The sequence below is a fragment of the Micromesistius poutassou genome (assembly GCF_964030765.1).
Source record: "Micromesistius poutassou genome assembly, chromosome: 3".
Taxonomy (NCBI): domain Eukaryota; kingdom Metazoa; phylum Chordata; class Actinopteri; order Gadiformes; family Gadidae; genus Micromesistius; species Micromesistius poutassou.
In genome coordinates, this window is record NC_140273.1 from 9,615,618 (window position 1) to 9,686,263 (window position 70,646).

Here is a 70,646-nt window from a genome sequence, read left to right on the forward strand (position 1 = left end):
CTGTGCCAGGTTATGCACAGTATGTTTTTTTATCCTTTATTTATATATGTATTTTTATAACCTTTATTTATTATTATACCTAACCATCATTGTTAGCATACATTTAAAACTATAAAAATAACCAATTGCCAAAGTTGTATGTGATTAATTTCCCTTGCAAAGTTAAACACAAAACAGGGTAAAAAAAGAATCATTTTATTATGAACATAATGCATTCAAATAATTACGTAAAATCATAACAAAAAAGAAATCACAGATTCTTGTCCTTCAAAGAGCAAAAGAAAATATTAAATATCTTGAACAAGCTGCCAGACTATCGCCCGAGGAGGCGTCATTCACTAAAAACAAGTAAAACCAGGGATTTCAATGTCAAGACCCAAAAATAAAAGCCAGAATTCATTTTTATATTTACATGTCAAAGTTACCACGCTACGTCTGTAACAGTGTTGGACAGTACAACTCGACTAATATTCATGCCTACCCATAGCCATATACTAGTCTTAAACTTACAACCTATATCCCTTCATACTACATTTTAAACGTCTATAACTGACTCTTAGGAGGGCCAACATACCTGATGGTATAAAATGCAACACTAACGGTACACAATATATCACAAGCAGTCCCCTTCAATACAGTGAGTAGGCACATTACAGTTCTACCGGCTTGATATTGTGCTACACAAGTAACAAACCAAAATGTTTTTTGTAAGCAAATTGAAAAAGTCCCGCTTTGTCAAAAACCTTGAAGACACGACGCCAGTGAGTATATGCTACCATGGACAACAGGAATGTATGTAGATGAAGCTGAGCCGGGACACCTCCAGCTGGGTGCTCAGGGCTGACCCTTGGTTTGTGATAAGACACAGTGTGGAAAGAACAGTAGGCATTGGGTAAAGGGAACTCAATGAGCTTTGTTCAACATTATAGGGAAACTGATAGGCTGCCTTCAGAGTCAAAGTATTTGCTCATGGGCCAAGGAATATCCGATTTCATTCTGAAGCATTGGATTAAAACATAGAAATTAGTTTTTTAAATTCTGTTAAAATTAACGTATTGGCGCCTGTCCTTAACATGGAAAACAGCATTTCCCAACCAGTCACAATAGGCAGCACAGTAGAAGACCAGTACGACATCATCGGACGGACACTCACGTACCATAATTCACAGTCTTTCCATACAAGAACCTACTCAATTTACCTGGAATATTTCCCCCCCCCTCCACCCCCGCTATGATCATCAACATGACCACTCACAGCGGTAACCCCCCCCCCACCCCCAGACATGATCAACATGACCACACTCACAGCAGTAACCGGTTTCAACCGACCAGTCGATGGTCCAACATACACTTCATAAAAAATAAAATCGTCAGGCTCGCCCAAGAGTTTATTGCATCTTCCAACCTCTTCATAGGTGGCCGACATATGGTACGAGCAGGAGATCTGCTACAGAGCCTTGTGCTTATGGGTTAAAGAGCTGCCGAGCAAGATAAATGAGGACCAGATGCCTTTCTAACCATGTAACTCCAGCCCCTGTATTGCTGAAGAGAAACAGGGCGGAGTCTGTATCAAACACCAGCACACCCCATAATATGTCCAAATATGTCCTTCATAAGCACAGTATTACAGGTTTACTTATGACCATCCAACACATAGTATGAAAATAAATCGAAATTCTTCATCCACTCTCATCCTTAACACATTTTCGCATCGGCTGACATCCCAAGCCGGTCACAGGTTTAGACAGGAGCTGAATGACTGAACGGAATTTCGAAAGTGCATTTAAAGCAACAGTTTCCAGGAAAGGAAGAGCTCTTTGAGCTTCAGTAGAGTACACCATTCATCAGTAGCAAAGCACCTCCAGTGTGAGTCTGAAACCCAAACTTGTGGCCAACAACAACACGTCTGGTGTAATAAATGTGCGAGTGACATTGCTCCAGTTCTTGCTACATATGCTGCTCTGAAACCAGAGGAATAATACAGTTTACCCTAGAGACGTAACCTATGTATCCTCAGCATAACAGCCATTTGGCGTGTGCGCGCGTCTCAGTTCCATCCAGGTCAGTCAGTAGTAAGAACGACTCATGGGATCATCACCAGTGTGAAACGTATACGAGCAGTGTGTGTGTGGAGTACAAGTGTACTTCATCTATGGGGTCATGTATCTGAGTAGTCCTTAGCAACGGCACAGCAACAGCTCCGGTGTTTGATTACAGAGACAGAGCCGATGCAGTCCCCATGATGCACTCATCGCTTGGTGGTGTCATTGTCTGTGTGTTGTGTGTCAGTTATCCTGAGCATCACTACGTACTAGTTTATCTTCATCTACGCACTTCCCTGTATAATAACTACGCTGTAGTTTGTCAATTGCACATCTAAAAACATCTATAAATACCTTGTTGTATGCATGCGTCAGCCCTAGTGCAGTCAGACGTCTTTGTGTCTCTGTATAGTAGAGTGTATGTGCGTGTGCGCATGCGTGTGTGCCTGTATTTGCTTGACAACATGTAGGTTGAGAGGGAGGGAACAGCCGTGGATGTGTTCCAATACTTAAAACTACTCCTAATGTGCTAAAGCAAAAAGGTATTTAAAGTGTTTGCAGCGGCTACCCCTCCCCTCAGTGATGCGTCTCCAGCTCCACCACCGTCCAGTCCCCCTGGGGGGCGCTGCCGGCTGCCTCGGGGGAGAAGCTGCTGACGGAGGTGACGGTGGCAGAGGAGGGCGGGGTGAGTGGGGGGAGTAGGCGGGGCCAGAGGCTGCTCTCCAGGGGGCTGAGGGTGCCCCCCGCGCCCCCGGGCAGCAGGAAGAGCGGGGAGGGAGAGGAGGCGCAGCAGCAGCCCTCTGCGGTGAGCAGGAGGCTCTGGTTGATCAGCTGCTGCACCATGTCCACCTTCTTGCCCCAGTCGAGGGGGTGGGTGTGGTGGTGCCTGCTGGGTGTATGGGGGGAGTCGGGCTGAGGAGGGGGAGGTGAGGGAGGGTTCTGGGACGAGAGCGAAGAGTCAGAGTCTTCCGACGCCACGCGCTCCAGGTGAACGTCGTTCTCCGTGACTTGCCGTCCCTCCCGCTGCTCCTCGGCGGTCCTCAGCTCCTCGATCTCCTCCTCGGCGCCCTCCTCCTCGCTGTTCTCCAGGGCCTCGTAGATGGTGCAGAGGCCAGAGGAGGGGGACAGGAGCAGGGAGGCTGCAGCCTGGGCCTGTTGGCCTTCCAGCTCCTGCTGCCACTGCATGATCTGCTGCCTCTGCTGCAGTTCCACCTGCTGCTGCTGGAGCTGCAGCTGCAACTGATCCCTCCTCTGCCTCTCCACCTCCTCTTTCCTCCTATCCTCCATCTTCTCTGCTTTCCTCCTCGCCGCCTCCGTCTCCTCTGTGGCTCTCCTCGCCACCTCCTCCTCTGCCCGCATCTTTACCTCTCCCTGATTCTGAAACTCCTCTGTCCTCTCCACCTCCGCCTCCTCAGCAGGCTGGCTGTGGAGCTCCCTGCGTTGCTGGAGCTCCAGGAGCTGCTTCTGGTGCTGAGCCAGCCTGTTCAGCTGGGGGCTGCGGGCCTGCAGGCCTCCTGCGTTCCTTGGTGGGAGGTCGGCGCAAGTCAGCCTGGGAGTGGTGATCACCAGGTCGCCCCGGGGCATGATGACATCACAGCGCGTCGCTGTGGACGGTTGGGGGGGCTGGCCTCGCCGGCGGCGGTGGGGCTGTGGCAGCGTGCTGAGCCCTGCGTACGAGAAGGGGGGGGGGAGGGGAGGAGGGAAGCGGGAGAGAAGGAAGGAGGGGTGGGAGATCACGGTAGCGTGGCGTTACAGTGTGACAGGCAGCAAGGGAGCAGTGAGTGCAGTGCAACTTGGCTGAAAAAAAGGCTAAATGGATGCCAGCTTCTTAGTAAATAACATGAAAAAGTCATGCAAGGCATAAACATCAGCAACAGACCAGCAGCTAGGCTTTTGATACTTCAGAGTAACCGTGGGTCCTTAACATGCAAGCTTTGCAAGCTTTTGCTTTGCACAGGTTTTGTGTTTAAAGATTCAACACCAGAGTATCGTGATGAGTTACCAGCTATAGTAACGTGATGGTGGGGGATAGATAAAGATCATATCTAAGCAGAGAGCAAAAGAAAGCATTCCTTTTTTATTATTTGGACCTTTTGTGTGAAACCCGAAAGAGAAGACAAAACAAGCCGTGTGTGCAAAAACAAAGCAACGTCCTGTATATGCAAATGCTACCACATAAAGTGAGCCAGTGACAACCAAAAAGTTAACCACTGCAAATAGAAAGCCTCATGCTCGCCTGGCAAGTCATCCATGCAGTCATACACAAACAATGACAAAGGAGCCAAGGGGCAAATAGCTTGGCTTTAGAAACAATCAATTCACTTGGACTTCAATTATGAGCCTGCTCATAAAACTACATACGGTTAACATTAAATATATTGTTTTAGGGCTGAAAGTCCCAGAGCCAAGGGTGTCTTTTGTGCAACAGTGTGGCCATGCGTACGGTGACTTCCCCAGGGGGACAGTAGGAGAGATGAATCAGCCAGAGCCAGCAAAAGCACCAGAGAGAGAAAACATGAAAAAAAACAGAAAACTGGCCAGGTAATCGTTTGAGTTGTCCAAGTAAATAGTCTTGTTGAAGGTCTTTGTAGTGTCTGTAGGCGGGTCCATTCAGAACAAAACAGCAGGGTCTGAGCCCGTCAGAAGGGTTCCCAGTCGGTCTCTGCAGACTGAGGGGTTGTGCAGGAGAGCTGCAGAGGTCAAACTATACAGAAAGGACCACTGTTCTGTATGGACGGGGGACAGGTAGTCCACGTCTTCATTTAGACATGAGAATATGCAAGAAAGTGCTTTTTGTTTTTGATAAATTAAAAATACCCTTAAACGTATGTCTATAAATTGAGGTTACGGTAAGAAAAAAATATTGCACAATTATTGCTATGGTTCTGAAAAAATAATACAACTACAATCCAAACTATGAAATATGTTGTTGCGTGCACCTCCCCCCTCAGCTTTCAGTGACTAAGAGCTTTTGTTTTCCATTCACACTCAGACCCCTGCACACGTAAATAAAGCTGTCCAGGAATAGAGCACTTAATGGTAAAAAAAAGTCTAATCTTTATTTAAAGCGTTTCATTATTCCAAAATATGGACAAACAGAAATGAGGGGGAAAGGCGAAGGGTATATTCAAACTTTAAAGTGCAAGGCAAGAATAGGAGTAGTGGGGAACGGAGTTGCAAAAATGGAAATACATTTTTCTTTGTATAGTAAAAAAGATGGGATGAGAAATATATTAAGGGGAACACCACGATTTTCTGACCGCATTGCATTTTCTTCCCCAGGGTCAACATTCCATTCCTTTTTCAATTTTAAATTGTAAACAGTCATTCTATGGCAGCTGGATGTGACAGGATAATGCAGTGTTAATTACCTAAATAACACACACTCATACAGATCTTGTTATAGTAAATAGTAGCAATTGCACATACAGGAGTTTAAGCCATATAATTTGTAAGGGGAAAGGATATACCAGAGGGAAAATGGCACTGTGTTTACTTCCCTTTCTTTTTGCTCTCTGTTAAAGTTTGACTTTGATCACAGCCACCCACGATACTTCAGGAGGAAACAATGACATTGATTATAACACATTTCCTTTTTTGTTTATAGAGCCTTGCGTTAGGCAGAGTGGGTACAAGCACAGCTCTTTGCGACTCCCGGCTACTATACGTTACCTGCAAAACAGTTCTCAGTCTTTTCACAGATAGCCGAGTAGTACGGAGGCTGGGGTTCATCATCTCCGCCATCGTCGCCTCGCGTCCGCGCTTCCGTACCGGAAGAGCGGACGACATCTGACCCGTGCACCGCGTCTTCGTCCGCTTCCTGTTGCCCGCACTGCAGGTAGTTCTGCTCCGGGGAGAGGGGCTGGGTCATGGGCCGCTGTGCAAGGGGCCCCGGGCAGGGGACTTCCTCCTTTGCCTGCTCGGGCCCCTCTTCCAGGGAGAAGATCCCGGGGCTGTGGGCGAAACCGTCCCCTGGTGTCGCCGAGTCGTTGTAAGTGGCACTGAACGCAGAATCGGCAGGCGGGTAAAAGGCTCCACCGCCGTAGGGCAGCTCCTCTCCCTCCTCCACCGCCGAGAGGCAGCGCTGGGCCAGCCGCTGCGTGTCGAAGGAGCTGTTGACAATCCCCAGGTCCAGCAGGGCCTCCCCCTCCGTGTCGCTGGCCTCCTCCTCGGTCGAGGAGCAGGACGAGGCCTGGGGGGAGGCAGGGCTGTCCGGTGGGAGCTCCGTGAAGGCGGCCCTTCCCGCTTTCCCCTCTCCCTTCTGCCCGTCTGAGATGCTCTGGAGCTCCTCCCCGGCCGTGCCCTGGTCCGTTGGGGGCTTCTCTGCTTGGTTATTGTCTTGGAGCTCCTCGGGGGTGCTGATGTCACTGCCCAGGGACATGGCAGGGCAGGCACTGGCGGTGGAGGGCAGGGTCTGCATTGGCACAGACCCGGACTGATCTGTTTCGGCCTGATCTTCTGCTCTCGGTGGATCGTCCTGGTCCGAGGACGGTGGGGAAGCCTCGCGGATCTGAGGGCTGAAGTGTGCGGAGCCCAGTTCCAGCCATGCGTGGGCTGGGGACTGGGTTGGGGTCTCGCCGTCTGCTTGCCAGGGGTCTGCGGTGGGGCTGTTAAGGGCCAATGGCGGGGCTGCTTGGTCCAGGGGCTGCTGGGCCTGCGCCCAGGGGTTGGCAAGGCCGAGCGGTTGGGCCCACTGATCGTCCAGGCCGGCCGGCAGCTGAGGAGGCGGGGGAAGCGCCCGGTTCAGGTTGTCCAGTCTCTCGTCCTCAGCCAGGTCATCTTCATCGGCGTTGCCGTAGCTTTCCAAGCCGCTCTCGGTCACCGCCTCGCTGGCCATCTCCACGTCGTCATCCTCCTCCTCCTCCTCCACCTCTTCACCACCACCGTTCAATTCGTTGTCGTGCCGGGGTCTCAAGGGTGCCTCCGCCCGCTCCGAGCCCACGTCCATGTCGTAGACACGGTCCTCCTCGTCGTAGTCCTCCTCGTCCAGGTCGTGGGCCGGTATGTCCGGGACCTTCTCCAGGTCTGGCGAGCCAACTGACGCCCCCTCCATGTCCACGGCCCCCTTGAGGCTGCCGTCGCCCAGGTCATCCGTGCTCTCCGTGCCCTCCAGGACCCCCGGCGCGCTGAGCTCAGACGCCCCCTGCTGGCTTCCGCTGACGTCCTCCGAGTCCAGCTCCGAGAGCAGGGCCCCTCCGGCCCTCCATGCGGCCCCTGCGCCACCGGCAGGACCCGCAGACCCGGGGCGGGACTCCTCCGTGGCCTGGGTGGTCCCGCTCATCTCCGACACGGACACGGGCAGGCTGGCCTCCCGTTCCTCCTCCTCCTCCTCCTCCTCATTGAGGTTGGAGGTAGCGACCGCCTGGTAGGGAGTCTGCTCGTGCAGCTGGGCATAGGAGACTGCCGGATCCTTCTGCTCCACGGACGGATCCGGAATGGAGACCTCCGCCGGGAGAACGGCCGCCGCATGTTCAGGTTCTGAGGAAGCGGCATTTTCCACTGGGCCTGCGGAGGGAGACGTCAGTGACCGGGCACTGACCGGGCTGCTCGGTAGAGAGGGAGCAGCAGCCGTCGTGTCTTCGGTAGAAGGCGGAGCGGGGGGGTCCTCGAGGGGGGTTGCTGTCGAGATCAGCGCCTTGCCCCCGTCTTTGGGTTCCCCAACGATGGCTTCGGCAGCCATCGCCACCGCGCCAGTGGCGAGAGCAATTGGGACGTCCGGGAGAACGGCCACTGGATCAGTGTTGGACTTCACTTTGGTCTTCTTGACAGCGCCAATTGGATGGACTGCATGGGTGGGTTTGAGGCCATGTTTAGCCTGTGACGCGTCACCGGGCTGCAGCTTGGCCGCGAGGGGCTGTCTGGTGTTGGCAGGCAGCCGAGAGCTGACCACCAACTTCTTCATAGGCATCGGTTTAAGAGTGGCTTCCTGTGTCTTGGGACGCAGTGCTTTGGGATCCGCTGCCTTGGTGGTAGCTGGACCTTTAGAGGGAGGGTCGGGCCTAGCTCCAGCCTTAGACGGTTCCGTTTTCTTTGGGTTAGAAGATGTCCAGGGCGTAGGCTTCTTGGCCGTTGGCGCAGCAGCAGAAGCTGGCCTGCTACCGACATCTGTGGCGACGAGACCAAAGAACATGAATTAACTTGAGGAAAGCCGAGCATGCAGGGTAAACGGGTGCATCTTGTAGGGTTTTAATCCTGCTAAACATGCCACGTGTTTTCATGCCCGTTATCAAGTCTGTTATTTTTAAGGGCAGGAATCTGACCAGGACAACAGAGGTAGCCAATAACTGAGGTAAAATGTTCAATTCCACGTACCTTTCGGAAGAACAGCCGATGTCTTTGGAGGCTGCGGTGCTGTGGCTCTGACCGTAGAGGGCGCCACAGTTCTGGAGGGGGCCGGTTTAGAAGGTCTGGTGGTGGTGGTGGTCTTGGTTGGAGCGGCGGTCTTGGTTGGAGCGGCGGTCCTGGTTGGAGCGGCGGTCCTGGTTGGAGCGGCGGTCTTGGTTGGAGCGGCGGTCCTGGTTGGAGCGGCGGTCCTGGTTGGAGCGGCGGTCCTGGTTGGAGCGGTGGTCCTGGTTGGAGCGGCGGTCCTGGTAGGAATGATGGTACTAACCGGTCTAACGGAGGCAAAAGGAAAAGACAAGAATGGCTGATAAATTTTTGGTGAACATCGGTGAACACAAAAAAAAAGTTGAACATTGCTATGCGCTATGACCACCTGCACATTAAGGACATGCATCTTGAAAATGATCAAGTTGCTTTGGAAGAAAAGCATCTGCTCCATGGCCTAACAATAATAGCAATGCAGCAGAATCAGACCTTTTTCTCACACACACACACACACACACACACACACACACACACACACACACCCTTTTGTAACATGACACCTGCACCATCATGTGCAATTACAAGCACACAAAGGCTGGAATTGCATCATATTGACCCACAAATCCAATTTGGCAAAGTACAAAAGACGAGGATCCACTTTGGGGCCCCATCCATCTACTACCGCGCCCTAACAGCTCACCAGCTCATCCTCCGAGAGAGCAGGAAGGAATGGACAGATGATTGAATAAGAAGAGGAAGAAAAGAGTGTAGAGACTAGACACGCGGTAAACAGGGAGGAAGGGAGGGAGACGAGCAGAGAGAGAAGAAGGGGAAATTGCAGGGAGCAGAAAAGGACAATATTGCCGCTTTTCCACCGCCAGTACCAACTCGACTCGACTCGACTCGCCTCGACTCAACTCGGTTTGGTTGCGTTTCCATCTAAAAAAGTACCTCTTCAATGTGGGCGGGTCGTAGAAAAGAACCTCTCCACCATAGACACAGTCGGCAAGCAGGGAAACGTCACTTCCGGTCAGGGCCGTGGGGGAAAACAAACCATTTTCCCCATACACACTCATGCAAAAAGGCGGTATTTTAAACCTTTGTCAAACGCTTGTCCGCTGTCATTTCTTGGTTTGAATCACTTGTATATGCTGTCAAAGGGCTATATATTAAAAAAATTATCATGATCGGGTCGATTGTTGTCCGTATATTTTTTTAAAAGTGGATCTTTCACAGTTGGTCTTCCCCCACAGCGTTGAGTCTAGGTGGGTGTTCCCTTGGTCGCCGGCTGTAGACACTCGGAGAGACAACAAATCTATATCTATATCGTAAAAACGCGGCAAGTGTTTGTCTCTTGCTGTCATGTCTTACTTTCAGTCACTTGTATGTGCTGACAAAGAGCTTTATCTTAAAAAACTTGATATAATCGGGGTCGATTGCTGTCCTTACGCTTTGAAAGAATGGATAAATGATCCTACACAATGGCCTGAAGTGTCATTCCCCGACATCTTTTGTTTTCTGATCGAGTCACCTGGTAAGGGAGTATATCACTTTTACTGACAATATGATGAATTAAACTTAACATAATCTCAGTAACTGACACTTAATGATGAATCAAATTTTACATTTCTGTACCTAATACCTGACACTTAATGCCGGCCGTGTCATCATCATCATCACCACTGATGCTATGCTATGTCACGCAGGGATTTACACACACAGCAATCTGAAAAACTACAGATCTCTGGAGGCTCATAATTTTTTTACAAGTGGCTTTGTCGGGGTTGTGCTCCATCATAAAATTGGATCGAACACCTTCCTGTTTCGATGTGACGTGAAGCCATCCTGGCGAGTGACTGATAAGCCGCATCGGACATGGGTCGCTGTACAGCAGGATGGTACTGTCCTGGCTGCCCACTGCGACTGTATGGCGGGGTATGTGTGTGTGTGTGTGTGTGTGTGTGTGTGTGTGTGTGTGTGTGTGTGTGTGTGTGTGTGTGTGTGTGTGTGTGTGTGTGTGTGTGTGTGTGTGTGTGTGTATGTGTGTGCATGATTAATTGATATGGATTAATATCAGAAAAAAATTAAAGCCTGCTGATGTCTTCAGCATCTGTGTATTTGTCAAAACCACCTTTTCAATCATTTCTTTTTAGATGTGAATCTAAAATTTTAATGTGAAACCTGAAAATACAATAATTTGGTGTAGTATTTTTATTGGGGGTGGGGTGGGTGGGGGACAATTCATGTTAATGTATATTCTATATTCATTATATATATAATGTAAAGGTAGTAACGATTAATCAAACATTCCTGTTTTTTGTTTTACGTTGTTTGTTATGTTAAACTTACCGGTGATGAAGTGATGACTACAGACATATACATGCTTCGATTGTGGATCCCACAATTGGCCAAAGTTGTCCTCCCTCTTTATGGCTTGCAACCATTGTGTTCTCCTTTCTGGCTCCGTCACACGGTTTGGCAAGATATAAAAGCTCAGGTTGTGATTTTTAAATTTATTTGCGGTGCAAAATGGTAAACAACAACTCTTCGGCACTGTCTCTCCGAGTGTCTACAGCCGGCGACCAAGGGAACACCCACCTAGACTCAACGCTGTGGGGGAAGACCAACTGTGAAAGATCCACTTTAAAAAAAATATACGGACAACAATCGACCCGATCATGATAATTTTTTTAATATATAGCCCTTTGACAGCATATACAAGTGATTCAAACCAAGAAATGACAGCGGACAAGCGTTTGACAAAGGTTTAAAATACCGCCTTTTTGCATGAGTGTGTATGGGGAAAATGGTTTGTTTTCCCCCACGGCCCTGACCGGAAGTGACGTTTCCTTGCTTGCCGACTGTGTCTATGGGCGGGTCGTCATTGGGTTTTAATCACGGGAGACGCGATTCCCGGGAAATCTGAATCTGATCAAGACTATTTCCTGATTCCCGGGAAAGGTTATGATGGGAAATAAAATAAAAAGCGCAATGACTGCGCGTCTATTGTTGTCATACGGTAACGTTGATAGAGGCGAAACTCGAGCCCTAGGAAAGGAACGACACTGAAACGAAACAGCGAAACGCCGGTCCGTGGACTCCAGCCACGCCGGACACACACAACCACGCCCGACACACATAACGACGCGCAGCCTAACTCTAGCCCCGGGAAAGGAGCGACACACACGGCGAAACGCTGATCAGTGTCCCCCTCGGGAGCGGGTTCGTGGACTCCAACCACGCCGGACACAACTTAACTTGAGTGAATATTCCCATTTACAGCCGCTGGCCAATCAGTTACCAGCAGCCTGTTTACGTCACACAAAAGTACCTACTCCGCTGGCATGGAACCTCGACGGAGGTAGTACTAAAAAAAAGTACCCGGTACTAGGTACCAGGTACTTTTTTTGCCAATGGAAACGCAAATAACGCGTGGCGAGTCGAGTCGAGTCGAGTCGAGTAGGTACTGGCGGTGGAAAAGCGGCATATGTAGCAGGGGGAAGGATCAAAACAGCAATGTAGGCTGGGGGATGAAGGCCCACCAAGAGGAGAACAATGAGGATGACACAGCAAGTAGTCTTTGAACAATGGTAGTTCTTATCATTACATCTTACTTTGTATGCAGAATTCCATTCAAATTAGCACAATGCTGACTTTTTAACCTGTTTGACCAATGCTGACTTTGACAACATTCTGAATCAGTATAGGATAACAGCATGGGCCTGCAACTACTGGTTTAAGTAGGCATAATAGATCATTTTGGTTTCATGTCATTATAAAATCATAGCTTTTTCCAAGGTTTTGAGGTCATCATCAATCTGCAAAAAAACAAGTAAACAAGGTTGGACCACATTCAAAATATATAAACTACCATTTAACAGGGCTTATGAGAACTAGTGACCTACATCAGAATGCAGTGGCTGTGGCCCACTTGTACACGGAAACTCTGTATTCAGCAACATTTCACGAACAGTAATAAAGCGCCTGATGTATGTGCTGCAGTAGCTAGTGACCCTTCTAACAGAGTCATTGGGATAAACCTCAAGCTGCATATTCTCCCTGGGTGAACACTCCTTCACAATCTACATCCTTCACCTTCTATTCCAGACCAGCTCAAGTGAAAATGTATATTTTTAACTATTTAAGTTGTGGAAGTTAAGCACAACTTAACTTATCCAGGTAGTAATTATGTTAAAAACAAGTCTGTTCAAGTGAAAAGTAAGCAGTCAATGGCATAGGAGATCACATCTGCATGAAACTACTACTACCGATGAGATGCTCTGAAAAAGGGATTCAGAAAGCCTAGCACTCCTAAGTAGGAACGGTTTGTAGGACAATACAGTCTGGTCAATGAGAAGTGGGTGTCTTCTTCATGGTTATGGCTAACATTACATTTTGATCATTTTCTAAAAATGTCTAATTTTGTATAAATCATTTTCAAAATTAAAGTAGCAGAGGAATATAAGCGTTTCCTGACTGTTAAATCAGCATACATTCCTGGATCATTTTCCCTTCCCATTATGATAACACCAGGTTCAGCAGTGCAGCAGGGCTTTCCCCTAGCCAGACAGTGGGCTGTACACGGGGACTACAACAACAGGTTAGCTCCCTGGATGATAACAACGGCTTCACACACACACACACACACACACACACACACACACACACACACACACACACACACACACACACACACACACACACACACACACACACACACACACACACACACACACACACACACACACACACACACACACACACACACACAAGTCTGGGAAGCAATGCCATTTACGAGATATTAACAACCTAACGGTAGGTCTTCAGAGCAGAGGGGTCAGAGGTCAGCAGGGATCTTCCCTTTCTTCACGAGACTTCTGTTGCAAGCTCAATAATAGGATGCAAACCCTTCAAAAGAGCACTACTAGCCATTAAAATACTGAGCGACCCCTCGAAAACTCCACATGAAGTGTTTTACAGTCAGTCAACTATACTTTTTCTCTTAAAAAAGGCCAATTTCTGTTCCAGCAAGTATAAACAGAAGACGGACAACATAATCCAAGACATTCAATTTCAACGCAAAGCACAATTCTCAAAGAAGACCACCACGAGCGTGACTGTCCCACCATTTAATGCTCAGTTTGATCTGCGAACAATAGAATTTAAAACATATTGTTTTGGCAGTATTCTGGAAATGTGACCGTGAAATTGCCAGTACAGATTTCCCAGAAAATCGATCCCTGTTTCCATTCACACATGCAGTAAAGGTTCCGGAACATTTATAGGATAGACTGCATCAGTGAAAGGGGCTAAACAGACAGAAGAGAGTTCAATATATGACACACAGGAAAGAGATCACCGTGACAATACAATGTTGGTGTTGTAAAGCATCCAAAACCAGCAGGTCTGTCCCTGCTCTCAGAGGGCAGGGCATGTTCCCGGCGCCTGTGTTTGCTTACAGCTGGCTCCTCTACAATAAATGTACTGCGGCCCCAAGTTGGCATGGTGCAGCCTAGCAACCACTACAGAAAACCCAATAAAACTCTGCTCTTCTTAAGCACTGGGCACAGTGACAGCATAAGAAACAGGACGTCTGAGAGAAAATAATTGTTATTTGCATAATTAACTTCTATGACGGGTTGGTTTAGCCACACAGTGTCTACCCTAAGAGGACTGTTCAAAACAGATGGACAATATGACCCACAACACAACGTCCAGATGCGGAACTGGACCCAGACAATCACCTAACTTGTTGAGGAACCATTACATTTGCATTGATTTATCCAATTGATCGACTAAATGATATCCACTGATTTAATGCATGTTTGACTGCAAGTACTGTCATTTAATCTAGCACACATAAGCCATAAACTGGCAAAACCAGGCAGTGCTGTACAACCAAGAACCTTGTGGCTCCCTCTAGCAGCACCAGTGACGGGGCCACAACATCATCAGTAATAACGGCACTATTCAAAGCCAGAAAGAATCATAGGATACAGGGGGAGGGCCGGGCCTGGATGAACCAAGCAGCAGATGAGGAATGAGGCTGCGTTGGAGGGGGTAGATTAAGGCGTCTGATTATTGATTTCTGGCTGAGATGCAGCGAGGAGGGAGGGGGGTCTACCTGAACGCCTGGTGGAGCAGGCCATGCGAAAGAAGATGGGAGCAGGAACATATAGGCAGGCTGGAGGAGGGGCCAAGACAAAGATGGATTATCCAAACAGCTAAAGGGTAGTAATTTGAGGTCTTACCATTGATCCTTCATGGGACCTGGCCGTCCCATGCTACCATGGCAACAAAGGTAGCAGTATGGGATGACACAGCAGTGAGCCTATTACATTCAGTTACGTGATCCATCAAAATTGTGTTTTTGCTCAGCTGGAAAAGCAGAGTTCAGAGCAGGTGTGTTAGGCAAACAATGTGCCATTTGTGACGAAAGGGGTACTGTCAAGACTTGAACTACCATGTAGATGTTTTAACTTTTTTTTTTCTTTAGAAATCGTAACAGGTTTCAGGTCTCATCTGGTTAGTGGAAGCCGTTAAGGCCTTGTCATCTTGTTTTTCATGCCTGAAATCTTTCACTTCCTGCCCTGTGTTATCTGATGTGGTTTGTTGTGAAAACTAACAGTGAAAACTAATAAAGATCAAATTAGAACTGGAGTTGACACAAGGTGTGTCATCACCCACCCACACCCATGGATGAAAGCCATTTTTGGTTGTAAAAATACAACATTTAATATTAAAAAAATGTCCATGATAAAAAAATGCCCCATTATATTGCGCTTCTTAATGGTTACTCAGTCAAGTCAAAATGTATTTGACTGAATTTGTATAGCCCTAAATCAGTCAGTCTCAAAATACTTTACATGCCATCACCTGCAGTGTAAATGTATATTCACATTTCTCTAAACCCAATATAATTTGACTTAGCAGAACTGCTTTAACACCTCCTTGGCATATGTTCCACTGACCAGTTGGGATTTGGGATAATATAATGATACCCCTCTAGTATATGCACTTAAACACGTCATAATAAAAGCGGTTACCAAAATGTTTTGACAACTGAAATTCCCTCTCCACAATTTCAAAATCTGCCCATTTGGCAAAGGCACTCAAGAGAGCTCAGAAAATCAGGAGGTCCACAGTAAACAGCACCCCCAAAACCCTGAACAAAGACGTGGCCTTTTTTCTTTCCTGCATCTCTTTAAAGAAGGAGTTTAACTGGAGTGTTTGGCTTGGACAAAGCCCCCGTTCTTCAGCGTAGCTTTGAGCGCTAAGGCCCTCAACCACTTTGGTTATTTCCGTCGTAGTGACTCAGTAGAGTGAAAACCCGAGCTGATAACAACCCAGACAGGCCACAATAGAGGTCCTTCTTGGTGGGTGTTTTTCTGGCAGCCACGTAAAACAAAGTCATCCCTTCATCACATAAAATCGCGGGCGGGAATGAGCGCTCTGTGAGGTTGGTTCCGGATCTCCAGAGCAGAGGGATTGGCCAGTCATTGGTTGGCCAAACTCATTTTGTGACCTTACAGTGGTAGACACATGCTACTTTTTAAGCAAAGACGAAAGACACCCAATTGAGTTAGTAAAACAGCTTGAATATATAAAACTAAAACCGAAAACCAACTGCAAAGAAAATATATTCTGATACTGAAGTTGATTAGTTCTTGTCTGTACAGCAACTATGTTGGGGTGTCAGTGTATGCGTTTCTGACATGATAGTAAGACCGACTACGACAATGTCCCCCAGCAAGTATCCCTAAATCCCCCGTAATAGTCAAGGTATGTCATGGATGACCGGCAAGGCATACCTGGTTGCCTTGGTAATGGCTGTCCTATCAGGCTTGGCTCCAGTGGAGCTGCTGGGTTTGGGGACGGTGGAGGTGGCTGGTCGACTGGCAGGACCTGAGAAGAATGGAAGGAAAGAAGACAAATTGAACTACACTGCAAGACAAAACATGGACACAAAGACACATGCCCATCTCCGATTCAAGTCACTGTCAATATAAAAGACTTAATTTGATCATTTGACTCCAGGTATAGCATTATTCCTGATGTACAGAATTTTTAATCTTCTTATGGTAAATCTTCCAATCATGATGATGCTAATAATATATAATAAGCAATGATGGCCACGCCCTGCCCTGGAGAAACCCCCCACCTGTAGTCCTGGGTCTGGCTCCGTTAACAGGCCCCACTGGGGCCCTCTTGGGGACACTGTTGGACACCTCGCCACCGTTGGCTACCTTGGCAGGGGCAGAGGAGACTCTTGAACTTCCTGCGGGCTTCTTGTCTGCTATTCCTGTCTGGGTCCGGCCAGAGGACGCAGCTAGGGCTGCAGGCTTTTTAGGCAGTGGCCCGGTTGTCTTCAATGCTGCTTGTGAGGCATGGGCCTTGGTCTTGGTCCTGGCTCCTCCTCCTCCGACTGCAGCAGAGGTGGTGGGCTTTGTTTTAAGCGAGTCGTTCGGCTCGACTTCGGCCTCATTCATGGCAAGCGTGTCACTGCCCTCCTGGCCAGCGGGGGGCGACGCTGCCGCTACCTCCTCACCTGGAGACACCGCGGACCCCCTCTCTTCAGCCAGCACGGCTGCAATCTGTGTGGAGGGCGGTTCTGTGCACACTACGGCTTCCGTGGGCTCAGTGGTTTCCATGGTTACCCCATCCGGTTTCATCCCCTTCTGAGGCACGGGCGTTGCGAGAGTCTCGACGCAAAAGAACGCGGCGCCTTGCTGAGCTGATCCGGAAGCTCAGAGATTGCCTTGACTCCCAGACTGCTCTAGATAGTTTCCACACTGCAAAATACAAAAGCACAAAAGGAAACATGCATTATTGATAACTGCCACTGCCATGTTTGTTACTGATGATGCCCCATAGTACATCATTAGACAGCCCTCGTTTCATCTAGGCTTCGGGCACCATAGTGAGACTAGTGTCTCTAAATGATGCAGCAGTTACGTCCATCATCCCTCACTAGGCCAAATCAAACCTCATTTGGGCCTCACAGGAATTTGGGAGAACAGGAATAACAGGAAGTGCAGGAAAAACATAAGTGAGACACACTACTCCAGCTTTAGACCAGGGGGAACACGAGTGACCGCCACAAAACAACTCTGGTAAAAGGCTGAAAGATCACATTTTATGTTATTTTATGATTCCGATAACCAATGGCTCGACTGGACACAGTGAGTGGGAAGGGGGAGGGACGGAGTTGTGGTTTTGAGTGACGGCACAGGGGAAGCTTCACAATCTTGTGATGAGATGAACAGCAGCCCACAGCATGAGCAGACTGAAACCCACATGCCCTCTTGTGTCCCGATTGAAGGCCTCAATGGAAACTGAATAGTGGAAACCCTCAAACTTAGTGATTGTGTGCATTTACATGTCTCCCCAATTCATCTCAGTTCCCCTCATACGCAGACCACATCTCCTTCTGTTTCCGTGGCACCCCTCAGACATTGGTTTCTGTTTGCCCATCCCTAGCCCACTCCAAGCACATAGAGAACTCTTCCAGTAAATGGTTTGTGTGGTTGGGGAGGGGGTGCCTTGGCACACCCTGTGCCCCCCACAGGGCGTGTGGGCATGAACTCCCCCCAATTCTTCTTCTCAGTGAAAAATGTATAATTTAGAAACCCATGAATACTCATTATAGTCCCCCTGAAGAAGGACTTCAGGGGGAATACGTAGCGAAAAAAAAACACATTGAGGAATCTCATGGCGGGTGTCACTTTGATGTAATACTTGATCTGTATGGGGGGGGAAACTGATTTTGGCACCACATCCCTCGACCGCTCACTTTAATTTGTTATTCCTGCAGCCTCTGTTGAAGTGTGATGGAGTACAGAGAACGCTGAGCGAAAACCATTTTAGCACGTTTCCCCTTCTGTTGAAACGCTGAGCGTTCCTGCTGACGGGCGGTTTCTACGAAATCGATACAGCACAAGTCGGCAGGCCAACCTCCAGACAGACCCTGGGCCTCCATGGCTAAACATTAACCCCAAGGGCCGCTCTCCTCGCTCACAGAACACCTTTTCAGAGCTGGCTCTCCCTCCTCTGGCTCGTGTTACAGTGTTCTCGGGGAAATGGTATCACAAGGGCTCCACTGAAACCCGTTGTGGGGGGTCGGATCAGAGGAGGGTAAACAAACAAGTCACTTGTTTTGGAGTTGCGTGAGCGGACCGGGTAGGAGATCGGGTTATTCATTGGTTCATAGTATTTAAAATCCCCCTCCCAGCCTACCCAGACGATGTTGATTGGGGGGTTTGGGATTTTTAGGTGCCAAGCACAAAGTGCGAGGCAACCTATTGTGATTCTAGTTGTTATTATTTATATTCCGCCGCGTTTGCATTACACAGCCTAAACCGCTCGCACGCTTTTTATGAAACTTACCAGACCTGTAGAGGTAGACCCAAGATTAACCTAGCGCAAATATTACACTGATTGGCCCAAAGGTGGCGCTATACCAACTTTGGTTTGGAAGTCGATCGCAAGTGTTCCCCCTATAATGCATTGAAAAAAACGAAAGAAGCCGGGACGTCCTATCCAAACCATAACACAACCAGCATGCCACACCTCATGGTAGTTTAGATAGTTTCCAGCCTCAACACAGCGGCTGAAAAGACCTTTGTCAACCTTTGGAAATGAGCACCAGAAGGGCTGCTTGGTGTGAAAAAAATATGGAGTGACGCACTTCATCAAACACAGAGAACCTCCATTGTATCCGCATCCAAAGCATTCCACCACGTCCTCGTTAGCATAACAAACACCGCAGCCCGAGGAAGAGTTGATACCTTAGTCTGGACGCCTCTGGTGCTAGCGCTGTGCGGCTATTATGAAGATTAGCTCGGTAGTGTACAGTGGGAACACTGATACAGAACTAGAACGAGCCAAAGGCTGGAGGTTGAGGTGCAATAAAGTGAGCCTGAAGACGAGACGATGTGTGCACGTAGATTTACATGAGTGGATGAAAGCCCTTGCAGTTATTTGCATTCCTCCCGTTGTTATGAAGAAGGTCTACTAAAACCCATGACTCCCTCTCTCCAGCCACTTTAATTACATCAGTCTCATCCCCATCTCTTGTTCATCCCCCCGCCTTCTCCCCCTCTGAATCGGGCTCTGTCCAGACAGTGGAAGAGGTGGGAGACAAAATAGGTCAGTTTTAATACTGTGTCTACAGCATGAGGGGGGGGAGGGATTTGGACTGGTTGCGGGAAAGGGAGCGAGCAAGCGAGCGAGCGAGCCGGGGTAGAACGAGGTTAGGAATGCATTGTTCCAACCGAGGAGGAGCGGGATGAGAAGTGTCCGGGTGGGGGTGCTGAGCTGAGCTTGGAGGGGGGGGGGGGGGGGGTGACACCGATTCCGGGGTTTAATGTCAGATATCCATCTGCCTCTATAAAACCCCGATCCTGGGTTGGTGCCCGTGGCCTGGATGTAAATGGGGAACAGAGCAGGGGCCGGGCCGCGGCAGGACGCCAGCGCTGTAAAACCACGGCCGATGAAACCACGTTGGGACTGCTCCCTCCGTAGAAGGCCAAGCGGGGCTAAAAGACACACTCATGGTAAACCCCAGCGCCAGGTTTGAGGATGAAGAACCGTTCCCAGCCTAGAATAACATGATCGTATCAGAAATGAAAGTATCCAATACAGATAACGGCTACGGGATATTTGTATTAAGAGATATTCTGATGGGGTTACTTTGCGCACACACACACACACACACACACACACACACACACACACACACACACACACACACACACACACACACACACACACACACACACACACACACACACACACACACACACACACACACACACACACACACAGAATAGCCCCGATAACATAGCCTATATCATTTCAGTGCCCCGCTCCCACCAACGCTAAATTAAAGGTCTTATCGTAACCCTAAAAGTACACATCATACAATTACAATACATGAGTTCATAACTTCACGCGGATATAGAAAATGTTTTTTATTATTATGTTACACCTTTCCTGCTGTCGGCTCCAGACCGTAGTTGAGGAGCACAGCGTTGATGTTCTCTCGGGGGTACCACCCTTCACTTTGACCGGCAGTGGGTCTGCTTATAGGTCAGAATATGGTCGGAATGAAGCGGCCGCCGATGATTGACAGGCTGGGTATTTTATTCTTAGTTTCACTAACGTTACAATTAGGGATGTCACGAGAACCGATACTTCGGTACCAAGTCGATACCAAAATTCAAAAAACGTGACGGTACTCGTTTTTCTTAGTACCGTAGGTACCGAAGATGCAATTCCTCCGGCCTAACCCTAACCCTAATCTACACGGGAACATGGAAGACGGCAACTGCAGCGAGTGTGACGGCTCCGCCTCGACTCGTCGATAAAAAGAATAGCAAGAGTCATGTCTGGAAGTAGCCTACTTTGGACATTTGGAACGCTGCGCCGCGCGACTGTTTCAGACGGGCCCCGTTTCAATGTTGCGCTTCTAAACACGCATGGTACGACTGCGTTCGGCATCACTTACTTGATGTTGTTTTGATTGAAGATCGGCAGGTTGTAGTGGGTGCTGCGGTGAACGTGTGCGTGCGTGCGTGTGTGTTGCGAGCGTATGCAATTTCAAAGTAAACAAACCAACTCAAAGCCGATGCATGCATCCAAAACTATTTGTTCAAAACCAAATAAACAAATCAAAAACAGCGTTGCTTATTCGCTTCAAATACTTTTCTTTTCAAAACTTGGTAATTAATACAGCGCGGTACCGAGCGGTTGAAAACAATGTTGGCGTCTCCTGTGGCTGCCTTGCGCACCTGCGTTATATTACTTAATATTAGGTTGTAAGTTATGTTTTAAACCCCGCCATGCACGCAAGTGTAAACGCGAGCCGCATAGCTGCATGACTGCCTGCTTTCAGCGCGTTTTTTATTATTATTACTTGAACGCTACATGCCACTGTTCTTTTTTTGTAATGTTATTAGTGGTTTATTTTTATTCATTACTTGAAGGCTACATGCCAGTGCCACTGTTTTTTGTAATGTTTAAATGTTTTTAATAAATAAAGTACATGGGATTTATTGTTTTGTTTTTGACCGTGGTATCGAATTGGGTATCGAGAATCGTGGAATTTCACTGGTATTGGTATAGACTACTCAATTTCTGGTATCGTGACATCCATAGTTACAATAGACGTTTGCACAGACGCAACCGGACTCGTTTGTTACTTCACTAAACTGACACACGCTACCGCTCGCTCTCCTCGCTCGTCCACTCACACTGCCATTCCCGCGCACACACATACGCTACTCTCGTAACACTTATTATTGACAACAGTTAGCCGAACATTATAGTGTCCCGGCCTTCCACTCCCTGTTGTCTCAGTTACACACACACACACACACACACACACACACACACACACACACACACACACACACACACACACACACACACACACACACACACACACACACACACACACACACACACACACACACACACACACACACACACACACAAGGGCGAGCGTGACCCGCGTGAATGAGAGCGTGGGGAGGGTGGTTGTACGTGCGTGGCATGGGGAGAGGTTGTTAGTGACAGAATGACTTGGGAATGTTTAAGATGTGGGCAGAGGGCGCAAGGGGAAAGTGGCAATACATGGTACAATAAAACAAATCCAAGACATTGCTAAATATGGGACAGAATCTTAAACTCTGTGTGCTGCTACTCCACACAGACACACACACGCACTACATCCACATTCCTGAGCCCAGCTGTCCACTTCCTTCATAAAAAACAAACAGCCAATAGCACTGGGTGCAGCATATTGTGCTCTTTTCTCATCTGAATTCAAAGCCCCAAAATAAAAAATAAAAAATGATTGTTGCAGCCCTACAGAGTGCTTAGACAAACAAAACACGCCTACACGCAACACAAACAAACATTGGCTTTAACCAGGGACCCTCTCCCCTCTGATCGTCACACTGATCACAGTCTCAAACCAGGGTGACCAGGGCTAATGGCCTGCAGGACGCTGGCTGTGAAAGCCATACAGGCAGCCAACAGACGACCGCTCTCGGAGAGGCTGGCGTGACAGAGACGTACATCGAGAAGATGTTCATTAATTAACTGCTGCGCGCACACAAGGCACTTTCTGTAGACCAGAGGGAACAGACCAGATTGCAGTGAAGCACTGAGAAAGTGAGACACAAAAAGGGAGAGGAGAGGGGCCCAGACAGAGAGGGGAAAGGAAGAGAAAAATAAAGAATTTGTGTGACATGGCATTTCCTGCAGAGAGAGAATTCTGCTTGGTTCCCATTATAGAACCGGGATCACATAAAACTCAGTTTGAAGGGCGCCAGCTGTCACCGGATCACAAACACACCCTCTAAAAAGGGTCTTTTATGTGCTCAGACGCAACCCTGGAGCGTGTTTACACAGCGCTCCAGCACACGGTCTACAAACAGGCACTCAGGTGCCTGACGAGACATGGGACCGGTTTAAAAAAAGATTAGAGATCCTGCAAGTACGCTTTTAAACTCTTCCAAATAAATACTGGGGAACTAAATAGGAGGTATTTGTGAGGGGAGTCCACGGGAGGAGTAAATGAAACACTTTGAATGGGAGAATGCATGTGTGGCTCATTCTCACCATACATGGCCATGCTGGAGAGGAGAGGAGAACCGCACGCTGGTGGGAGACAATCAAGCCGAGTGCACGGGGAGGACACTGGATATCTGTGCAGGAGGACATTCTACCTTTCCCTCGATGCTCTCATTCCACCCATTTATCTCTCTCTCCCTCCCTCTACGCACGGCTCCTTTTACATCTCTTCCCTCGCTCTCATTCGTGCCTCTCCACATATCAATGTTTTGAACCACATGCATCCGTGTATCCCTTTTTGCGCATCTTTCTTTCGTCTGTCCATTTGGGTCTGTCTCTTCCTCGCTGTGCATCGGACACACACACACACACGATGCTGTTGCTTGTCGGCTGTGGCTGCATGCGAGCCACGCCGCCTCTGGATTACACACCAGATGGTTCTGAACAGGTCAGGAAGTCGCCGGAAGCCACGTCTCATCTATCTGCAGTACTTCTGCTGTCCGTGTTACCATGGTGACAAACATAAACTATAATATATATATAAATAAAATACAAAAATAGCATTGCACCAGGAGACTCAATTGATAATTCCCCCCCTCTCAATAAAATGGGTATGAATCAACCGAATGACCAATCAGCAACAGTGTTGTCAAGAACTGTTTTGCTGGCTGAAACTCAAACAGTGCCGCCCCTCATGAGCTGCGGCAAAACAGAGTGCACAGGAAATTATAGTTTACATCTCCACACTCTGCAAGCACTGGGCTTCCGCAGGCTGCAGGCAAACCACACAGATAGACATTGTGTTTCACGGGGAATCAGTTCTCCAATTATACTGGACCACAAACAGTCAGACACCTCTTCAACAGTAAAGGCAGCGTCTTCCAAGGTGCTCTAACCCTAACATTGGAATGGGAGACCTGGTATTCTCTTCTTGTCTGGGTGGCTACTTCAAACCCAAACGGAGCATCGTGGATAGGTTGCTTTGAAATAGTGAAAGAAAAACAAGATATTTGGGGGTTTCAGACAGTTGTCGCCACATCTGCTGTGAACATCCTGCGTGGGGCCGGGAGTGTGTGGATGACATAATCCTCTAATCCGAGAACACCGAGCCATTTTGAAACCCCCCTCGCCTGAGCTCAACTGGTGCATACATTATACCCTAGACCGGAGGGAGGGTGGGGGCCGTATACTGGAGGTGTGCCAGGTCCTGGCCTGGGGGGCCTGGGGTTCATTGTGGGAGGAGTGTTCTTAATAGCAGCTCCACCCCTACATCATCCACACTTGAGTCGGTGGATTTAAAAAAAAGAAAAGTGTCCATTCATCAGTGGAACTGCGCAGGTCTGGCAGATAAGCACGCAGCTCAGCCGAATCAATGCCATAGGGGACAAGGACAAGGAGGGTGTGCTAATTGATGGCGACGTCGCTCAATAAGCCCGGGAGAGGTGTGTGTTAAGTGTGGCGGCGATTTAAGCAGACTCGCCGGTTAGCCTTTGTGGCACTGGCGAATAATCAAAGCGTGACAGCCTAGTGGCTAAACAGTGGTCTGAAAAGGCTGCAGGGCAGTGGGTTACAATCTGTCCCCCTCCATGGCAGGGCTTCAACCAGAGCTCCAGGCCAAGGCCTGGGCCCAGCCGGGCAGCCGGCCAGTGGGGCCAAGAAATGCCACAGGGAGCTACAGTATAACTAGAGAATGGTGGTAGGGCATGACCACATCATTTTAGTTTGCCCATCAATATTCATGACTTCCTTGTTCAAATCTTGACACATATTAGCATAACGCTTATTCACGGCGTGTATTTGCAATCCGGGTTTTACTGTTTCCAACGGTAAAGAAATCAACACAACGCTCATGTCTACCATTGTCGACGTCAATTCTCCGCCCCCCCGCCACACAAACCAACGGCCTCACATGCTCCTCCAGCCAGCAGGTGAGCTTCTGTCCAAACTCTCTCCCTCTGTCACTCGCCCTCTGTAGGAGGCAAGCATTCACGGATCGTTAAACAATGAGTGCGTGGACTGAAGCAATATGTCTTAATGGCGGTAAAACAACACAATGTCATGGAGAGGGTGGGGGTCTGGGATGGGCTGGGGACTGGCCCTTTTGTCTGAACAGCTCATCAGGCGAGCCCCCCTCCCCCCGCCCCTGTCGGCCGTGGGCGGGGATTAGGTGGGCCCAGAGGACGAGGGGTTGGGGGGCAGCTGGCACTAGGAGGCCTGTCCTGAATGACTAGACCTCCGAGAGGAGGACCAGGGACACCGGATAGTCTTCGGAGCACAGCCTGGAGAGGGTCTTAAGAGGTAGATCTATTATTTACGTCAGGCCATTGATGAAAACCCACAAGTTAAAGAAGCCAATTCAGGGTGAGGTAGTGAGAGGGTCATTCAGCTTTATTACATCGGGCTGAATTTTAAAAGAAAAGATCTTAAACCTCACCATTCTAGAGAGGGATTTTTGTCTCCAAGATCCCCCGTTTAGTTTACCAGACAGAATCACAGCACAACGACAGGAATTCTGTAGCAGCAACACCGTATGAGTCGCTGCTTTGGCAAATAATAATTCTTTAACCATTGCCAGAATTGTACTTTCAATTTAGCCAGGTCCTTGTATCTGGTCCAGCAGCCAGCTCACCAGGCAGTCGGCCAGCAGATAGTCGATACACTGCTGAGGAGCCTGAGGACTGGATCATAAACCGCAGTCCTTGGTGAGCTCAGACCAGCTCGACACCCAGCCCACATAACAACACACACACACACACACACACACACACACACACACACACACACACACACACACACACACACACACACACACACACACACACACACACACACACACACACACACACACACACACACACACACACACACACACACAGAAAACCTTGAGAAGAAGGCTCAACAATCCAAGCAAACTATGCTTTTTAGCCAGTTTTCTGCTTGTTTTTAGCCAGACCATGAACCAAACAGAATGGTGTCCAAAACATGAGAAAATAACCAATAATTACCAAGAAAGTGTGAGGCAATGCGCTAAAGCCATCAAACATACCCCATGGCCCTTGCCCAACACACAAAAAAGAGCTGACAACATAAAAAAAAAGCACTGAGGTGTGGGTTTGATAATTACAGCGTCTCTGACTGTGCCTTGCCAATATAAATCGCCAGGGAAAGGGCAGATGGCAAACCCACCATGACGAGGGCAACCACGCACGGCACCGTGCCACAGCCAAGCCGCAGATCAGGACCCGGCACCCAGCCAGACCAGGACCCAGCACCCAGCCAGACCAGGACCCAGCACCCAGCCAGACCAGGACCCAGCCAGACCAGCACCCAGCACCCAGCCAGACCAGCACCCAGCCAGACCAGGACCCGGCACCCAGCCAGACCAGGACCCGGCACCCAGCCAGACCAGCACCCAGCCAAACCAGGACCCAGCACCCAGCCAGACCAGCACCCAGCACCCAGCCAGACCAGGACCCAGCACCCAGCCAGACCAGGACCCGGCACCCAGCCAGACCAGGACCCTGCACCCAGTCAGACCAGCTGGCGGGTGACGGAATGCGCCGCAACTCTGTGGGAACATCATTCTGGACAGACGGGTGAGATCAGGGTGTGACCTGAAGCTGAGCAGCAGCATACGAAGGCCAAATGGACACCAATCCTCTCGACATTTAATATCTAGGGTTGGGCCATCCGTTCAGACCCTGGAGGACAGGATGAGAATGTTGTTTACCTTCATTGATGGTTATGACCGTTCAGCAGCATTCAGTCCAGAACAGAAAAACAAATTGACCAGTCAGTCATCCCCCTTTCAATCTGCCCATCGTTGAGGGCTAGTGTTTTAATTTCAAATTTCCAAAAAGGATAGACTCCCGGGGGATTGTCATGACCCTGTGTGCAAATGGCACACAGGGTGTGGCCCTCTGACCCACGTTGTGATTCAACACATTCTGTTGACAGGGACAGATAAGGAGCGGCAGTAGTCTGGAATCACACTGTTAATCATCATGTCACACAACACAACACGACCAGACCGATTCAACACCTGCTGCCTTCCACGCTGCTGCTGCTCCGGAGCCGGCCTCTCACAGCTGTTAAGCTGGTACGTGTCAAGAAAGGTCCAAATAAAGACCGGGGGAGGTCGCCTCTTATGGCCGTTCAAACGATCGATACAATGTCTCATTAGCAGAGAAAGGGGTGAGGCCGTGGCAGGTCATCCATGAGGGGATTGTGGATCAAGTCAAAACTACAGACAGGTGGAGCAGGTTTCACCGGGTTTAGCTACACGGGGCCCAGGATGACGGTGCCAAGAAGAGATAAGCACCTCAAGCTGAAGAGGAGAGCAGAGGCATTTCAGCCATCGCTGGCAGTCAGGTGAACGACATGACCCAGACGGAGCGGACGTGAGTGATGCTCGCGCACAGATCGGAGTGACAGGCAGCCCCACCTGACCACTTACACACAGCTGCGGCGTGAATTTAAAACTTCCCTATGGAAATGATCCGCCCGCATTCCCAAAGCGTTTCCCCACCCATTCAAACCTTGAAGCATATCAACAAGTACATCGAATCCTGGTTGGAGCACACCACCCAGACCCATACGGTCAGCATATCAGCCCAGCAAGTCATGTCATCAACAACAAGGAGGAATGTGTATATACACTTTTGATAAGGGACGTACATGCTGCACTACAGAATGGAAATACATCAGGCCGTTGCCATGTAATTTTTGCTGTGCAGATGTACATGAAGACGACAACATGAGAGTTAGGGTTGCATTGTCCACTACATTAAACTGACAAGTCAATTAGAAGGCATTTCACTCCATTTCACAGTGGGCAGTGAGGCAATCCTCATCAGCCAAATGCTCAGTGACCATCCAATCTGAACCCAATTAACACAGACGCCAAACATGTTGAGAGGGCAACAGCCCATTAATGAACAAATTTTCTGGGAGCCTCGAGTCACAGTTTTTGTTTATGTGAACAGATTGCTTCTTTATAAACAGACACAAAGCATCAGTTTCAAACTATTCAGCCAGTCCATTGAGGCCCAGATACTCAAATATTGTATTCATGTACAGGAAGTTCAGGAAGTAGTGCAAACTAGGGGATCCCAGCTCTTTACACGATGCCCATTCCCCTCACAGAGACCCATTCATGGCCAGCTAACCCGGTGGTGTTACCCGGGCTATCTTTAGGAGTGGATGAGCCAGAGCATCCTCTCAGAGTGTTGGTGTACAGTTCAATATTCCAGAGGAAATGGAAACATGGGCTTATCTGGGATGTTCTTAAATGTGCATTACAATAAAGACAAGCATATTGATGGACAGTAGTAGTTATCTTTCATCATTTTATTTTCCAAGTAAAAGAATATCTCAATCGCTCCACTATAGATATCCATCAATAGTCACCCCACAAATCCAATACGCAATTAAATTGATCAAATACACTTGATATTGTCCATAAAGTCCCCAGCTCCCAGGAAGTCTTTGTCCCCCAGGGCCTGCTCAGTGACTCCCTGCCTCGTTCTGAGCTCCACTTCCCAACAAGTGGGCCAAAAGAAACAAAAACAATTGAATGCCAAGGAGAGGAAATCACTACTACTCAGTACCCACAGCCATGTCCCATCCAAGTATAGAGGGTATATTAGTGTATACTACTACACTATTCAATAGAGCATGTTGGTAATACAATTCCGGTTTGTGGGAGGAGGACCTATTGGGTTGACATAGAGGCCTGCCAATTCACATTTAAAAACTTTTAGATTAAGATTGACCGCATAATATAATTAACGTACCAGATCTAGTTCTTATCCAAACCAAAAACAGGAGCATCCATTGAATAATAAACCTTCTGGTGGTAGTGTCCATGTGATAGTCTGCTCTACAACGACCTCACAAGATAAACTTCGGTCTGGCTGTAGGCTATATTCAAATGTGACTTTTTCCCCACATGGAAGGAACGCTTTAATGACATTTATGCGGCTTCGAAAGAACAGAGCCAGCCACAATCGTATAGACACAATAAATCATCCATGGTTTACCAGAAGCAAAGCAACTGGAGGCCCACTTGAGGGTGACAGAACAATAGATGTCTGTGCGGTCGGTGTTGGCACGCATGACCGCAAAATATGGAAAATAAATGCAATCGACTAAAAACGTGCACTGGCTGAGTGATACAGCGAAGCTGCGCACGACGCACCACTCGGCAGCCAGCGCGAGGGGAAAACATAAAGCACACCACCGCCCAACCATTACCCGCCGCGAGGCTACACGTCCATCATCTCAATCCACAACAAACTCTCGCTGTTGCAATTAGCCCGTGTAGAAAAAAAAATGCTTTCATTAAATTGAAGGCGGATTTGAGGCGGAAGATATTGGATACGGTCATGGGGAGCAGCGAAGGGCAATTGCTGCCCGTAAATATCAACAAAACCACGGATACACACGTTTGCGCGTTTAACAGCGTTTGAACCCGATAGACGTTGTTGCGTAGTCAACAACGCAATTCACCCCGCCGCTACGATGTCGCTTCGATGTTATTGACGTACCTTTCAAACGTCGAGGCACGCTTCCCCCCGGTTCTCGTCTCTAGAAGGAACAAACAGTGCCCTCCTTTTCAATTCAGCGGTGACTGAAATGCACTCAAAGTGTCGAGCGACGTAAATTTCGGATGAGTAACAATGAAGCCTTTGCGCTCTGAGGGCAGGCGTCCTTTCTCGAGCTCCCTTCACCCCGCGTTTCACTGGCAACAGACGGCAGCGGCGGTCTCCTTCTCTCTCTTAGTCTCTTCCCTTTGACAAGGACCCAGGAGGAGGAGGGGAGGGGAGGGGAGGGGGGAGGGACCACATAGTGGCGCGAGGAGCGATTGAAGGGGCATTTTTTAAGCGAGGAATGAATCTGTGTCTGAATGTCTTTAGGCCAATCAGGAGCACGCATTTTGCAGCCGAGATGTCAAATTCTTAACACCCGTACGTCGCGGGCCGTAACATAGCGTTGTCATGTTTTGTCATATGCCAAAAGCATACTTTGAATTAATGACAAGTGCATTGCATCAATCGAGTGATCCTTTAATGCTGCTGAAATTAATATATTATTCCATAAATCAATATCAGGCTATCAGAAATGTGATTGCCACGGCCCTGGGAACTAGTGTCTAGTTTGCTATGGTACAAGTCGACAATAGCAGTGAGCTGAACGCTTGTCATTGCGGGTCTGTGAGAATGCAGCTGCAGAAGAATGAATTCACAATAGGAAATAATGAAAAGAAAGGCAAGGGATATACAAAGAACGCTGGGAGGGACTGAGCGCGTTCAGATGTGTGACCTCAACTGGTCTTAAGCTAGAATGAAACCGGGAAGACAATAATAAGTAGGGGGAAAAAGCAAGTGAAATTAGGCATACTATGGGGGGAAAAGGCGAGTTGTTTCAGGTTTTTCCTCATCTACTTTTCCTCATGTTTCTGAAGTGTTGTGTGAAAGGGCTAAATGCATGAGTCATGCAACCCATTTCACTTCCTTCACTCTTGAGTTCCTGCACTGCAGACCATACTCCTCCCCAACAGTATCGTGAGTAGGAGAAGTAGGAGAGTGAATGATTATATGCATGTCAAGTAATTAACATTTATGATAACCTTGATGTTAACACCAAGGTCATTTAGATTCAGTGAATTTTCAGTTAGAAATAATTACAACCACCCTATACTATTTGCACTTTGGACCTTGGCAAGACTTGGACTCCATTTTTGTGGACAATGTTTGGCAAGTAGGCCTCCCAACAATGGCCTCTATTATATGGCTCTTTTATGATGGCCCTAAAGTAATGACAAAGAAACCACATGAGTACAGCATCTTCTTTAAAAAAATGATTGAATCACAATTATGCCATTACAAATGACATAACATGATCATTTGGTACTTTCTCTTTGGGTCTACTGCTAATGACAAGGCTCTCAATGGGAGGCCATTTTCAGGTCCAAAGCTCAGTCTGTGTTTCCAACATGTAGAGCTAGCTCTTGATTGGAATCTGAAAATCAATGCCAAGAATAAAGTTTTACATCTCTTGAACAACCACTTCTCCAACCATTAACCAGATGCTGTGCGGCCATTTGTGTCATGATACAAAGTTTCACTAACAAATAACCACCAGTCACATTTCACATAGTGTTCAGAGATTGCCGTCCACAGAACCACACACAAGTCCATCTCAGCATGGAGGAGCTGCAGGAGTGTACAGAGAGTGCCAGGCTCTCTTTAGCCCTGCTCACGCTAAAGATGCAACATGTAAAAAGTGCAACCAGGGCCTACTTTCAGGTACAGCTTCTGTCTTCTGCACTTGAGAAAAACCAGACACTAATGGCATCCATTATGACATCACTCTATAACCAAAGCTTTTATAAATCCTGTGCCTGCATTTAAGTGTGCACAGTGCACACTAATACTGTGGTTAAACAGCGAGGGTGTGTCCGCCTGGCACAAGCCTCCATCTCTCGAAGACCTTACTGGACGGCAGGGGATGGCTAGCTCAATATGCTAGCGTGGTCTGTGACTGAGCTGAACGCTGGCTCAGTGTCCTTTTGGCTCTGTGAGGTTGGGAAGGCTGGTATTCCCCCGAAAAACTCCTCGTAAATCCTGAAGAGCCCCACCTCTCACACTTGTAACGATGACAGCTGCACACACAACCTAGGGTCTGAGTACTCACAGAGCTGGGACACACACACACACACACACACCAACAAAAACTAGGGAGGAAAACCGAGGCAGGCAGGCAGACACAAAGCAATATCCTTTAAATGCCAGCCTGGCTTTGTATCCTACAGTTACAGCATGGGAATAATGATTTTTGCATTGAAACTAATGCCTGGGAAACGCCCTTTCTCCACGATCATTGAGGCAGACATCTAGTCCAACACAAGATCGAATCTAAATGCTGCTATTATGGACCACGCCCATTGGTCCATTGGAACTACTGATGTTCTATGAACAGCATTTTAATCATGACCTTGGTGAGACACACACACACACACACACACACACAGACACACACACACACACACACACACACACACACCTGACCGTTAAAAAGGGCTTCAGTAGAACTAATAAAAATGCTTAATTAAAGAGTTTTTTTAATTTGTTTTTAGTGTGTCACATACGTACCGTACAACATAAAAAAGAACCACAAAAAGGTAAACAGAACCTCTCTGGTTGCTTTGAAATTCCATTTATTATTGAAATGGCACGATAAGATGAAAAGGCACAGATGGGGAACGAACAAATAACAAAAAAAATAACCATAATGCCAAATTGAGTCAGGAGAGGGTCTGTGTGGGCCTCAAGGTGAGAGACATTTTTAGAATATAGATAATCATGTCACTAGATCTGAGATAGCCATTATCATAACATCTAGCTGAAATTAATAACAAAATAATTCCCAATTTTTTTTCCAAAACTGATTGGTATAAATACTTCAAATTCCTATCATTACAGACAAAGACTTCATTATTCCCCAATCTTTCTTGTCCGCAGTTCAAAGTAATTGAGATATATATATATATATTTTTTTTTTACATACTATCCTAGGCCTAGCTCTAACCTACATTTCAAACAAGACATCATTATAAAGAACAAGAAGAAGCACCAAGGACAAAGCATTAGGAAGCCAGGAGGCGGCAGGGGAGTACTTCTGCATCATCCTCGTTCTCTACGCTCCTGTCCTCAGACTCTGAGCTGTCTGAGAGTCACTCCATGCTCGGACAGATCACATCTCCCTCAGGTTCCCATGAGTACCGTCCCGAAGCAATAAAAAGCATCATGTAAAAATGCATCCAGACATAAAACAGCCTACCACAACCAACTTTGATCATAAAAGTAGGTTATGCAAGTAAGATACAAGATGACAGCTGATGCTATGCACAGGTAATGTCTGTTGAAGGGGAACAAATGCAACACAACTAGACATAGATTCAGTAAACCTATTGGATCCAGTAGAAAACAAAATACATTTATAATAAATACCCTGTGTTCCATTACTAATCTAAGAGCTCTCCTCACAAGACCAAGCAGCGTTAAAGACACTGATAATCAGTGCAGTTCTGTGTTGCGGCTCCAACACATTATTGCTGTGGTTGGTTGGGAACGAACCATACAAGCCATTATTATGATTGTCAACCAGGGTTAGGGTTAGGGATATCACCATCCCCATCCTTTTCTATGCGTATGAGTTTTGGGCTCCTATTATCTGCAATGATCTGTACTATATTTGGCAATTCAAGGTGCTGTGTTTAGGATTAAGTGGAATCTTGCATCTTCCTGAGGCTGCAACCAACTGAATACCCAGCCCCCCACACCTCACAGTTTATAATGGAGGAGGAGGAGCTACGGTGACCGGTACTGGCCTGTAAAGAGCCAGTAAGTAATTCAAAATGATGTCATCATCTATGACAGCATCCAATAGCCATGTGTCAAGTGATGGTGGTTTCTTGATCGATTTTTGTTATTTGTATTTAGTTATTTAGTCTGTAAATCTACAGGTCATAGCTTACAAGTAAGATAGCAATTTTGATTCAAACTTAAAAACATTGCCGTTTGTCCATTCTGGGCTACTGTAGAAACATGGAGGTGAAACATGTCTAGCTTGGTGGAAGAGGAGCCCCATCCTATGTAGATATAAAGGGCACATTATAAAGTAAAGAAAAAACACAACCATTCTTATTTTCATGAGCGCATACACTAATTAAAACATACATTTTGGGTATTGTATTCCATTTCTGCCAAGTCTGTTGCACAGGATGCCACTCAATTCTACACACTTCACCTTTAAATAAGGATATTGAAGAGCATGACTGCTAAAATATAAAACACAGGACAGGAGAAGAGCAGAGAGTATATGGTGTACTACTCCTCTGTCTCCTGGTCCGACTGAATGCAGAAACCAATAAAGTGAGATAGTGAGTTTCTAAAACGGCTTAAGAAATTAGAAAAATACCAAATGCTAAGCATGGCACTACATACTACTTTAACCTTCTCAAGTAGAGTCTGTTGTTCCTTAAAACCAACCTGATAAAAGTACTTTTGTGCGACGGTAGCGCTGTGCAGTACTTCAAATAAAAACATGAAAGGTAACACTACAAAGTACACGAGAAAAAAACATGGACCATGTGAATAAAAAGTGTGCACGTGTTTCTCTGGGGCCACTGTACTATAGTATGTCCTAGAAGCAGAATTTCCGCTCCAAAGTCAAAGGCTTCATAAAAAACTCTGGATCCATATTCAGACAGAATATGAATCATTATGGTCTGGAGTTCACTTCCATGAGCACATTCCTCAATGGTTAAACCCGGGTCCTTTTTTTGACATCACTGCTGTTAACCCTTTCAGGTGAATGGCGGTGTTGGTTTTACAGCAACTAGCCCGGGAAGAGGTAAGAGGACAGTTTGGCCTGGAAGTAGTGCTGTGTGCAGTTCGGTACGGTGGCCAGCAGGGCGCACCAGTGAGGCACTAGTGAGGCTCCAACGGTCCTCTTCAGTTGACCAGGAGGACGTCCTCATAGGTCGTAGCTCTGTGGAAACAATTCAAGCAATTCAAAACTGTTGTTTTAAAACTTGAGTTTAAAAGAGACACTAGCTGATAAGCTCACTATAAACCTGAACTTGACCAATCTGATAAACATCACTCTGAAGTATCTTTGGATACGAATATCAAACATTTACTTCATCAAAATCAAAATCAAATTCAAAATCATCCACCAAGCAATAAAACATCAATCTCTCCAGGCTATTGCTTGTCGACTTGGCTATATAGCTACATATACACAGGAATTTTGTAGGATTTCTTTTACATTCCTACAATACAATATCTACATTATCTGCCACCTTTATGAAGAGGGTACAATAAGAAAACAAAACAGAAACAGACACAAACCAGAACACCTGGTTCTGGCCTCATGTGATCTCGAGTTACGGTAGCGCTCTACTGAGTGGGCGGTTCGGTTTGTTCGTCAATGTGTTCACCTGTCGCAGCAGCAGAAGATAGAGCAGGGCGAGGTCTCCACACCACGGAACTTGCCGGAGTTGGGCATGTCGGTGCACTCGGCGATGAAGGCCTGGAGGTCCGTGATGTGCATGGGCTCCTGGACTTGATGCTGCCAGAGATGTGGGGGGACTCGGGTTATTCTTCTAAAACTAAAACTTCTTCTAGGTGCACAGAAAAGAAACCTTTGAGGAGACCCTTCTCACAGAGGCATTGTCATAGGACAAACACAGGTGGTGTACTCATCTTCACTAGTTTAGTCTGCTAGCCGCGCCCTCGTACATGAAAGGAGCTGACCCCTAATTAGTTTAAAGCTTAATACAACCTGGACACATCTGTGGTCAACGCTGATCGATAGTGATTCCAATAATGTTATCAGTAACATCAAATTCTATAACTATTCTATTCTATTCTATAACTGATATATTCTGCAAATAAAAAATGCTTGTCAGCCCGTACCTCTCTTTGTTTATAATAATCTTTTCATCAACACTCACACTCCCTCAACCCCTCCCACTCAGGCCACCCAGCCGGCCGAGCTACGCTGCCTCACGTCACACAGTTGCCCAGCCAGTTAAAGTGGACAGAACACTGTTATTACAATCTTACACATTGTGACTTTAATTATGCTGCGATGCATCATGAAAAGAAAAAGGCAATATGGTGTTTTTAACCCAATATATAATTTTTATCATTTTGCCTTTACAATGTCCCCCTGGGTGGTACCTTGATGGTCTCGTACGCCCCGGTGATGAGGGCGATGAAGAGCGACAGCACCATGTAGATGAAGAGGGAGATGAAGGTGTAGAGGTAGACCTGGCTGAAGACCCAGACCAGGGTGCTGCTGCCCTCCAGGCCGGAGAAAGTCACGAACATGTCGTCGCCGTTGATGAGCGAGAACAGACACTCGGACACACTGGACAGGGTCCGGAACTACGGAGCCAGAGCAAAACACGCAGGTTCACAGGAAGTCGCCTTGGATATGAATAGCTGAACCCGCTTAATTAGCTGCGTTCAAACTTGTGTTTATGATAAAGCCTAGTAGTACTACTCCCTCGGAATCTAGGGTCCTCTGAGGAACAGCGTTATCAAAAAAATAACACCCATTGTTTGCCTATCATACCTCAGCCTGTGCTGAGATCCTTTCTAATAATGCGACTCTCACATTTCCATTTAAAAAAAATATCTTCACTTTTGAGTGCTGCTGGCCGCCTGTCAATGAAGGAGACGATGACGTAACAAACTGTCCCACAACGTTGAGAAGCTCAGAAACTCGGGTATAAACACAGAGTGACAATAAGGGTGACTGTGGGCCCCTGACCTTGACATGGTAGGGTCCCAGGACAATCCAGCCGCAGAAGCAGTAGCCCAGGTAGATCACCGCCACGCAGCAGCAGAACCGGATCACGTTGGGGAACGCCACCCGCAGCGTCAATATCAGGATCTGGAGTGGCACACACGCATGTGCATACACAGACAGACAGACAAACACACAGACAAACATACACACAGGCGTTAGCTGAGTATTAGCTGTGTGTGAAAACACATTTTATATAAAAAAATACTGACTTGAAATTGAAGTTAGTGAGAGAGGAAGTGAGGGAATGAGGAAGTGAATGAGGGAGTGAGGGAGTCAAATCTGGGCACATGCACCTGTGCTGCTGCTACTCACATTGTACTTCTGGAAGAAGGTGAGATAGCGGATGACTCCGACCCACACCAGGAGGGTGGAGGTCCCCAGCAGGATGCCACACAGGTCATAGGACGACATGGTCTGTTCATACAAACACACGGGACACACTTGTGATGTTCTGTCAAGACATGGGACACACTTAAGGACATAAGGACATGTTCTTTCAGGACTGACAAAAACACACACAAACACACCAACAGCAGTTTCTCCACCCTGGCAAAACTGCGCAAGTACGCAAACTTGATATAAATGTTATATAAGTGAGATATATTGTCATATTACTTGGTCGAGACGCAGAATGAAAGCTGTGAAAATAAGATGGATATCTTATGGTTGGATAACATGTGCTTAGGAAATCCTGTCCTATACAGTATGCAGCTATAGATTTTCCAGCATGAGAACTCCGCGACCACACACACACACTAAGGCTGACCTTTGACTCGATTCCTATCTTGATGAAGCTCCCTATGATGGTGAGGAAGTCGCTGATGATCAGGAGGATGTACCAGCCGTTGATAAACTCCATGCGGTCGGCCCAGCACACCTTGCGGCTCAGACTGTTCTTGAAGAATGCCACAAACTCCTGAAACACGTGGTCCAAAACAATAAACACAGATAGACACAGACAAGGGGGAGTGAGGGAGGTTGGCCCTGATCCGATTCCTTTATTGTGATACATGTTATGCTGAGGATCTGTTCTCTGGGTGGACCGCAGGCCCCATCACAGGGAATAAAGAAATCAAGAGTGGCCTTATTAGTTTAAGAGTCAGGCTGACCGAGAAGCCTGACCGAGAAGGCTGACCGAGAAGCCTAACTGACTTTTAGAAACTATGTTGGGAATTTAACCATTAAGAATTCCTCCCATCTACAAGATTTTTTCTACAAAATGGACCACCACCTCGATTTCCTAATAGTTGGTGGGGTCTCCTGCTGGGGTTAACCTTGTCTGCTTGAGAGGGCTCAAGTCCCTGATATGCTTGAAGCCAAATCAAAATTGGCACTTGATTAATGACGCGGGTCGCGTGGATGAGACATGCCTGGAAGAAAAACTGGCACAATCGTTCACGTGACGTGGTGGACCAATTGCTTCCATGATCGATGCCCAATGCCTGATTTTGTTGCTCACCTGCCTTACATGTCATTACAAACACAGAAATTTTAATTTAGTTTGAAGTGCATCAGCATTTAGTATTTAGGCGTGGGGGGTGGGTGGGTGTTCTCCTTACATTTTGCAGCACGATGCCCCGCAATATGGATCTTCCACACAGCACCAGGGACAGCAAGCACACCAGTATCACGACCACGTCGAAGGCCAGGCGGGCATAGTTTTCCACTGGAGGTAAGAGACAAGGCGGCGCCCAAGTTAGACCGATGGATAGCAGTAAATCCTGTTTGTACGCATGTGAAATAAGTCAAATGGATCCTATTTCTATTATGTCAGCTCTGTGTGATCAGACCAATGGATCCTATTTCTATTTTGAAAGCTCTGTGTAAACTCTGTGTGATCAGTCCAATGATTGACATTTGTATTGTTAGTGGCGCCATAACATCAGTCCACTAGATCCTATTTGTGTTATGTTTATGTCAAATCAGTAGCTCTGTGAAATCAGTCCAATGGAGACTGTTTGTATCTTGTTAGCTCTGTGATTGAGAATCTCTCTGAACCAAGTACAATATGAGGCCACACTTTTCCGGTCTCACATATTTAATGGGAGATTTGATTATATTCACAGAGAGGGTTAGAGGGTTAATTGAATCATGTTTCCCTCCTCACAGAACATGTTTCCCTCCTCAGAGAACATTTATGAATACTTCCAAACTGCAATTGGGCAATATGTAATGGTAATATGATCCTGTATTGTCACGTCTGACCTGACTGCCTCTGATCCCTCAACACTTCCGCATCTACAAATGTTTCGACAACCAGACATGCAGATATTGCTACATACCATATAGTGGCCGGTGAAGAAAGGCCTTGTAATAACTGGTAAGGTATCGAACCATACTTGTTGATTAAACAGATAATATGCTAGGGAGAGTCTTGCAGCATATCAACCAAGCCTTCCTGTAGTCTTCCTTTGAGTTTAATAAGCAAACTCATTTGTTCAGGCCGTCCTCCTTTCCGTCCCTATTAACTCACCCTGTCCCGAGACGCTGGGGAATTTGCACTCCTTGATGGTCGCCCGGTTTTCCAGCCTGATCTGGACCTTGCCGCTGTGGGCCTTGTTGTCCAGGACTATCTGTAGGCCGGGGGAAACAAACCAATCAACCACAAGCAATCTTGCATCCCACTCTATGAGTGACTCCATGCTGTTAAATTGGTGTGATTGAGGCAAATTAAGAGATTGCAAAGATAGTAAAATGTAATTATTCAATTAGGAAGGAGTGACAGAGAAGACGGATAAAATGTAATTAATGGTTTCCTAGAAATAGGTCAGAAAGGAAAAACCAAGAAAAGATTTTCAACCACTGCTGTTTTTTTTTTTTTTTTTGCCACCATGTCTGTGTGTACAGGAAACACTTACAGTTATGTAAAACGTGTAACAGTCAGGTATCTCATTGTTGATGATGGTCTGTATATTGATCGCCTTTAGCTGAAACTCTATGGTCACATTGATGAGCCTAGAGAATGAGAGGGTGAGGGAGAGGGTGAGAGAAAGAGGCATTGTGTTAAGACATGTTATCTCATTGTGTTTACCGACCAGGATATAACCTACCAATTAATATGGCCATTAGGATTAGATCACAGTCAATAAAACGGAAAGAAATCAGTGAGTGAGTGAAAGAGGGAGGCATTGTGTTCTATATGTAATCTCATTATATTTTATGACAAAGACATAACCTACAATAACCAGAGGGGTAGTCCATCAACCAAGCTAAGCGTAAAGCCGGGCTTATTTCGCTTAGCCGGGCTTCTTTCAGCTAGAGTTGCGTTCCATGAACGTGACTTAAGGGAACCTCCGCTAAGTAACCATGGCAATTTATCCGACCAAACTAACCTGGTCGGGAGCAGGTTAACTGTCAGGCTAACTTCAGCAGTGTTTCAGAGAAATCCATCTGTCAGCAACAATTGTACCATCAGAAGGTTCCGCCAAGCCTAGTCCTCACAATTCTCATAAATGTACATATATGAAGTACAAACAGCGTATATTTTCACTAAGGGTCTAAGATTAAATGATGTAAATGAAATAATTCAATGAATTGCTATCTATTGTTACTGTGGCTATTTTTTCAACACATTTTTACACAAGTCTATGTATTATCGCGTAATCAGCAATCAGCGGCTGGGTGAATTGTCTAGCACTTGCCCTGTGATACGCGTGACCCGAGTTTGCACGTATCACTCAAGTTCGAGTATTTCATAGTATTCTTGGCGTTGGCTTCATTTTGTAATTCACTTTACAAATTTTATTAATTCCCTAATTAAGAATATTCAAAGAAATGGAAAATAAATGGCATGAAAAGTTCTTTGATTTCTCTAGTAATCCTTCCTATATTACTAATTACGTGGGGCTTGAACCCCAGACGACCGGGTGCAAGTCCAACACGTTAACTCGAGACTATCTCCCTGCTTTCAAAGCCATGGTCAATATTCAATTAAAATATGTTACGCTTAATACTACTTATGCATTCAACAGATCGCCGATTTTTTTGCCAGGCAGCCTCCCTGTTTCTATTAATGGTTACAATGTTCCCTTTTTGAGTTATTATATGCTTGTACTCCACATAGACCTCCACAAACAGCTTCTGTTCGCCGCTGGAAAAGATCCCGCTCGGTCCTTTTCGGACATTTGATCCATGATTCGACATTCACGGTTATGGGGTGGTTACATATCTTGTGAACGCGTGTAATCCAGGATAACGTTAGCCTGGCTTGAACTAACCTGAGCAAGGCGCGGCTGAACTGCGTTGATGGAACGGCTTAAGCCTCAAGTGGAAGTTGGCTCTAGTTCTAACCGGGCTTAATCAACTAAGAGCCGGTTTCGTTAGCGACTTTGATGGAATACCCCTCAGGCCTCATAGGATAACACCACAGTTGATAACACTGAAACTTTAAGCTTCTGCTGTTGACATTTGTTGACATGGGAGACATGGAGCTGTAAGACACGTGAACACTGAAACCAGCCTTACTTGTGAAACTTGAGAGTGAAGTTCTTGTAGTTGTTTTTCAAAGAACCAGAACCAATGGGGGCAGACATTGGATTCACCCCGACACAGTCTGTCAAGGACAGGGGGAGGAAGAGGGAGAGATTCAGCAAAAAGAATAATCGAGAGAGAGAAAAGTATAATTTGCTGTCCCAATAGCTTTAGTCATGGTGAAATGTATTTGAACAATTTTATGCTAAGCTCAAAACCCTACTTGGGTTTCTCTCAAGTGGTCCGGTTCCTCTGAATGAAAGACTAGACACAGCAGGTTATTGAAGAGCAGGTGGGCAGTTTTCTCATGGATGCTTTACTTAGTAAGGATGCATTATGATAAGTTACTTGTGAACAAATGCATATTTACTAGGAGAGTGGTGGAATGTGCATGATAAAGTCCTTTACAAAATCAAATTTGAGCCTGTTGCTGTGATAGATAATAAGACTGTTTCGTAAACAGCGACCGTTGGGAGATGTGGTCTTTGGAAACCACAAAGCAGACGTGTTCTGGAGAACCAAATGTCCGTCTAGCATGAAACACACTTTTCTGATGCAGTGGAAATTCCAGCAGATTGTCAATTCTTGCGGTCTGTTCTCTGGGAAAGCTTACTAACACAACGTTTGGCTTATGACTCACTTTTATGTTCATGGTCACGTCCAAATAACCCAGAAGTCATGCCCACAAAAAGAGGAAGCACAGAAAAAAGGGAAACCATTTCGTGATTTGTTACAGTATTCGGGAATCAACGAGCATTGCTGGCAACATCGTTAGGGAGCCCATTTCAGAGTTCATATTATCAGACCTCAAAATCTAAAAAGGCTCAGCTGATTAAGAAATGCACACATTTTCCCTCTGTACTGACTGCACGATAGCTAGTCTGCGACGTGTCACAAGGTTGCCATGGGTCGTTACCATAGGGATAAATCCTCCCTTCCTAGATCTCACACCAAGAATACTTTCTTTTTTTTTGGATTTAGTTTAAAGGTTACATATTATCCCACCAGTGTGATTAGCCATTACAAGCCACGACCTAGATGTGTGCTGGATAGATCAGTCTACCAGCCTACCCAGTGGACTGTAAGCAAATGTTGCTCACCTATAAAGCACACATCTAGGTGGACACGCCCACTTGTGATGTCAGAAGAGGCAGATTTTCAAAACTGCTTGTAACGGCTAATCACACTCACACCTGGTGGTATAATATGTCACTGTTCCAAGTTTTTTGGATTGAGTTTAAAGTAGAACTGAACATAGGAATTCGGTCCCGCTTTAAACCAAATCCTATTGGAGCTGTCCGCTCAGCCTCCCGTACCGGTGATGATGTGGGGGTCGATGGTGAAGGTGTCATTGGCCGGGTCGATGCTGCCCTTCTTGTAGTACTGCTGGCAGAGGGACAGAGCGCTGCCGTTCACCCCCACCCCATACACGTAGGCATAGCGCCCGACCGTGGTGTTGGCCAGGTCCAGGTACTGGAGCCGGGATGGGAACACCTGTCATGTTAATGCAAGCCTTTCTGGGACGTAAACAGTCATTGGCCAGCCAGCATAGGACGCGCTCTGCCCGGCGTTCATGGGCAGGCCTCATGAAACAACAAGCACACCGCGTTGCACGCCGAGGAGCGAAGCGATGCAAAGCAAAACGTTTAGGAAGCGTTCTGAATGACACACACACAATTGTTTAGGTTCGACAGTTTCCAGAGCTCTCTTAATATGTATGACACAAAGCGCATCAAAAAAAACAAATCCACACTTATTCTATGATCCTGTATCTCGCAGACAAAGATGAAGAAGAGCAAGGCGTTCGTCTCACCTTTTCGATGGTGTAGGAGATGTGGTCGTAGAGGTCGCTCTGGGTGTAGACGGCGAAGTCGCTGGAGCCTTCGTCATATTCCTTGAGGAAGAGCTCCTTGAAGGTCATGGTGTTCTCCTCCTTGAAGCTCACCACCACCTGGTTACTCAAGCCAAACAACACCAGCTAGGAAGAGGGACACAGACCGAGAAAGAGCGACAGACACAGACAGACGGGGTAGCAGCGAGACGGAGACAGACAGTTAGACAGCGAGACTGAGCACCAAAATAATTGATAATTCAATGATTAAATATACTGTGCAACTTTACGATTACATATTGATTCATTTGTTGATTCAATTGTTGATTGATATACTGTATATCCGCAAATTTGTGTGACACCTCATCTCATAAGCATACAGCCACTCGGACTACCCTCACAAAGACAGCGTGCGATGCCTCAGTCCACCCACCGACCCGCAGCGTACCTGCACAGTGACGATGATGATCTTGAGCAGCTGCAGGCCTAACTTGATGGGCTTGCGGCCCTTGGCGTGGTACTTGTCACAGGGGCTCATGAAGAAGTACTTCAGGTTCCTGCGCAGGGCTTCCTCTTCTGGGTCGGCCGCCACCCAGTGACCCACCGGGTCCCTGAGTGACCCCGTCACGTCGTGGTGGTGGTTGCCATGGCTGTTCCCGTGGTGACAGTGGTCGCCGATGGTGTCGCTGCCGTGCTGAGGGATGGAGGATGACTCTCCGTTCCTCTCTGAGGGAGGGAGAGAAGGAGGGAGGTAGAGACAGAGAGAGAGAGAGAGAATTAGTAGTGGTAGCTAAATCTCTCCATCCTGGGACTACTTGAGCCATTTTAGCTCTTTAAATCCAAATCACCATTTTAACATGGAGCTCACGCTGTTTTTGTAGAAAAAGTAACTTAAGTAACAGTTTTTCCAGTTATATTATATTTTAGTGGATGTATTTGAATGTCTGCATCGCTCAATGATAACGTTTTGGTTATAAACTAGTATCTAGGAGTCACACAGTATATTAAGTCATATTGCAGGGTCAGACGATTTAAACAGTTTTTGTGTGTCACACAAAAAGAACATTGCTGTGTCTCCCCCTCCTACAGAGCCCATTTCAGCACCATGTCAGTAGACAGTTACAAGCCTACGAACGTCGTTAGAGCAGTGCACGCGCGTTCATGTTAAGAGGAGTTTTTGGAAACGCTCTGACCTTTTTTACGAAGGTTCGAAAGATCCTTCATGGGAATGATAGTACGCTAACTCAATGTGTTGACCAAACTGTGCAAAAGGGCTCTGGGTGAACTTTGAGTGTTTATGTGGTATGACTCGACCACACATGTGGCATAACAAAGCCTGTTTTTAAACACTCACAACCAACGTCCGTGACAACACTTAAACCATGACGACTGTCTGCCAACGCGATAACCACGACGACTGTCTGTGATGACATGATAAACATGACAACCGTTCCGGGCAACATGATGATGAGTTGATAACGGTGACGATCATGACCACCTGTTGTTCTTTGTTATCCCCTGCTGTTTCAGTTGCATTTTCAAGCATTTCGTGCATATAAACATGGATATGGGCCTATACATGAATGGAAAAATTAAAGACATATCAGAAAAACGACTTAATTGACCAACTAGTAACTAGGATATCAGGTCTAAACTGGCAGCAATGGGTTCATACTGGTGGCTGGGTACACCCACTGCAATCCACCACCGGCATCTTGTCATCGCAGAACGTTCCAGTACCTTAGAAACATGCTTATCTCTGAGGGAATAGTGAATACCTTTCTACGTTGCAGTCTAGCAGAGGCTGTCAAAGACCTGTCATCGTTGTGTGTCTTTATGCCTCTGGCACCAAACGTCAAGCTTTGATTCTGTTCCTCCAGCTTTTCGTGCAATCAAACAAGCCATTTGTCACCTTCTCAGTGTCGCTCGCTCACCTCGCCTACAAGACAGAGTCTGAGCTGCATCTTAACCAACCTGTCAAACAGCCAAGAATAGGCTTATAAATTGGGTTGGCTGTCACAATCCTGATCATCAAATTTTGATCATAAAGAGAAGCAGTACACTTTTTCCTGGCTGTGCTATTATGAATTACCCTCATGAGATCATCCAGGTATAAAGGTTTGCATTTCGCATGAATAGCAGTCGGGTGCCTTGACTGGGCAGTAATTGATTTCCACATATGGGCGCAGCCTCACATTGTTAAAGAAACTCTTAGGCTGTGTTCCACAAAGCATACTTTTTCTTTTTACTTGCAGTACGTACTGCAGCTACCCTTACAAAGTATGTACTGTTGCACACAGTATGCATGCCATTGGGAGATACTACAGGTGATTTCGCTGATTAGCACACCTGTAGTACCACCCATCGATTGGCGGGCTCAGTCGATGTCACATATCTTCTGCTGCACAGAGGATTGTGGGGCAGAATAGCCAAAAAGGCATGCTGAACTGCATACTGCGAAATGCGACAGGATGTAGTACAACATCCTGCTATTTGTGCTGCACTGCCTCTTCCTTATTGGGACATATTAAATAAATGTCTATGTTAGTTACGTTCATATTTCAGATAACAACTGTTTTGGATGCTATACTTTACGTTGGGGCCGCCATTGTTTTTTTTTTTTTCTGCAGGCAACGGCGCTCCTTGCTTTGTCATGAATTCAAATTCCCTCACCCTAGCGCCGATTGGTCCTATGTGATACCATTGGTCCTAGATCAGGATTGTCACACAATCTCACAAAAGGCACCTTCAAACACAAACATCCTCTCAAAACTCAACCAAGGCTTAAGATAAAGTGGGGAAAATCATGGCTAAAGATATAAACTAAGACAAAGTAATGTTGATCTTGTCGCAATTGTAGGAGAAACCAAACGGGAAAGACTGGACAAGATACTTTGTGGCGACTATACGTTCGATGGTTTCACCTACTTGAGCCAGCATGTCTCTTCCTAGACAAGAGTGTCTCTTCAGTTGTTAGGTTGCTGACCTGCTGTTCTTATTCTAGGGCTGAGGCAAGCCCATTGTCTGATATCAACAGCAATCAATCAAGATACATAAAGCCATACAATCACTCACATCACCGATAAGTAATGTCCATGCAAGTAAGAAATCAATCAGATGAACCGTAGGTAAGATATGAGTCAGTAACACAATCAAATCACTAGTAGGCAAGATAGTAAGCAACACAGTCAAAAGGCAGGAGAGAGTTAGAAAGCAAAAGTGAAATACATTTCTACCTCACATCTAGACCAATGGCCTTCCTTCACACATTTCCCAGCTAGATCTTGACAGCTATACAGCCCATGTGGCCTTTGCTCCACAGTCTCCACACAATCTCAGCTCTGTATTGCCCAACGAGGAGAGCATGCACGTTTAAGATGACAACGAGACAGAATTGGTCTAATTTTGGTCTCCCCAGGCACACAAGTCAGCAGGCCAGACAAACAAGGAAGTATTACTGCTGTGTTAGGTTGATAGCCTATATTGAACAAGAGGCTGGTGTCCGGAAGGTACACATTACATAAAATAAGTCAATAAGGACAATGCTTAAAAAGATAGCCATGTTGCTTGACTCACATAACCAAAGGACCTGTAAAGGCTGTTATTATTTTTCATCAAACTCATTGTAAATGGAGCCATTTACAATAATTATATTTTGGTAGGCTACATGTTATGCTGTGTGTATGTTTATACATTTTGATTGATAAAACATTATTTTTTCATAAAACAATCTAGTCTTCCCTTTTACTCTATGTCAGCGCCTATTAATATTCTGCGTATGACATTACTGTGCACACATTGTTTGCATATTACAACCAAAATGGATTCACTACTCATGTGGCTGATTTTTCGTGAAGTTCTATCCAAACCTTGAACCCAGTTGCTAGGCAGGCAGAGAGAGTGAAAGTTGGAAAATAAGTAGGGAGAAAGTCCCTTTTAACAATGAGGAACAGCAGTTATAATACCACAGTTATACAACACAGACTGAAATGTTGCTTAAACACAGGAAAATCATTCACAAATTATTGGGGTGTTGGTAATTTGTATTTTCTAAGTATTCGGGGGGTCCTTGTGATTAGTTTGTCTTTTACATCTTTGTGCCGTGTATCACATGATGGGGTTAACAGAACCCAAAACCACAATTGAAGAGGATTGCTTCCTAAAACTAACCAGCTGTGATGAACCACTTCTCAACTGACAAAACCTGTAAATGAATAACGTCCCTAGTCTTATGACTTAATCAGGATTTATATATTTAGGGTAGTTTATTCACAGAGTAGTTTCTGTGTCAAAAACATTGACACATATAAAGTATGTTCGGATCACTTGATAATATTCTGCTCCAACTACTAGACCTACTCATAATAACAGATGTTAATCTACAATGTCCAAATTGAATCGACTGATTCAAATCCATAGTATGTTGACCTCTATAGTAACTCAATAGAAGGTCATTTCAGAGCAAACACAACCTACATAGAGATGTATGTAGTGAGGCTCAGTGTTGATAACCATGGGCCGTGACAGTGCAGACCTTACCAAGTGTAGACTCCAAACGTCTATGTCACATACGTCTATGTCCTGACCTCAACCGTGGTTGCGTGTCTCATTGTTTGTTTGAAAAAAAAAGCTATGCAAGACAACAATAAAATATAAGAATGAAGCCAAAAGAATGTATCCACTTAACAAGTCAATATGGCGAGGGTGAAAGGCTGAACAGATCTTTGATGGCAGATAGTAGTCAAATCAGGGGCCAAATCAGGGCCAGCAACAGAGGGCGTGGGTGATGTTGTGGGTGTAGGACGATGAGGAAAGATACAGTCAATCAAACCATTACAAAACAAGACTACTGAATCATCTGGCCATTGCTACCAAAGTTGTATCGTGCAGCGGCTAAAGACTCACTGACAAGGGTCAAGGCAGCAAGATTTTGCCTGACAGTACTTGGATGCTAACAGGATGCTAACAGGATCTTGTTTGGCAGATTCCTGTAAAAAGGCCCCCCAACACCATGAAGAATAACAGAGTAGGTATTACCAGTGCTTCCAATGGGCATACTATATAACAGACTTTATAAGAAGGAGCACATTTAATCAATTTGGAGCTGAACAGCTGAGCTGAAGCTGAGCACAATTCAAAGTCAGCATTCCTTTTTAAAACTATGGAATTTACCATGTGTGAAACACGTGGAGCCATTTCTGAGTTAGAGGATTATGTCAGACGGACTTTCCAACTGAGAGCTTCTGTAGGGAGATATGGGACGGGGTTTGGGGGGGATGGTGGTGTAACTGGAGCGAAGTTATAACAATAGGCTTATTTAGAAGAACTCAGCAGCCTCAGTAAGTGAGGTCAAGAACTCAGTATCATTGTAACAGAAGTAGGATATCACCAATCAATGCTACAAAGCAAATTCGTAGGAAGGTTAATATAATAAAAATATGCAACAGGCATACTTACGTTCACTTTGCAAAACTTTGTAAAACCATGTTTATTTAAACGAAATGAAGGCACAAAGCCCGTTTCTATTTCCTGGGGAACCAATGTTGTTCTTTAAATACAGATTCACGATCGAAAAAGAAATGACACACTTCTGCAAATAATTAATACAGCTGTCACAGTAAGGCTATACAACAGCAGACAACAGCTGTCTTATTGTTATGTACTGAACTTGTTGCTATCCGTGGGAACGGGATTCATGTTTATGCCTACAAATAACGATCGCTATTTGAACAGTTGGATATTCGGCAATACTCTCCAGCAACAATAAAGAACATTTGGACATAATTACCAGAATCATCGTGGTTCCCACTTGCAGCCATGACTTTGGACGTGTTCAGAAGAAGTTTATTAATGCCAAAATAACAACACTGGCCCGATATATTCAGTCAGTCAACCGATGGCGACAAACACTTGTATCGGTCATAAATGTATAACGTGAACGGACGTATTATACATAATAAATAGGTGACAGTCTTCGGGAATATCCATGAGGCAGCGGGAGTAGCTCGGCAGTATTGTTGCCGCTGGCCGAAGCGCTTCCCTCAAGATCATGTGATGTAAACCACGTGACACAGCAAGGTGGAGAAAAAAAAAACACAATACGTACTTGTTGTGACTGACGCGTTTAGAGAGCATGAATTGAAAATGCAGATTTCCCTTTTCCGAAGATTTAATAAAGATAGATAAAAATTAAAGTATTCAGTTGGTGTATAGTCTATACGCAGTTTGTATTTAAATGCTTTAAATTATTTTTTATAATTTATTTTCTTTGGCACCGCAGACCAAATCTACATTTAGAACGTGCCAACTTAACATAGAACTCGAAGAAAAACAATGTTTTCATAATAGTTTATTTGTATATTTCTTTGAACTTTAACAGAAAACCAAAACTACATGAACCATTAGATGAACAATATCTTACGAGTGTGCTGTAACGAAATAACCTTCACATACAATTTGGATCCATTTTCAAAAAGTTCAAAAACTAACCACAATGTTGTTGCATGTTGTTCATACAACAGGATGTCCTGTTAACCCTAGTGGAGTTTACATGTTGGCCTTTGTGCCACTGTCACCATTGTTGCAGCCATCATTAAATAAGTAGTACATACATTTATTTAATCTGGCACATCACTGAAGCTCTGGTTTTGGGCCTATGGAGCCACCAAGAGAACCCCCTAAAATGCTACCTCATTGTTTAAAAACCTCTGAGAATGTTTAGTCAAAAGTCTTGGGACAGTTCGATGGAGCTTAAAGCAGCCGCTTGTACATCTCGCCTCCCCTCTCACTCACACACCTCTATCTGCCTTCCAGGGCCTTGTCTCTGGCAATCACCGCTTCATCGAACTTGATCATAAGAGTGGTGCCTTTGTGCCAGTGGACAGTGACCTTGGCGGGGAAGCCACTGTGGGTGAGGATGGCCTCCACCACCCCACCTGTGAACGCGGCGCAGTTCAAGCTGCTGTTATCCTTGGGCACTGAGATGTAAAGGTTGACCAGGGGCTCCTTCTCTATGATGTAGTAGGTCTTGTCGTCGTCGTTGGCTTGCTCCAGCTTGTCAGCCTCCTTGCCGAAAAGGGACTTCCACACGGATACCTGTAGACAAAACCCTTTTAATATGTCATTCACACATACGTACGATTACGGACCGACCGACAGACAGACAGACGCTCCTCTACCTTGATGAAAAGAAGTATGTTCAAGACTTTGGTTTCCCGCTTTCCGTTCTTCTCCCTCAGAACCAGGACGTCCAACAGGCTGACCCCTACGCCCTGGCCCATCTCTGCCAGGCGAGCCTGGAGTTCGGACACGGAGTAGACTCTACTCTGACAGTACTGCACCATCTCGGAGAACAGCAGAGCGAACGCGCTGACGCTCACTTCTGTTTTGGGCCGAGTGAGTGGTCGCTCAAGAATAGCGGACTTGCCTTTGGTGAACCGAGTCTCCATCTTCTATTAGGAAAAACATAAGGATGAAGGGGAAAGAGAGGGATTAGGCCTAGCATCAGCAAATACTAAATGTGCAAAAACAACAAGGGGTCAAATACGCTAGCCACTGTGCAAATATCGTCGGCAATGCAATTTTAGATTGTACAAAAGAACAATCCACATTAATGCACAAGACATTATACATACGTTTCAACCATGAATGTAGACCTACCAATGTTATCGTTTCGGTAGAAATGCTTCCTCTTCCGGGTGTTAACGTCATATCGTCACATGTCACGTTCAAAAAGGCACGTGACCAAAATAACTGCGCCGTTATGAAACAAAAAGACATTCTTGTATAATACAAAAATATATTCTTAAACTAATACAATGAGTATGCATAACGTTTTGGAACGAAATGTGGGATCCTACTTAGACTCACATTTTAGTATTTCCTTAATATACAATTATGAAAATCATACATAGAGAACATAGCTTGGGTCTCACGTGTGACTACAGTTAATTGTTATAGAAGCATTTCAACCACAAACCACAGGTCTGATGCCTATTGATGTGCATGGATAGGATCTAAAGTGCAGGAAAACATCTTGAGATAATTAGCATTCCACTAGCAGCCATGCTAGCATGTGTAACCTAGAAAATAGATGTACCAGACTTTGTTTTTAGAATGACACAAGTCAACTTTGGCTCAATCAATATTTGGGAGCATCAGTGTACACAATACCCTCCCCTCGTGTGGGAACACGACCAAAATCCCATACACAGCTCCCCAACTATTTGTGTGGGGAGTTGAACGTTAGCGAAAACACGTCCTGGACGAACTCAAATCACCGGGAATGTCTAATCATTAAGAGATTATTGTAACTAGCTAGGCATACGTTTACTTTCACAAATATCTCATCAAGCTGTAGGCTAATGGTAAGTGTTTTTGCGGAACATTAACTTTTTTGAACATCAATGTTTCGGGAACCTATTTCAAGAGTTTCTTGACAGTGACGGGTAAATCAAGGACAACATGGCCTCGTTTGGATTATCATTCTGGCTGCTTCTGGCTCTGTCATCTCAAGGCGCCCATTGCCATCCTGCAGGTAGGCCTACATGTCATTCATTTTAATAATTAAAAAATATATATTTCTCCCTCAATAGTATTTTGACAGCATTTTATTTAGAGAGCTGTGTTAACATGTGGATTGGATTTATTTCATATCTAATTGCAGTTCGACGGGGACCTAATAGGTTCAACATTTCACCAATCACATGATGTTTTTTTTATTTATTTTATTGTTTAATGGTTGGCTTAAGTGTCAACCTCCCACATGCCTATTGCTTGATGTCAGGGAACATTTGATGACATAGGAAAGCTTCCCCTTTTATCACTTTTTCTGTGTAATGTTTTTTCTAAACGATTATATATATTCACCAGGGAGTACACCGGAACTTGTGTACATTCACCCAATTCTAATTTCAATAACGTGCCCTCAGGTTTTTAATTCCAACTCTTAAAAAACACAAAAGCAGAACCTTGAGGTAACCACGTTATTGTAGCGTTACCAGCTGTGCTGAGCGTAACACCTTAAACCACACACACTGGATATTTATATAACGTTTATGTTGTAAGAGGCCAGTTTCAACCGCCCACCTTATTATTTATTGAATGCTTCAGTGTGAACCGCCCACCTGCTTATTTACTTGTTCATTGGTTCGCGCCAGTGTCAACTGCCCACCTTATTATGTTTATTGGTTGGCTCCAGTGTCAACCACCCACCTGCTTATTGTTTATTGGTTGGCTCCAGTGTCAACTTCCCACCTGCGCAGCATGGAGAGCTTCATCAGCGCCGTGGAGCAGGTGGAACAGTCCAACCCCACCCTGACCCCACTGGCCCTGGTCAGAGCCTTAAGGAGGATTGCAGGCCACGACGACCCGCTCACCGTCCATTACCTCGGCGCCTCCAACCAGCTCCCCGGCCTCTCTGTCACCCTGGACCAGGCCATCCTGAACGCCTCCTCCTTCAGCTTCTTCGACAAGGCTGTGCACCACATCGTGACAGACCAGGGGGAGGAGCGGGGCGTGGTGCTGGCCCCGGACGGCACCACGGTGGCCCTGGCTCCCCTGCTGCTGGGCATTGAGGCGGGGCTGAGGGCCCGGGAGGTGGAGGCGGAGACAGAGCCGGAGGGGGGAGCCTCCAGCGCGGCGGCCTTTGGGCTCTTCCCCCTCACACTGGGCAGGTCACTGGGCCTGTCCTTCCTCAGCCTGCAGGACTTTTCCGCCGAGCTGCGTCTGGGGCCCGGTGGCTGCTGGGACAGCGTGGAGCAGCCCAGGGTGTTCCGGCTGTCCCGGACGCCCACCCTGGCCACCGATGCCCTGATCAATGGGGGCATGGACGGGGCCATACTGGGCACCGCCCTCGCCAACATGTCGCGGGCCGCCCCACCGCCGCAGACCAGACTCAGCGCCACACTGAGGGGGTACTACGGCTACGTGCTGAGCGAGGGCCATGGGGTGGAAGATGTGAGGGGCCACGTCAGCGCCAAGAGGCGGGAGAGCTCCAGGAGCCTGATGGAGCCACTGGACCCTGAGAGGCAGGTGATGGAGACGCTGGTGATGGTGTGGAAGCTGGAGAAGACGGAGTGGATCGCCCTGGATGACGGAGTGGAGGTGTCGGTGAAGGAGGGGCTGCAGGTCTTTACTCACATGTACTGGGGTAAGAGCTGGCCCTGCCATCCACCCTAGAGGTAACCAGTGGGGAATAACTACATCAAACATACAGGAATAAGGAGTGGTGTATATAAATGGTATACAGTATATACCATTTATATACCCCACTCCTTATATATATATATATATATATATATATATGAATTAAACAAATCTAAAAAGAGGACATACAAATATGCCCACAAAATATAACAGAAACAAGAAATTAATTTTAGACTTACAGTAAGACAGGGTTTACCAACTAATCAATTATTGAGTTTTTGTCAAGATTACAAATAAAAATGGGTTTTCTTTGTCAATAACGTTGCACTTAAAATGTAGTACTTTTGGGGGTCTCTTACACAAATGATAATCAACCCCTGGTTCTTAGTCAAAGGTCTTGCCTTGTTCTTTTGGCCCCAGCCAATGCATCGGGCCACCGGATTCCACCAACTCAATTGTCCTTTGTGTTGGTGCTAATCAACACCTCAGAATAGCTGACTCTCCCTACATATATACTTGGGAGCCACGCTTTAGCCTCCCAGAGCCCAGAGCGCTCATCCTCTGTCTTGGGTCTTCCCTCTGCGCAGACTGCCCGTCCATTATCCCTCGGTGCCAGTGGGGAGCGGAGGAGAACCGAAGCACCCAAACGCCTTTGTCCCTCCCGCTGCCCTACCTCTACATCCACCACACCTTCCAGCCCTCCGAGCCCTGCCTGTCCTTCCCAGCCTGCTCCAGAGACATGAGGGCCATGCAGCGCTTCCACCAGGACGAGCGAGGCTGGACAGACATCGGATACAGGTATGACAGTCCTTCACCGTTGATAGAAAGCACCTCTGGAACCACTGGGAGAACATTGAAGGATTTGAGAGCCGTCAAATCATGGCACTTGATTTGGGTATTGATCGAAAGGGCAACTGTTGACATGAATTATAAAATACAAAAGTCAACAGCAGCATGTTTATAGTTAATTGTAGTTCATTAAGGATCACAACTATACAGCAGTTTTGCCTTGTGAAGTACATCATTTATGTATTTTTTTGTTATCCCTCCCAGCTTTGTGGTGGGCTCTGACGGCTATGTTTACGAGGGCAGAGGCTGGAATAACCGCGGGGCGCACACTAGGGAGCGCAATTCCGTCGGCTACGGCGTGGCGATCATCGGCAACTACACGTCCACTCTGCCTTCGCGCTACTCCATGGACCTGCTGCGCCACCGTCTGGTGCAGTGTGCGGTCGACGGGAGGAGACTGGCTGTAAACTATACCCTACTGGGACACCGCCAGGTGGTGAATTATACCTCCTGCCCCGGCAACGCCTTATATTCGGAAATCAGTACCTGGGAGCACTTTGGGAAATGATAGGATCCCAAAACAAAGCCATTCACAAACATAATGTCCCGTTACCTTACCATTGAAAAACATATGGTAATTGTTATGATTGATTAAATGTTTTCTGTGAAGTCTCCAAGTGGTTATCCTTTATATTCATGGTCATGGACTATGTTTCCAATTCGAAGCATGTTGTGTCTTCGTTTTTTAGCTATCTTCTTAATGGTAAGAAATAATTGACGGGGGGTGCCTAAAACCGCCACTGACCTCAGACTATAATAGGTGTTACAAATTAACGATGCTACTGAGAGAGACGTTACGGGAGGGCAGTAGATCAGGGACAAGTGATGCGGAAAAGAGTTTACGCTAGAAAGCAGGTGTGAAAACTTGCAGTGCATAAATGGCAAACAAAGGTACGAATTTTAATTTTATAAGAAAAGTTGGGACAGTTCAGTAAATGGGTGTAACTCTACGCATGTGAAGCTATGGGAAATATTACTGTTATCCATTCATATATGCTGTCATTAAAACCATAATGTCTATATTAATTCACGAATGACACGTTTAGGGTAGCCTAAGCGATGCCTACGGAGACATGACGGTGGAAACATCTGGCTCTTCAGAGGAAACAGCGCGACATGACGATGATCTGGGAAATCTTCGACTCCGGTGATATTTTGGATCATAGAAGATTTGAGTAGCCTACCTGTCGATTTTGTCATTCTCAAGCATGGGTGATCTGGTCCATTTGGGAGGCAAAACGTTGTACTTTGTAAATTGTTTCAGTATAACAGTGCCACCCCATGGCCAGCAATGGTCATTGCCATTTTTAGTACTTTCGTTTTTAGTAGGCCACCGGCTAGACCTCAAGCCACTAGATGTTTCTATAGGGAAAACGTACAAAGTGCACGTTTAAGTTAACATTAGTTTATCAAACTAGACTAATTCTTCCCAGAAGACGATTCTGAGAGAATAAAAAAATCAGTCAATCTACCACCGTGGTAGAAACACACCCTTAGGAAAAATGGGACAGCAAGAGTCGACTGGATCAACCCACTTGAATCTTTGTTGGGTTAATCCGAAAAATGCAGAAAAAGTAATCCCACTTGACTCAAGAACATCATCTTAAGGGTTTGTTATGAACCTTAAATGTTACAACATAACAGTGGCTACTGGATAGGATGACCTACAGTCATTACATTTCATTTCTATAAGTGTAAAACGTCCCTGTCCATTTGAATAGGGTAGGTTGTTTGTGATTTGTGTTGGACTCTGCAGGAGGCATCATGGCCTACTAGGCCTGGGGTGCTGAAGGTTCACACCTACAATAAAGCGAACAAAAACACCACGGATAAAGACTGTTCCAATGATGTTGTCTCCAGAGCACAGACCAGTTGTTGTGTTATAATCAGAAGAAGGTCAGTTTTAACAGCCCTCAGTGGACGGCAGAGCTTTAGTTATTGTATGTAGTACGAGAATGATTCTTAAGCAACCTCAATTTAATGAACAAATATGAAAAAGTTATGTTCTTAATCATATACACATCAAGGCATCTTTAAATGTCAAACATGTAAGCAGTAGTTGGAAAGAATAGATATAATGTTTTGTTTCCCACACATAGACAGAATAATGTTTTTCAATTCCTGTAGGCCTCAATGGTTTTCATTTGATGAATTCTGGGCTTCTGAACAAAGAATGAAAGGCATTTCAGCCCCTGATCATAACAAAATCAATAACAATCATCACCCATAATTGATCAAGTCAACGTGTTAAACACCAAAAAACAAAAGTTTTGAAAAAATAAATATTGTTATGCTAGTAACTTATACAGTCCTTAAGACCTTCATGAGTCTCAGATAATACTGGAAGGGGAAATTCAAACTCCTACATTGACTAGTGCGAGCCGAATGCCATCGTACCATAACCACCAAGGCCCAACATTCAACCCTATTAATAATAATTACATGCTTAAAAGATATGCCCTGCATATTGTATCGGCCTGCTGCAGCCTACTATGCTATCCTGTTATGGCTTCAGTTGTCCTTGGTGGCCAGATCCCCTTCACTTCTAATAAGATGCATTGCATCTTTGCAAAAAAGGTGGTGCTATTACCTGTATACTAATCCCCTTTGCCACCTGGCTGAGCTTCCCTCCCCGAGAGTCAGTCAGTCAGTTAGTCTTCCCTTGTAGCGAAGGGAGCAGCAGTGCTGTCTCAGCGCTAGCTTGGTCTGGAAGCCGAATCTACAGCGCGGGCAATGGTAGGGCCACTCCCAGTTGTGTTTCCGACAGTGGGTGATGAGGTTGGAGCTCTGGCTGAACGCCTTGCCACACACACGGCATACGTGCGGCTTTTCACCTGCAGGGGAGAAGAAACAGAAAGAAGGGAGAGGGAGTTGAGAGTGAAACTTTGTTTTTTTAATTTAACCGTCAATCTACCACATGAGCCTCATGTGAGAATGGCAACTACTTTCCGAGGACGACCTGGGCAAGAAAGCAGAGTTAAAATCCTGTGGTATTATTCAGCGCAGTTTAAAGGTGGGTTGTTGGTCAATGAGTCATTTCAATCTCAGATCCAGCAGAAATTCTGGGGGAAGATAGTAGAGAACCTTGACCAGAAACCATAAACTGAAAAGACGGCTTCCAGTAACAGGATTGTTCGAAACAAATCAAAGCAAAATAAAGTGTAAGACTGCTACTGCCAAGATTTGAGCTAGTCCACCATCAGACTTTAGATACGAATCGAAACTTTAGATATGAGTCTGATTTGTGAGACTAGATCTCAGGTGATACCTGGTACTTCAGTATAGGCTAGGGAAGGTATGCAACAGTACATCCATCAACTGGAATCACCAACAAGTGTGCCCTCATGACCATACACATTAAGTATAACTTCATACAGCATACGTTAGTGGATGCATGCAGTCAATATTCAACCCATTTCCCATAGAAGGGTGCACAGAAATCATATTTAGCATGCCATCTAAATAACTATAGTCTAGTTATGTAGATGGAATGTGAAATAGGATATAGTTACTAGACCAGATTTAATCTAGCAAAAAGTCTCCAGCAGGCCATGCAAGAAAGAAAAACAGAAGTAAATCATAATCTTTGCTCTATTTCTCTTTGCTCTATTTCTATATCTATTTTGGGATACGATTTCAATGTGATTTTATCCCCAGAAAATTATACTCTCCAACGGATTCAAACGTCAAACTTTCAACGTGTGCCTCCTGCGACCATACATGTCCCAAGACTCACCGGTGTGGACGAAGGTGTGCTTCTTCATGTCTGACTTCTGGTGGAAGCGCTTCCCACAGTACTGGCAGGGGTAGGGCCTGACGTCGGAGTGGATGAGCAGATGTGTGGACAGAGTGGAGGAACGCTTGAAGACCTTTCCACATACTGTACAACCAAAGGTTTTCTCCTGCAATGCAAACATGATGGATTAGGCGTATCGTATGATGAAAAAACTTTTCCCTTTCATTCATTCATGTGCAAGGTTTACATACACTCAGAAGTAAGGAGTGGATGAAACATTTCTACCAATAATTTAGAAGATTTAGGAAATATAAATTATTTGTAAATTTAACAGCAAATAAGAAAAAAAATATGCATAAGTTTATAGAATTAAATATGTATTTCGTTTCTTAATTGGCTCTTTTTATTTTTTTTAAATTTTCTCAGCTGTAGTAAAATACCTTTTAGAATGGATCTCTTAAGTTAGTTTGCGGGGTCGAGCCTCCACTCCAGTGAAATTATTGAGTTGTGTGGAACTCCACTGTGGAACTCCATTGTACTCCACTGTGGAGTGGTTTAGTTTCTCTGATTATCAATTATTATTGATTTTATTTGACCAAAAAACGAGGTCTTATACTTGGCTCACTTATACATTCCTTTCCATTTCCAGCTGTTTGACCTGAATATACATATAAGTAAAGTTAAATAAATAGCTTTCATTGAAACCTTTAAAGCGAGTGTATTTAGATTCAGTTCTGATGGACATTTCATTGAGACATAGGCCTACCATTGGCGAGAGCGGGGGTAATCTGTTTCTCCCATCAGAAGTTGAATCGTATCTGCTGTCAGAACTGCAGGTGTCAGTATCTCCACAATCTGAAACAAAGAAAATGTGAATTTCACCAGATATGGGCCATTAGAAACAATATTATTTTTTTTTTTGAAAACTGATGTAGGGTGCAGATTTTTTATAATTGTATAGGCCCGAAGCCAATATCCTCCAAACTGATTTTACTCCGGTTGTCTCGTTACAAACAAGCACACGATTTAACTAATTTAACTGAATTTAACTGAAAATAAATTACAAACCAACCAGTGATTAACTAATCAATAGACAATGTCCAGTAATCGAATCCATAACAAACCATATACAATTCTCTCTCTTACTGGATGTCTTGGAGCCGAGTGGCTGTAAGGCAGTGTGCGGCTTTGGCAGCAAGGTGGAGCAAATCACAGCGCAATCTCTGTGTATTATTGTTGAGGAGCTTTCCAAGGCGCTGTCCCAGGGCCCCCTCGGTTTCCGCAGCTCACACAGTGTCCTCGCAGCACTGCTCTGGCCAGAGCTTCTCAAAGTGGCCGGCTGGTGGTTCAGGTCCCTTCGCTTCACCAGGAAAGAACGAGGCATTCTCCGAGCCTGACAGTGATTAACCTGCGGATGTGGTGTTGTAGACGGAGATATAGTGACCGTAAATCGTCATTGGGTTAATAATAATTGCAGAAATAAGATGTATTTATTGGCGTGATAACGATTCAATAGCGAAATATAAAATAAAATAAAAATATACCACTTGTGTAAATGTTAATCTTTCTATATTTGTATTAAATATTTAAATAGATTAATAATAAGCCTGCACTTACCAAACTATAATTTCTTCAAGCCTATGGGAAAATCCCATCAGCAAACGAGTTTCACCATATTTTTCTGAAGTTGAATTGCAGGACCTCAAGAGAACCGTAAGGTCAACAGTTAAAACAACAACTAAATCAATCACATCACCGCTCCGAGGCTGGTATAATGTTGAGATGAGCTCTGAATGTAGACCACAATAATGATGAGAACGAGGAAGTGTAAAGTTCAGCTCTTGGACCACAGTGCTTCCTCAATGCAACGTAGCCTACCGCTGAACACAACTGAGTCCCTAAAAAAGTAACGATTCTCGCAGCTCAAAGACATAACAAAATGGCACTTATCTGCTATGAATCGATCGAGCAGCCTTGGTGGGGAAGCATTACTGAGTGGGTCATTGTGGCGTGTCAGGTGTGTGCGTGTGCGTGTGTGTGCGTGTGCGTGCGTGTGTGCATGTGCGTGTGCGTGTGCGTGTGTGTACGTTCGTGTGCTGTGTGTGTGTGTGTGTGTGTGTGTGGGGGGGGGGGTGTTGCTCGTGTTGACAGACTGTGAACACATTTTTGGATTACCAAAGAGTTTAAAAAAAAAGAAAGACAAACACCTCTACTTGTTTTTCTATGTTTTTAATCATTCAACAGGTACAATGAAATACAATGACCATAATGTTTTTTTACATGTTTGTCCCCCCTCCCCCTCTATATATCCAACTCTTCCTTATTAACGTAGTAGTCAAGACAATGAGCAATGCAACACTGCAAAAGCAATCCCGTCTCTTGATTTCTTCTAATTATTTGATGACCTCGTCCTGGTGATCTTGAACAAACCCAAAAATGCCCTTTCATTTCATTACCTATTTCATACACCTCGATTTCTACATCTGAACGATACAGAAGTCGTACGACTCCCCTTCCATACAGTGCAGCCATGTTTCTATTAAACCGTCTGTACACAGCAACCCTCACGCTGTTCGCCACTCAGGGCGCCAGACGTCACCTCAGACTGCTGAGGGGCTGACCCCTTTTGACGAGGATGAGTCAACGTTGTTAAAACAGAGAAATGGGGGACATAGAAGACCTGCTCCAGGGTATAGTCTCAGACCAGCTCACCATGTCTCTAGATCACTCTTAGTCAGCTCACAGCACGGGTTTGCAGAATATTTCTTATCTTAACCATTACGATTACGATAGAAACCCGACGCCTCCCCCGTTCTGCAGTGATCAGGAGGAGGTGATGTGGCTGACATATCGGTGTAAGCATGGGGGGGGGGAGGGGATCCTTTCAGACCGAGGGCAGACGCAGGTGCTTCCCACAACCCTGCAAGGCTGGGAAAGTGGTGACAAGGGTTGTTAAGATGTTCTTTACTGTGAGGAAAACATTGGGTGGCCCTTAGAACTCGAGATGGCCAAAATAATTGAACACAACACTCTGATGCATCGCCTCTGCAAATGTGCAGTGTCAAAATTTATTTTTGTATCATGAAGGGGATACAGAACACTGAAAGGTTATTCCACTCCATCATTTGTTATTTATATATCGCTTTCACCGCCAGTTAACATATACTGGTCAACAACATCTGCAGATCTGTAAGTGAGTGGGCAAGGTTCTTGAAACATGATGGATGTCGAATGTCTGTGTCATGTAGCACATCACTGGACCGATCAAACTGTCTTTGTGTTGACCGCTTTAAACCTACCGTTATTACCTATCCGTTATAAATGCATGGCATCGTCTCAAGCCTGTTGTTGTTTTGGTTTTGGTGAAACTAATTGCTGGCTGGACTAATACTGTTAATATTTTGATAATCCTCATAGTTCCTGTTTGAGTCTCTACAAAGACGGATGTGGTGTTTTGCACCATTCCCCCACTGATGAACAATAGAAAAGTTGCAAAGTAACCTAATTAATTCAACTCATTCATAGTCTAAAGAAAAAGATTGAATACTTGGTCCACAGTAGTCCTCTACATCCTGTTGCTGCAATACTTGGTGTAACCATTGCGATTGGCGTCAAGATTGTAGATTTGGACTCGACATAACTTTCAGAGAGAACAGTATCACCAGTAGTAACATTTCAGTTTACAGAAGACTGAAGACTATGTACAAACCTTTGAAACATGAGAGTATGCCCCAAATCACCCAGTACAACTCTGGCCCATGGATGGCACTGATGTCAAACCTTTGAGAGTACATTGAGGTAAAGGGTGAGCAACTGAATGTGGACACTTAGAGCTGCGTTCTGGAGCAGAATGCGTTTGTGCAGAAACAGATCTGCACATGTGTGTATTCAGGAGGAAAGAGGTGACATAGTCCTTTTCATTAGACAAAAACTGTTATGAGAAATAAACAAAATAGTGTTCACTCATCATTAACAAATGTCAACTTGTTTGATCACAGTTTATCCAGGTGTTGCGTTTTGCTTCTTGTAAAGAGCACCATGACTGTACGGCAGTAGAACACATGTCTACATAAGAGCTGATCTCAGCCTTGTGATAAAGTAATAGATTGAGTTAAAAACTTAAAAGGAATCAACTCAATCTATGATCAAAAGTCATCCTGAATCGTAATTCATTTACACAATTTCTGAACACCTTGGTTCAGATTCAATGACGCTTACGTTTACACAGAGAGTACAGACAAACAAGAGACCTTTGACTACAATCAACTACCATTCAGCCACTGCATTGAAATCAATAAATATAGGTAATAAAAATGTAGGTTTCTATCTGATAATTAAACCCATGAGGAGTTTGTTAATATTGCATTGACTAGTGGGGGTGACCAAAAGATAGTGGTTATGTGTAATCCCAAAAGCCAACATCCTCTTTTGCGTAGTGGTTGGTTTAACTGGAATAGTAGTTACCTTATTTCCCTCCAGTATTGTGTACTTCTCTAAACCGCGACCAGAGTCAGTTACAAACCTGTTGTTCAATGGTGTCCGGTGCAGATTCATTACATCATTTTTATGCCTTTTATTAATCCTGATAACTTTCCCTTTATAACACGATCATCCAGACTAGACCCCTGCCTTTTTCCAAGTTTGTCTGAAAATGACTGTGTTTAATATTGAGAGCAAAACAAATTACGAATTGCCATTGCTTATGTAGTGGAAAAAACAGAGATTTGACAGATTTGTTGACAAAACCTTCTCCACAAAATGCATCTTCAATAAATCATAAATGACCCTGGATTGACAGTGATAGGTATATATTCATCTATATTATTTCGACATTTCCTGCCACCCCCTAACAATATGTATCTTTCATGTTCTTATGTGTTTATATGCGTTACATACTACTCTATAAAGATTATGTTGATGTATGATATGTTGACATATTGTAACGCACACACTCACACCCATGACAAGTCAGAATAGACTAATCCTTACAATAGGGGTCTCCATATTTTTAGCTCTGTAGTTGGTTCTGGGGGAACATATCTGCCTCAAACTGAGAGACCACGAAAAAGTACAAATCATAGCAGCACACTATCTGTTACCAGAACATGGGTTTCCATGGTTACCCTGCAAACAGCAGTCTCTTGTGGACCAATTGGCACAAAGGACAGAGGGGGATGAACCAATGCATTTGTTGCCCCCCCTGCCATCGTAGATATATGATATTTCATACAGATATATAGATATAAAAAATAAAACATATCAAAATAAATTACAACATATAAATACCTGAAAAAAGAAAAAAAAAAGAAAGAAAAACATTTGGCAACATTAACTTTTTCTTTGTTGTTATTGTAATATGTGTCATATTGGATATTTTTGACATGCATCATTGTACTAATTTGCTTGCCTTTCTTTTCCATTTGCCAGGCGTGGACACAGACAACACATTAAGCATGGTAAAGTATAAATTACTTCTTTATAAATGCCATCTAATGACATCTCTACGATATCAAGTACGCCCTCCCTCATTCTTTCCATCTCTCTGACTCAGGTTCAGTCGTCTTGGTGAAAGGAGAGAGTGACAGCAAAGGAGAGAGATAGCAAAAGAGAGAGATAGGGAAAGAGAGATCGAGAGAGCTAGTGAAACAGAGAAATAGAGAAAGAGAGAGAGAAAGAGAAAAAGACAGTCAAAGAGAGAGAGGGCTAGCGAAAGAGATAGTAAAAGAGAGAGAGAGAGAGAGAGAGAGAGAGAGACAGAGAGAGAGATATGAGACTATTAACAAATGGCATGTTCAAAATATTTCCGTCGTACATATATAATCAAGTCCATTTTATCCACATCATCCTCATGATCCAGTCCGACAGTAACAGCTTCATCGGTCCATCTGGGGGGTTGAACCAATCAACCCACAACGCCTTTTGAGGGCGCGAGTTACGTACAAGTTTGTTTCCCCATGCTCTCATGGCGGGCCGTGTGTTTCGTCCTGTCGTGAGGACAAAGCACCGGAATAGAGACAAAGACAGGTCCTTTCCCTAGTTCAGCTGTACACAGTGTGTGAGAGAGATTGTGAGTGTGTGTGCGTGTGTGTGTGTGTGTGTGTGTGTGTGTGTGTGTGTGTGTGTATGAGTGCATGTGTGTGTGTGTGTGTGTCTGTGTGTGTGTGTGTTTAGGAGAGCAGGACCAGGAGACAGGGCTGAAGTGACGGGGGGGGGGGGGGGGCAATGCTACGTCTACATCTCTGGGCGGCAGAAGCTTCTCTAGGAGGAGGCGGAGGAGCAGGAGGAGGAGAAGGAGGAGCAAGAGGAGGACTAGGGGGAGGGGGAAGGGGGGGGGGGGGGTTCAGGGCAGGGAAGACAAGCCCTTGACCCCCCCCCCCGGGCTCCCCGCATCATAATCTTGATGGTCATTGTTGTCAGAAAGCCCCGTCCAACACTTTCTGTGCCACTCTATGGGGGCGAGGGAACCGTGGACTGCGGACAGCACCATATCCCAGCATGCATCACTTCTTGATCGCCTGATAAGAAACCCCACCTTCCATCCAGTAAATGACCAGTAATTGAGTGTGAGAGTCAAAACCAAAACGGACCAAGGTCGAGGAAAACGCCAACCACCCATTCCACAGTCAATGACGACTCAAACCTGAACCTGCCGGCATTGTCTCTTCTGACTCAACCCACGCCAGAAACACTCCTGCTGTCTCCCTCCCCTCCTGTCCCCCTCCCCCCGGCCCTCTCTCAGTTGTCCAGGGCCTCCGCGGCACACATCATGTTGCCGTACAGGTGCTGCGGCGGCTGGGGGTCCGTGGTGGTGGTCCCAATCCGCGAACACCGCTCCTCCGCCTCGCTGTCGGTGCTGCCCTCGCTGTCCAGGGGGTGGGGGTCGTGGGCGGAGGGCAGCGGGGGGAACAGGGCGTTGGGCGGGACGGGGCTGGCCAGCAGCTCGTCGTCCGAGCTCAGGAAGTCCCCCTCGGCCGAGGCCGGGCTGGCCAGGCCCACCAGGTCCTGGTGGTGGTGGTGGAGGTGGTGGTGGTGGTGGTGGTGGTAGTTGGTGCCGCCGACGCCGCCACCACAGGGGGCCTTGAGTCCACGCAGCTGCCTGACCTGTGGTTGGGTAAAAGGTCATAGGTCAGGAATTAGTTTTCTTTATTTGGGGGTATTTTGCTTCATGAATCTGGATCAAAGGAGCTGTTGTTTGGATGTAAGTCACTGCAGTGGGGCTGGGGTTGTTGAATGGAGGTAATGTACTGCAGTGTGGCTGTTGTATGAGGGTAATGTACTGCAGTGGGGCTGTTGCATGAGGGTAATGTACTGCAGTGGGACTGTTGTATGAGGGTAATGTACTGCAGTGGGGCTGTTGTATTAGGGTTAATGTACTGCAGTGGGGCTCTTGTATTAGGGTAATGTATTGCAGTGGGGCAGGGGCTGTTGTATGGAGGTAATGTACTGCAGTGGAGCAGAGGATGTTGTGGAAGTTGGATGTTGGGATGGGTATGGACTTTCATCTTCTCCTGGAGGAGAGCGGATTTAACTTTTGCCCTGTTTGCGGTGGAGGGATTCTATTGATGGAAAGGGGGAATGATGGCTGGTCGATGGTGCTTTGGCACCAGGCCCCTGTGGTTTGGTCTGGCCGGTACAGGTTTGGTATTATATTGATTTATTTTGTACGAACATATAGATAAACGCTGTCAAGTAGTCCAAATTTCTTTGAGTGGATACAATTCAAGACAATGCTACAATTGTTCATAATTCATATTTGTATTCGATACCAGCGTTAAATCAATCAAATTTCCCAAGATTTAACAAATTCTTAACGAACAATGAAGCGATGATCGAGTTTCTTTTCAATTCATTACATTTTTTGCACATTGTCCACTTTTTATGAGCAAACTTTCCAGACTTTTTCCAAGACCTTAACCCAAATGTCCATACCTTTCCAGGTCTGGTAAACAGAAATGAATAATTCCCTACTCTTCCAGTCTCTCAAGTTCTGTAGGAGCATCTTGTATACAGATTCATGTAGAGCAGTGTAAAGTGAGCTGGAGTTGCAGGGGAGAAACAGTTCTGACGTGCATGCAGACATCTCTCTCTACTTTAGCTGTTTATCTGCTTCACCATCAGCCTCAACAGACATGCACAGACAGTATGAAGTGAAAGGGTACTGCCAGACAAAACCACTATGGCCTTTCTCCCCTCACACGAATGGGTGTCTGGGTGTGTGTGTGTGTGTGTGTCTGTGTGTGTGTCTGTGATGTATGCGAGTGCATGTATTGTTCTACTTAAATGCACCACACATAGTGATGTCAGAATCTCAGTGGGCAAGTGCCCCCCCCCCCCCGGTAAACTGAGCGTGAGAGAGAGAGAGAAGGAGAGAGAGAGAGAGAGAGAGAGAGAGAGAGAGAGAGAGAGAGAGAGAGTAAAAGACAGAATGAGAAAGAGATAGAAAGAGTGTGTGGGGTGAGGCGAGAGTGGGAAACCAATCGAGGTGTTGATCCAAATCACACCGCCTCCAACTCAGCAGCAGAGGGCTGAATCACGAGCTGTCTACCAACCCAGACAGCGTGAGAGACTACACCTACTGCGACCTTCGTCTTCGTTCACCTCAGTCTGTGGGGGGGGGTTGTGATTTAAAAGCAGAGCTGGAGGTTGAAGATAAAGAAGAGGAGGAGGAGGAGGAGGAAATACCCTGCATGAAGAGCAGACACAGCTGTCGCCCTGGCCGCTTGCCTCCACCGCACCAGCAGCACGCGTCTCTCCCTCTCTCTCTCTTTCTCTCTCTCTCTCTCTGAATGAGCCAACCTCCCATGATGTATTGGTGTTAACATGCTAGGATAACCTTTGGCTTCGGGTGATGAGCCTGATGATCGGGGTGGATGTGGATGTGTCAGAAATGTGTCGTTGGTCACTATGGGTACATGGAAATGTGTGTGTCTAACAGCCCGGGCGGCGGGGGGGGGAAACCCATGTGGCTGGGTCACAGCTACCGCTGCTGTGGTTAACCAGGCTGTGAGCTAAAGGGAACTGTTTGCCTCTCTGTACCTGTACGTGTAAATGTGTTTGTCTCAGTGGTCTAAGTGGACTGAGCCTTGCACGTATGCTGGGGGGCTGAGTTGTCTGAGTGTTCAAAGCATGTCTAGTACATTAAAACAAAATGAAATGTTTAGTGGTTTATAGTATGTGTGAGTGTGAGAAAAACTGAATACATTTTTTTTATCTACATATGTGATAACTTTTGAAGCTAGCTGGAGAACTTCCAGATCACGTGAGTATTTCAATACTGTTATGTTGTATGAGAGTACCGGTTTATTTTCCTTCTTCATTTATTGATTATTATTACTATTATTATATATAGAGTGAGTGAGTGAGTGTGTGGGTGAGTGAGTCAGTAAGTGTGTGTGTGTGTGTGTGTGTGTGTGTGTGTGTGTGTGTGGGTCTACCTCATTCTTGAGCTCTGTGATTTGGTCTCTCAGCTGACTGATGTACTGCCTGGAGTCGGAGTTGTTCAACTGGCCCTGGATAAGGCCCTCCTCCTTCTACGACACACACACACACACACACACACACACACACACACACACACACACACACACACACACACACACACACACACACACACACACACACACACACACACATTTTTCTATATGGCGGTAATCAAGGTCAGAATTCACTGTGTGATTGGTGGATGTACTCTACACACGCACGCACGCACGCACGCACGCACGCACGCACGCACGCACGCACACACACACACACACACACACACACACACACACACACACACACACACACACACACACACACACACACACACACACACACACACACACACACACACACCTGTATTTCTAAGTCAGAGATCCTCTGTCGGAGCTCTGCTACGGCGGCCATGCTGTCGGCCTCTCTCAACCGTACCGCCATCACTTCCTCTTTGCTCTGCATTATCGGGAGAGAACGAATAAAAGAGAAGGAATAAAATAACAACACTCTAAACGCTCTATCGGTGATGTACAACGCACCCCGTGTCCTTCTCTACTGCTTGGTGTAGCGTTTAACTTTGCTAGAACTCCACCAGGTTAACAGTGACTCCCAGGCCGTTTCCTCTGGGCTAAGCTAACATTAGCGTTGCCAGGCTAGCTCTGCTAGCTGAGCCGCCAGCTCTCCCCGCGGCCATTGTCACAAAGGGACTGTGGAAATGTGATCGTCTGTGTGGCATATCGTACTGGAAATGATACATTCAATTATTTTATTCAATTTATATGTTTATAGTTATGTTTTCGTCCTTGATGTTGGGAGGGAGGAAGTGAAAGTCATTCTGGGTAACGTAGGAAAGTCCACTGGAGCCTGACACGACTGCAAATACAGATGCAGTACAATGTTACCCACGTCGGAAATGGTAGCACCCCTCTTCTCATTTATACAAAGGCTCAGAGCTATGGGGGAACGTCAAATGAAGAAGCTGGATGATTCCTGTTTTACCTTGTGTCTGAAATGTGAGCGACATGAAACTAATCTGTGTGGTGTAATACACACCGTCCTCCCACTGTTAACTTCTTCACTCAGTCCTCACCTTGCAGTCGGACTCAGTCTGCTTCCTCTTCATCTCGCTCATCTGGGTCTGGAGCCCTTTGTTCTGATTGGCCAGCATGTGGAGCCTGTCCTGGAGGGCGGAGCGTTCTTGCTCGTTGCGGCCAATCAGCTTGCTATGGATCTGGTTCTAGAACATAGCAGAGTAAAAATGTTTGAATTATCTTCAACATAAGGCATTCTTTCACTGTAACTAAGATGATAGCATAGTGCAATCTGTATTGTGTGTATGTCTGTCTCACTTGTTTTTCAGTCTGTCTCTCTGACTGTATCCCCTCTCTGTCCTGTCCAGTGAGTTTGTCTTGTCTTCTCTGTCTCACCTGTCTGCCCTCTCCTTTGTGTGTCCTCCTGTCTGTGTCTCACCTCTCTGTCTCTGTCTGTCTTGTCCTGTGTCTGTGTGTGTCTCCCCTGACTGTACTGTGTGTGTGTGTGTGTGTGTGTGTGTGTGTGTGTGTGTGTGTGTGTGTGTGTGTCTCACCTGGCTGTCCGGTGTGTGTGTGTGTGTGTGTGTGTGTGTGTGTGTGTGTGTGTGTTTGTGTGTGTGTCACCTGGCTGTCCGGTGTGTGTGTGTGTGTGTGTGTATGTGTGTGTGCTTGCCTGCGTGTGTGTGCGTGTGCGTGTGTGTCTCCCCTGACTGTACTGTGTGTGTGTGTGTGTCCCACCTGTCTGTTGTGTGTGTGTGTGTGTGTGTGTGTATGTGTGTGTGTGTGTGTGTGTGTCTCACCTGGCTGTCCGGTGTGTGTGTGTGTGTGTGTGTGTGTGTGTGTGTGTCACCTGGCTGTCCGGTGTGTGTGTGTGTGTGTGTGTGCGTGTGTGCGTGCATGTGTGTGTCTCACCTGGCTGTCCAGCTGCAGGGCTTTGAGCTTGACCTCCCTGAGCTCCGCCTGGGCCTGGGCCTCCCGCAGGCGCACCGTCATCAGCTTGTCCTGCAGCTCGTTCAGGGCGTTCTTCTTGGGGGACTCCTTCCAGTGCCCCCCGCCGCCGCCACTGCCCCCATTGCCCCGGGACATGTGGCTCTGCGGACACACAGACAGACCCCCGGTGAGAAACACCAAACACAAACGCAAGAAGATCAACAAGCCGCATACTCTATGAGTCCCGTGGAGGGCGAACTGCAGGGGAAGCTGAGAGGAAGTACTCTGCCAGTGTGCAGTGGCTCTGTGTGAACGTAAATATATGTCTATACTAGGAGAGAGAGAGAGAGAGAGAGAGAGAGAGGGACCGAGACAGCGAGGAAGTGAGTGAGAGATAGAGACAGGGGGAGAGAGAGAAGGAGAGCGAGAAAGATAAGGAGAGAGAAAGAGAGACAGAGAGGGACAGAGAGGGAGAGAGAGGGAGAGAAAGAGACAGAAAGAGGGAGAGTGTGGAAGAGAGTGAGAGAAAGAGACAGAGGGAAAGAGAAAGAAGGAGAGCGAGAGAGAGAAGGAGAGGGAGAGACGGAGAGAGAGACAGAGAGAGGGAGAGAGCGATGGCAAGAGGGAGAGGGAGAGGGGTATAGAGAGAGAATGAACATGGCTGTATGTTGTGTTTAGATGAGTGTGTGTGTGTGTGTGTGTGTGTGTGTGTGTGTGTGTGTGTGTGTGTGTTACCTGCCAGCGCTGGTTGAGGTCGGTCACCGTGTCCTGCAGCTCTCTGAAGGTCCTCAGAGTCTCCAGCTCCCTGAGCTTGGCCTGCCTCAGCTCCTCCTGCACCGTCGCCATGTTGTTCTCATCTGGGAGACAGTTGTTCCTCTGCACACACACACACACACACACACACACACACACACACACACACACAACACACGTACACAAAACACACACACACACACACACACACACAGACACACACACACACACACACACACACACACACACACACACACAACACACACACACACACACACACACACACACACACACACACACACACACACACACACACGCACGCGCGCGCACATGACACAAACAAAGTTAAAGATTGTCTGATAAGGTAAGAGTAGCCACGCTGAACTGATATAAGGTTAGCGAAGAGACCTTCTCCAGGTCCAGCACTTTGTCCTGCATCTCCTTCAGAGCTCCCAGCAGCTCGGCCTCCTGTAGTCTGGACTGCTCCAGCTGGGTCTGCACACCAGTCACAAACTCCTCCGTGTACTGCAAGACAGACAGAGGTCCGCCGCGGTCAGATCCCCGCTCAACCGGCCCATAGAACCAGCGGTGCACAGCGTTCAGCTCACCAGGCTACTCCCCTCCCAACCGGCTGCATTAGGCCCGCATTATTCACACATGATGACTGTTCACTAACAACCTCAAGAATCACACCTCAAGTTCTGACACCTCCCTGTTTTGTGTTTCTTTCATAATCACATTCAGGGGAAAGACCAAACTCTTTCTGCCTGTACATGTCTTCTCTTCACGGAGCTCTGTGCTTGTGTGACATTAAATATGAGTTAAGGCGATGTGTTTGAGAAATAACCAAAGAGTACGGCCTGCATAAACCACAGAAGGCATTGAGTTCTGACTTTTTGGGATGTGTAGAAGTTCTAGAAGTTACGGAAAATGTAACCCACTCAGCAGTTTTGCTTAATATAGATAATATAGACCATCATAATAAGATAGAAATGGCAGTCCATCTATTTTTTTCCTATTTTTTGCCTCTTCCCTTGAAAAATCATCATCAATCATTTATAGTTTGCAAAACCGAACTGGTGATTCAC

The 70,646-nt window shown here is 46.1% G+C and overlaps 6 protein-coding genes across 7 annotated transcripts in view; 1 reads left to right on the forward strand and 5 right to left on the reverse strand.

Annotated features, from left to right (window-relative positions):
* Positions 1-2,040: 2,040 nt before the first annotated feature.
* On the reverse strand, positions 2,041-29,686 carry prr36a (proline rich 36a). The gene is made up of 6 exons (XM_084464916.1): positions 29,498-29,686; positions 16,531-17,161; positions 16,181-16,274; positions 8,355-8,656; positions 5,715-8,147; positions 2,041-3,709 (listed from the first exon to the last, which is right to left on the reverse strand). Exons 2-6 carry the CDS (start codon positions 17,039-17,041, stop codon positions 2,619-2,621), a joined length of 4,431 nt encoding a protein of 1,476 aa, XP_084321042.1. The 5' UTR covers positions 17,042-17,161; positions 29,498-29,686; the 3' UTR covers positions 2,041-2,618.
* Positions 29,687-32,162: 2,476 nt separating this feature from the next.
* On the reverse strand, positions 32,163-48,653 carry mcoln1a (mucolipin TRP cation channel 1a). Its single transcript, XM_084466138.1, has 14 exons — positions 48,425-48,653; positions 43,085-43,362; positions 42,619-42,783; positions 42,122-42,278; positions 40,800-40,887; positions 39,194-39,290; positions 38,809-38,908; positions 37,895-38,001; positions 37,102-37,251; positions 36,648-36,749; positions 36,297-36,419; positions 35,702-35,908; positions 34,957-35,087; positions 32,163-34,505 (listed from the first exon to the last, which is right to left on the reverse strand). Exons 1-14 carry the CDS (start codon positions 48,453-48,455, stop codon positions 34,469-34,471), a joined length of 1,773 nt encoding a protein of 590 aa, XP_084322264.1. The 5' UTR covers positions 48,456-48,653; the 3' UTR covers positions 32,163-34,468.
* A 326-nt stretch (positions 48,654-48,979) lies between these two features.
* trappc5 (trafficking protein particle complex subunit 5) lies at positions 48,980-50,346 on the reverse strand (the record flags this gene model as incomplete). 2 transcript variants are annotated; one of them, XM_084465161.1, is made up of 3 exons in its annotated part: positions 48,980-49,731; positions 49,815-50,087; positions 50,296-50,346. In XM_084465161.1, 3 exons carry the CDS (start codon positions 50,344-50,346, stop codon positions 49,435-49,437), a joined length of 621 nt encoding a protein of 206 aa, XP_084321287.1. In that variant the 3' UTR covers positions 48,980-49,434. The 2 variants fall into 2 exon arrangements, with proteins under 2 accessions (XP_084321287.1, XP_084321288.1); XM_084465162.1 differs by having other exon boundaries at positions 50,271-50,306.
* A 518-nt stretch (positions 50,347-50,864) lies between these two features.
* Positions 50,865-54,243, forward strand: LOC311340388 (N-acetylmuramoyl-L-alanine amidase-like). Its single transcript, XM_084465291.1, has 5 exons — positions 50,865-51,002; positions 51,078-51,172; positions 51,878-52,786; positions 53,370-53,580; positions 53,836-54,243. Exons 2-5 carry the CDS (start codon positions 51,100-51,102, stop codon positions 54,137-54,139), a joined length of 1,497 nt encoding a protein of 498 aa, XP_084321417.1. The 5' UTR covers positions 50,865-51,002; positions 51,078-51,099; the 3' UTR covers positions 54,140-54,243.
* Positions 54,244-55,753: 1,510 nt separating this feature from the next.
* Positions 55,754-59,103, reverse strand: LOC311340085 (uncharacterized protein). The gene is made up of 5 exons (XM_084464945.1): positions 58,985-59,103; positions 58,514-58,775; positions 58,134-58,222; positions 57,368-57,533; positions 55,754-56,465 (listed from the first exon to the last, which is right to left on the reverse strand). Exons 2-5 carry the CDS (start codon positions 58,749-58,751, stop codon positions 56,275-56,277), a joined length of 684 nt encoding a protein of 227 aa, XP_084321071.1. The 5' UTR covers positions 58,752-58,775; positions 58,985-59,103; the 3' UTR covers positions 55,754-56,274.
* A 4,999-nt stretch (positions 59,104-64,102) lies between these two features.
* Positions 64,103-70,646, reverse strand: part of evi5l (ecotropic viral integration site 5 like) — a gene marked incomplete at both ends in the record, with an annotated part of 17,747 nt that continues 11,203 nt past the window's right edge. The window contains 7 exons of the mRNA XM_084464944.1: positions 64,103-64,468; positions 66,802-66,897; positions 67,205-67,300; positions 67,935-68,081; positions 68,788-68,967; positions 69,541-69,681; positions 69,967-70,083. Of these exons, the coding sequence (XP_084321070.1) occupies positions 64,103-64,468; positions 66,802-66,897; positions 67,205-67,300; positions 67,935-68,081; positions 68,788-68,967; positions 69,541-69,681; positions 69,967-70,083 (1,143 nt within the window). The remainder of the gene's footprint in view (positions 64,469-66,801; positions 66,898-67,204; positions 67,301-67,934; positions 68,082-68,787; positions 68,968-69,540; positions 69,682-69,966; positions 70,084-70,646) is intronic.

Coding starts and splice junctions, on each gene's coding strand:
- LOC311340085 (XM_084464945.1), bottom strand. CDS start 58,751: ATGCCTCGTTCTTTCCTGGTGAAGCGAAGGGACCTGAACCACCAGCCG. Junction 58,223..58,513: donor ACTCGGCTCCAAGACATCCA/GTAAGAGAGAGA, acceptor TCTTTGTTTCAG/ATTGTGGAGATACTGACACC. Junction 56,466..57,367: donor GCACACCTTCGTCCACACCG/GTGAGTCTTGGG, acceptor TCTCCCCTGCAG/GTGAAAAGCCGCACGTATGC.
- LOC311340388 (XM_084465291.1), top strand. CDS start 51,100: ATGGCCTCGTTTGGATTATCATTCTGGCTGCTTCTGGCTCTGTCATCT. Junction 52,787..53,369: donor CTTTACTCACATGTACTGGG/GTAAGAGCTGGC, acceptor CCCTCTGCGCAG/ACTGCCCGTCCATTATCCCT. Junction 53,581..53,835: donor TGGACAGACATCGGATACAG/GTATGACAGTCC, acceptor TATCCCTCCCAG/CTTTGTGGTGGGCTCTGACG.
- prr36a (XM_084464916.1), bottom strand. CDS start 17,041: ATGAAACCGGATGGGGTAACCATGGAAACCACTGAGCCCACGGAAGCC. Junction 8,657..16,180: donor GCCATTACCAAGGCAACCAG/GTATGCCTTGCC, acceptor TGCCTCCGTTAG/ACCGGTTAGTACCATCATTC. Junction 3,710..5,714: donor GACTGAGAACTGTTTTGCAG/GTAACGTATAGT, acceptor TCTCGTACGCAG/GGCTCAGCACGCTGCCACAG.
- mcoln1a (XM_084466138.1), bottom strand. CDS start 48,455: ATGGCTGCAAGTGGGAACCACGATGATTCTG. Junction 42,279..42,618: donor TCTCCTACACCATCGAAAAG/GTGAGACGAACG, acceptor TCCCGGCTCCAG/TACCTGGACCTGGCCAACAC. Junction 34,506..34,956: donor ATCTTCTGCTGCTGCGACAG/GTGAACACATTG, acceptor TTGTTTCCACAG/AGCTACGACCTATGAGGACG.